The sequence below is a fragment of the Myodes glareolus genome, chromosome 4 (genome assembly GCF_982192425.1).
Source record: "Myodes glareolus chromosome 4, mMyoGla1.1, whole genome shotgun sequence".
In the NCBI taxonomy this organism is placed as follows: Eukaryota; Metazoa; Chordata; class Mammalia; order Rodentia; family Cricetidae; genus Myodes; species Myodes glareolus.
The window spans coordinates 55722742-55794830 of NC_142029.1; the positions used below are offsets into that span (position 1 = coordinate 55722742).

General features: G+C 41.0%; 1 protein-coding gene across 1 annotated transcript; it reads right to left on the reverse strand.

The window, feature by feature from the left end:
• Nucleotides 1–6072: 6072 nt before the first annotated feature.
• Slc25a36 (solute carrier family 25 member 36) lies at nucleotides 6073–36591 on the reverse strand. The gene is made up of 7 exons (XM_085689594.2): nucleotides 36383–36591; nucleotides 27170–27334; nucleotides 23725–23802; nucleotides 20797–20897; nucleotides 13239–13305; nucleotides 10367–10656; nucleotides 6073–9727 (listed from the first exon to the last, which is right to left on the reverse strand). Exons 1-7 carry the CDS (start codon nucleotides 36421–36423, stop codon nucleotides 9534–9536), a joined length of 936 nt encoding a protein of 311 aa, XP_085545720.1. The 5' UTR covers nucleotides 36424–36591; the 3' UTR covers nucleotides 6073–9533.
• Nucleotides 36592–72089: the final 35498 nt, after the last annotated feature.

A 72089-nucleotide genomic window follows, 5' to 3' on the forward strand; every position in this document is an offset into this window, starting at 1 on the left:
TTTGTAATTGCCACTAAGATGAGCTTTCCCCCTACATTTATTATGGCCTTATTCTCTTGTAAAATGCCAATTTAGGACTTTTGTCCAGTTTTATTGGTTGCCTTTAGGTGACTGATTCATAGAAGTTTTTATGTATTCTGATTCTATCCCTTGACAGTAATATGCATTGCAAATATTTCCAGGCTTTGGATTAGATTTTTCCCTTTTGTGAACTACTTAGTTCTAAAGTTTAATGGAGACTAATTTACCAGTCATTTCCTGTCTGGTGTGCACTTAAATATTGTTCTCAGAAAAGCCTTCTCTCCCCTATGGTTTCTTACCGCTGTAAAAGGTTAGCCTGCCAGAGTTAGGTCTAATCCACCTGGAAAGGAGTCCAGGGCATGCGTGTGTGCCAACTGGAGATGAATATCTTTTCACACGGATAACCATTGAAGCAATACCATTTTGTTGGCTGGTCCATCCAGTTTTTGTCATGCTATTTATGACCCAAATAAGTTTCCTTTCCCTCCTCTTAAGTGTTTTGTTACGTAGTCCAGGCTGGCTTCACTCTCTCAATCTCCTGCCCAAGGCTTCCAAGGGCTGGGACTGCAGGCTCACCACCACACCCATCTTCCAGTCAAGATTCTACTTTAAGCTTGTGTGTCTGTTCTTGGCTCTGCCTTCAGCCCCACTGTCTTCTTTATATCCGTTTTCAAGCCCCATGGTCTTTAACTATCCCAGACTCTGTGATTGGATTGTCACCTACCTCTCCTCACTTGACAAGCATCCAGGCTAGTTAGGTTTCTCGTTCTACTGGTTATTTTGGATTTCTATGTGTTCATGCGTGTGCATGCTCATATGCCTGAGTGCATGTGGAGATCAGAGGTCAACCTCATGTATCCTTCAAGGAACACGCCATTTGAGACAGGATCTCTTACTGGATCTTAGTGACTAGGCTAGGCTGGCTAGCCAGTGAGGCTCAGAGATCTGTCTCCCTAATGATGGGAAAACATCTTTAAACCATGGAAAATCAACCCCTTCTATCTTGAGTTTACTAAGCAATTTGAGTAAACACTAGGCTTGTTGAATGTTTTTCCATGAGGGTTCTAAGTTTTTCTTCACTAAACTTCAAATTGTTTTTCTTTCTTTCTTTCTTCCTTTCTTTTGTGGGGGGACAGGTTTTCGTTGTATAATCTTGGCTGTCCTGGAACTTACTCTATAGACCAGGTTGGTCTTGAACTCACAGAGATCCGCCTGCCTCTGCTTCTCGAGTGCTCGGATTAAAGGCGTTTTGCCACCACCACCTGGTCAGATATGGTAAATTTAACAATAAATGAACCTCGAATTCATGAAACTTAACCCAATTTTGTCAAGACTTACTATCTTTTTACAAAATGCCACAAACAGAGTTGGCAAGACGGCTTGGTGCTTGAGGGTGCTGCTGCTCTGTGTAGAGGTCCAAAATTTGTTCTCAGCACCCAAGTCAAACAGTTCATGAGGATCTGACACCCTCCTCTGACTTCTGCAGGTATATTCAGGCATACATAGACACACATAAATAATACTTTTAAAAAAATGAATGCCAGGCATGGTAGATCAAACTTATAATTCTACCATTCAGTGGCTGTAAGTTTGAGATCAGCCTGGTCTACATAAATAATACCAGGCCAGACTGAGTCAAAGAGAGCCTGTTTCAAAAGAAACCAAAAAGACCTTTAAGAAAGTCAGGAATAACTTCAGTTTGCTCCAGGTCCATGAATGAGACACACCTGCAGCTTTTCCTATCACAATATACTAACCCAAAAGATGAGCATGCGGATGACGGCCTTGTTCCTATCCTCTGGTAAAATCTGTATATTTGGAATGATCTGGTTCTTGTGTGGCTGGTAAAACATGACTAAAACCGCCAAGGATGCTTGTATGTGCAAATATTGATAGTTTTGGTCATCCTTATAGTTTGCAATTTTATTAACATTTCCATAATCTTACAATTAAGATGAGCTGTATTTTGCTGTTTTTGTTTTTATAACAGAAATCCAAAATCTGGTGACTTAAGCAGGTTTTATTTTACTTGACTATCAGAGGTAGATTGTCCAGAGTATTAGGGTAGCTTCACTGTGCCATCTGGCACCTGATTCCTTAGTCTCTCTGCTCAGTCCCACAGTGTATGCTTCTAACTGTCTTGTCACTGACTTCAGGTTGGCTTCAGGAATGACAGTTTCATTCCAGGCAAAATGAAATAAAGAAGGGAACAAGATGTGAGTATTGTTGAGATATATTTTGAAAGATAACATTTTTATGTTCACTGGTGTTTTGTCTGCATGTACGAGTGCCAGAAACTCTGGAACTAGAGTTAAAGACAGGTGTGAGCTGCCATGTGGGTGCTGGGAACTGAACACGGGTCCTCTAGAAAAAGCAGTCAGTATTTTTAGCTGCTGAGCTATCTCCCCATCCCCACCACATTGTTTTTTATTTATTGTCAAAACTGTGGAGACAAGCCTACTCAGTGGGTACACAACATACATTCAAAAGGCACAAACACATGGACTTGGCCGGCTGTGACTAAGCTTTCTGACTGCTCTAGCCAAGGCTGCAGTGATTGGCAGGCGGCTGAAAACCAAGATGGAAGCCAGAGAGGAGTAGCAACATGGAAGGAATCGGCTTCAAAGACTGCATGCCTAACTAAGACAGGTCTGCCATGTCCAAGCCAGAGCTGTGATTGGGAAGGAAAAAGTTCCTAGATAGTGTGATCTGGGAGTGATGTCTCTGAAAAACTTAAATTCCTACCCTAGTGCTCAAAACAGGTACTGTAGCAAAGTAATCTCCCCCATAGATATGGAGGGATCCCTGGGCCCAACAGTATGGCCTATCGGGTCTGATGTAGCTATTGCTGCCACCTACTGGCCGTTTTCCTTTAATGAAGGCTGAAGCTAAGTGCCAAGAAACCATAGTGGGAATTTGCCTATATACAGTGTCTGGCATTTGAGAAGGTTCATTTCATGTGTGTTTGACTTTTGTCCTTGCCTCACCAGAACCACCATCTGAGAACTAAGAATGTGGCCTGCATGTCAACTGGCCGCTTTACAGGGAAGAAAGTGTGGGGGCTAGGCCTGCCTGTGATCGCAGAACTTTGTATCATGCAACGTACCACTTAAGCTTCTGGCCTTAAAAGTCACTGCAATGGTCTAACAAAGGTACATCCGAAACTTTAGCCCACAAGTAACACTCAATTACATGAGACACCAAAGTGGTACCTACGTACCAAATATGAAAGGTTACATGGTTCTGCATGTCTGGAGACAGTAACACACGGTCGATGGGACCGAGTCCACGCACCACTCTCAGGGACTTGCAACTTTTCGGGCTCTGCAACTTTCGAGGCCCAGGTCTCCAAAGACAGGGGCATGTCTGCAAACACACACGAACAATTTGAGTTACAAGGTTCATTTGGCTCTTGATGTCTAGAGACTAGAAGGCAAGATGGGGCTACTGTCCAGTTTTTTCATTCGCTCTCTTCCTTCCTCCTTGGTAGTTGTGCACTCAAAAAAATGTGATTTTTTTAAAAAGAGAAACTATTGGGCACGCACCAACTTAGGGCAACTAAACACCACCAAATTGGATGATGAATGAATGAATAACTGAAGTCAAGAAATGTTTAAAAAAATCCTAGAAAAAAATGAATATGAAAACACAACATCCCCAAACTCATGGAAAATAATGAAGGTGAGGTCCCAAGAAGACAGTTTACAGCTACTGGTTCCCAAAGTAAGAAATGATAGACATCGCAAACGAATTACTTAATGATACAGCTTAGGGCCTTGGAAAAGCAAAAATAAGCCAAACTTCAAATCAGTACATGGAAAAAATGACATCAGGAAAGAAATTAATGAAATAGAAACAATAACAGAAAGAATGAAACAAAAAGTTGGTTATTTGAACAGCTAATTGGAGTTGTTAAACCCTTAGCCAGACCAAGAAAAATAAGAATTACAAAACAGATGAAAAGAGAGACATTACAAGAGATACTGATAAAATTTGTAACATCAAGTCTTAACTTAAAAACTTACATTTCACTGAATTGGAAATGCTGTTAGAAATAATAATTTTTTTTTTTTAAAGACATCATGTATACAGTGTTCTGTCTGCATGTAGGCCTACAGGTCAGGAGAGGGCACCAGATTTTACTATAGATGGTTGTGAGTCACCATGTGGTTGTTGGGAATTGAACTCAGGACCTCTGGAAGAGCAGCCAGTGCTCTTCACCACTGAGCCATCTCTCCAGCCCCAGAAATGGATGAATTTATAGATACATATGACTTACAAAATAACATGAAGATGAGCAATTATGTAGTAGTAATTTAAGGTCCAGATGGATTCACTGGTGAATTTTATCAAACCTTCCAAGAACTAAAACAGCACTGCTCCAAATACTCCATAAGACAGAAAAGGAAGGACCATTACCACACTCTTCTATGATGCTACTAACCTGATACCAAAACCAGACAAAAATGTGACAACAAAAGAAAATTTCAGATCAATTTCCCTGATGAACATAAAGCACTCAACAACCCCCCTGCAAATGAATTCAGAAAAAGATCATTATCAAGCTGGGTCCAGATATGCAAAGACAGCTCAAGACATATATCAATACATGTTATCCCTTTCATGTTCAAAGTCCTAAAGACACTCAGAATAGAAGGAATATCATCTCACCATCACGAAGGCTACATGACAAACTTGTATTTTGTTAATATAATTCAAAGGTGTCCATTTTCTGTTCTATTCAATTGTAGTAGAAGTCTTAAACTAAAGCCACAAAACCAACAGAACAAACGAAAGGAAAGCCAGCAGGAAGGGAAGAGGTCGAAGAGCGAGCACCTCCACCGGTGGATGGTAGATTCTACAAGAGGTTAAGACACCACCAGAAAACTCTTAAGAACTGATGAACACTCTCAGCAAAATGGTTCGATACAAAATGAACATAAAACCCAGCAGCCTTCTTACATACTCGAGGAGGCAATAAAGAAAAAAATTCCATTCACGACAGCCTAAAAAGATATTTTGGAAAAAAAAATTAACAAAGGACAGGAAAGATCTGCACAATGAAAATGCCTTGAGTTTCACAAGTTGTGCAAATGTGACACTAAGGCTGAGAAAGCATAAATCCAAATTCTTTTCCCTGCCACAGCTCGACATTTAGTAAGACACACCTACATCCCGACCCCTTAACCTGAATCGTGAACTAAGTCCTATCAGTCTCAACTGTTATTCTGTCGGTGTATCCTGTGTGAAACACCACTACCAGCACTAACTGTTCAACTTTACAACAGGCACAAGCCACAGAACAGCACCAATTTGACTTGGCTTTCATGTCTGTAAAAACATGTCATGTTTGTTGTTGATGGGACTCAGGGAAAATTACAAATGTAAAGTGGGTAGGCACCAGAAGCACAATTCAGTTAAAAAGCAGCAACTATTATTTAGTGTGTATGTGTGGGAGCAAGAGTGCCATGGTATGCATGGATGGGCAAGTCGAAGGACAACTTGCAGGAATTGGTTTTTGCGCCCCCCCACCATGTGAAGCTTAAGGACCTAATTCAGGTCACATCTAACCCACCTGCTTAGCCATCTTGCCTGCCTACTAGCATCTATTTTTATCCACATCACCTAATATGTATGGATTCACTTGGTTATTCTAAAAGCCCTTTGGTTTCCAAAAATATTAGCTTGCCTGAAATCTACAATTAGAACAAAAAATTTAATGTAAAATGTTACAACCTAGACAGAATTCATCAATTTACTACTCTAATCAGACTAATTGTTCAATGTTCTGATTTATGAAAAGCATTACTGGACTCAAAGAGCAACAAAGACCACAAAGAATAGTTTTTTTTTTTTTAAACCAAGCTATGAAAGAGTTACACTACCTGACTTTTTGATACCTAGACAACTATCAGGTCTAATGGGTAGAAAGTTTGTTTGCTGTATGAACAAATGAACCTAATGCCTAACTCAGAGAGTAATATAGTCTGTTCCACATACAGTACAATTATATCTTCACCATAACAAAATATTAATATATATTTTAAAAACGACATTTTCAAAAGCATTTTAATTTTCTAAATTTTAATTCAAGTACAAGTCAGCTAGTTAACATAAATACAGAATAAATGCACATAATCTGCAGCCATGTACAAAAATGCAATAGCAACACTCATATAAATGGGCAAAACTCATCAGCTCTTTTAAAGCTGGCTGAACTATGAGTGATTGGTATAATTTAATTCACATCCACTGGGGTACAGTCAAAAAATTTAACATAACTGAGCAGAACTAGACTCTTTAGTTTCTAAAATGGGTAGCATAAAAACCAAGGGAGAGTTAAGGAGAAACAAAGTTACGTTAGAAAAGGTATGTGAGGGGCAGAAAGCACTTTATTTCATAGGGTAAAATGCGGTCCTGTTTAAAGCAGACACCTATCTTCTTAGGAATGTTAGGTCATGATCAACGAGGACAAATGAGCTATGTTTCAGCCCTACAGGGGTCCCTATAACACGAGCAGTTTGCAGAAGAGCATGTAAACAGAGATACAAAGAAAGTCCTTAGAGAAACGGGGAGATTAATTCCTACCACTTAAGTTCTTCAAATTGAAATCGCTATTTCACGGTGATTTTAAAAAGCCACTTTAAATACATTTTTTTTTTCTTTTGAACATCCCAAACTGTGCTCATTCTAACAGGGCTACCACACAGCAGACATCGAGGGTTAGGAGACATGGCTGGGCTAAATGACTTAGGATGCTGTCATAGTTTCATAATTATAAGCCAGTTGAGCTCCCTCTAGTGAGTCAGGCTGGTTCTGCAGTCATATAATGAGAACTGGGACAGATCTGGTGAGCATGGAAGGGAGGGTCTGTAAAACCAGCACTTAGTAGGCAGAGGCAGAAGAATTTGGAGTTCAAGGTCATCTTGGGTAATAAGAGACCCTATCATAAGACAAAAAACAAAGTTTGGTGGTAGAGCACTCCCTGGAAATTTAAAGCACGATATGGTACCCACTAGAGCCCAGAGGTTCACCAGCTGGAATACCCAAATTTCAAGCCTTTGAGCCACAGCAGCAGAGTCCTGATGGGTGAGGGTTTGCTTCCAGTAGCTACTGCTCTAGCTTGTCTGAATAAGTTCAATTTTCTGAGAGGACCACATAAAAGTATACAACAAGGTCCACTCTAGCTCTCTAAGACATTTTTAACAAGATTATCTGATGGAAAGCAATTTTTAAAAACCCAATGCTCTGAGTATGCACAGCTTTTTAACATTACAATGGATTTAAGAAAATCTTTAAAGAGACAAACTATACATAACACACATATATGTTTTTTAATTATCTCTGTCATAAAGTAAACTATGGCAGACAGTACTCAAGGGAAAAACAAAACAGACCTCATTGTTCCTTTCCAATGACTGCTTTCAAAGTAAATACTAAGACTTTAACCCCCTTTCTTGCAGAACACACACTAACACTTTAAACACCGAGGACAGCGCACCAGAGGCTAATGTAAAGTTTTTCTTACAAACACAGAACACATGTTCATCCTTGAAGGACACTTATCATGGGTTTGCTACAACTACACAAGCTGTTCCTTAGCTGCTGGTTTTCTTGTCATTCTTCATCATTTGAGATCCGTGTAACACAGGAGAACATGTCCTACATTCAACACAAGTAAGAGTTATGGATCTTCACAGAGCAAATGGCACTGTATCGGGCAGTAACAATGGCACCTGAAGAGGCAAACACTATAGCCTGAGACCTTCTCTACAGATTTAAGTTAAACCCCCAGGCGAGGATTTATTTTTGGTATGTTCCATGCAATAAATGTCAAAGCTGTAATAATTCCAAAGGTAACAATCTGAACTTGCCTTTGGTCTCCAAACAGATTGGAATATTTTTAATTCCAAATGAGCACCTCAAAGACATCCAGTTATTGTTTACAAGGAAGTCAAGGTGAGAGATTTAAGAGGGCATTAACTTCATTGGTGACAGCAGCGAAAGCTTTCAATGGCATGCGACTTTTTCCATATTGTGGCATTACACAGTACACGGCACACTTAGAACGCTGGAAGATCTCCAAAATATCTCCAAAACATGTCTAAAAATCCAAAAAAAAATATGAACACTGCTTCTGCCTAATACCTAACAATATTTTAAAAAAATTAACCACGAATTCTTACCCCCTTAAAAGGCCACAAAGTGCATTCACATAGTCATTCTGAAGAGAAAGCCATTGCACAAAATGTAAGGTTAGGGTACACTGATGAGTACCACAGTGGAGTTTAATTGTAGAAGTTTTATTTATATACCAGTATAGCAACATCCATTGGAAAATCTATAGTATTACAGCAAACACCTTTGTAATGGCCATATATAATACAATTAAAGTGTTAAAAGGTGTTGCTGACTCAATAGCAAAATTTAAAAACTATATCCTGTTAACACATTGAACTAAAATTCGCCTGACTTTACGATAGAGCATTCAGGAAACTAGGACAGAACAGAATTTGTCCAATGCAGCACACTGACGGACAAACTCCTGGTCGACTATGATTTGCTGTCACATAGCTGAAGACCTCTTCATCTTGTCCTAAACATTAGTATCACTTCAAGGGCAAAAGTGAAAAATTACCATTTTCTCTATCAACCAAGAATAATCTATACAGATGTGGAAATAATTTAGAGGTTAAAATTCTTAATGCGAAAGTAAGAAGAACAGACTCAAAAATCATTAGCTTCTCTACTTTTGTAAATAACATGTGGGTATGGGAATTTGATAATCACATATGGCTCTATTCATGCATTATGTAATTGGAGAAGATGTGACGAAGCACTTGTCATAAAAGTCACTGAGGTGGCATCCACTAGCTTATTTTATAGCCCCCACATTAGCCATGCACATCTTATATGATAAAGTCCACATTGTAATAAATATATTAGCTGTAACCAAAACATTCTAATGCTGAAAGTAAGGTATTTAGATAACATTTCACTGGTTGTCAAATACAGTGACTACTGATGCCAAACAATTTTAGAACACTGTATCAGGCAGGGCCCTCTCAGGAAAATTGTACTAAGGATCTATCTATCATTATTTTACAGTATTACAAAAGATGTCAAGTTAGACATTTGCAATTGTCACCACTATCTTTGGATAATTACTTAGAGATGACTTTGTTTAGAAGACTGAAAGAATTCAATTAATACTATATTCTGAATGTCATAAATCAATTTTTAAAAAAACATAGTTGTGAACAATGGTAGAGAAAATGGCAATTTTAAGAAACAAATGCTTTTCAAAGCATTCTCTTAGAGGTGGCCCAGGGCCTCTTCACTGAAATACTAATGTAGTGTGGTACTTTACTTTCTACAGCCAAACTTCCACTCAGCCATAGCAGTTATATGCTTCCAGACTACTGTCTTCTGTCCACCACGCTGGCTTCAAGATTCCATGGTCCACTGTGATCTTTTGGTCTTCCTGCTCTGTAGCATGACAGCCCACGCTGCTATCCATTAAGTAGATAGACCACCAATTCATAGGTGGCCATCATAATGGCTGTGTTTGGAATTTGTCTCACCAGATGAGTTGTTAGGCCACGGTAAAGAGACCCATAACCTTCTTCTTGAACAATCAAAGATAGTGTCTGAAAAAAAGATCTGTATTTTGTTCCTTCTTCCCGTAGTCGTGTTCTTACAACTTCTGTTTATGAAAAAAAGAAGAATCAATTTATCGAAACATTTTCTTATCTTTCCACTCTCATCATACAGAACATACCTGATCTATTACTCTATAAATGCAGGACAGTGGTTCAATGTATAGCTGACCAAACCAGTCAGATTACATAACAGCAAACTAATACAGCCCAGATCATATACACTAGTTAACATATCTGTTGCAGAAACAGATAAAAGGGTGTATATACAGCATGATAAATAATATCCATAGGTATATGGATATAAGAATTAGATATGAATATAGAAATTAAGCTATGAATATAGGAAAATTTTTTGGCAGGCATTCTTAATGTGCCAACATAAAATAACAAAACAAAATCGCTTGGGCCCTTACAGTTTAAAGACTTTAAATTTGAGATCCATTTCTGATGTACCCTTGGGCAATTACTGTATTTTTGCATTTCTTCTTGTTTCCAATTTGAAAATGATGGCATACCTAAAATTATTAAGAACAACATTTTGATTCGGGTGGTGGTGGCACACCTTTAATCCCAGCACTTGGGAGGCAGACAGGTGGATCTCTGTGAGTTCAAGGCCAGTCTGGTCTACAGAGTGAGTTCTAGGACAACCAGGACCACACAGAGAAACCCAGCCACTCTCTTACCGTGTGGATATGCTATGGTTGTGGCACAGGATTTTGAGGTGGCAGCAGCTAGCATCATTCTCACGAAATCCGATGCTTCTTTCACAGACTCTTCATCACTTTCCATCATGGAAGCAGTCTTGCACTCCAGTAGTTTTTGCTTTATACTTTCATAAATAACAAAATGGATAACTGTCTCTGATATGCCAGCATAGGAGGCAGACATGCCTCTATAAAATCCTCTCAGTCCATCTGTTTGATATACTTTACGAATACATTCAAACGCACCCATTCGCTTTTCCCCACGATTCCTGAAAGGAAAAGAGAGAAAACAACTGACATTAATTACTGGAAGATTTTTATCAGTTAACAATATATATATTTCAATATGACACTCTAATAAACAATGGTCTTTGTCAACTCATTAAGAATTTCAAAATATATGTGAGTTTGAGGCCAGCTTGGTCTACAAGAGCTAGTTCCAGGACAGGTTCCAAAGCCACAGAGAAACCCTGTCTCGAAAAACAAAAAAACCCACCACCACCACCAAAAAAAAAAAAAAAAAAAAAAAAAAAAATTCATTTTCTTCTCTTAAATTTGTTCTATTAAGATGGATATCATGTAATTATCTTACCAAACACAAAGCACACTGTAACTCTTCAGTTTCCTGTGCTCCTCAATATGGGAGAACTCTATGCTCAAGCATTGACTCAAGGAAGACTCAAACCCTACACTGTGATCATCCCCGTTCTAATTATGCTCAACTTTCCTTGAATTTAGTAACACAAAAACAATGAGGGCCAGGTATGATGGTGCACACCTTTAATTCCAATACTCTGGGAGACAGAGGCTGGTGGACCTTTGTGAATACGAGGCCAGCCTCGTTTACACAGTAAAAAACACCTCTCAAACAGTCCCCAATAAAATAAAAAAACAACAACTGAGGGACACTGTATCACAAAGCAAGGAGTATGACTGAGTTTCTTCCATTTCACCCAGGTCCACCTGAAAACTTACCAGATAAATGTAATGCCTATGTGATGTCCTTGTTAGTAGCTTGGTAAATGATAATTCTGTTCCTATAGTTACAAGGTGCTTACTCAGTATCTTTCCCAAGATAATCTTTAGTACCACTTAAGGGTACAGAATCACTTTGTTAAAAACACTTACTATAACACATCATAGGAATACTACCTCCTAGCTCAGGGTTTTTATACATAGGTCCCTGGATTTGAGCAATGGTCATCACTTTAGACTAGCTACTATGTAACTTGTTTAGCTATTGGGAGGCCCTTACAAGCAATTCATACAGGTGGGTAGAATATCACTTTCTGGCGTGGTTAACCTACTGTTTCCCAATAAAAAGCACACGAAACTCTTTAACATACAGGCAGTTTTCTTATGTACTGTCTCACTATCAACTAATGTAACTTTTTTGCATCTGAGGGGAGATCCACATTTCAGAATGAAACAAAAGCAACAATAAATACTCAGCAGATAGCCCCCACAGCACCAGAAAGTGCTATTCAGGATGCTGGGAAGAAGTTTCAACCAGATTTTACTCAGCTGTGGATCCTGTGTGCAAGAATATTGACTGGCTAGGCAAGATGAACCTACTGGTGCAATACTGGCAAGTCTATTTCAGGGGATACCCAATCTGCTTTCTGATTGAACGTGAAGCTTGCTCCATAGCAAAGATTCACATTTGGTTCTGAAAACTGTCAAAACCCTATGGCTAAGTGGGGAAGCTACTTGTGTTTTCCTCAATGAACAGAATACCCCTGTCATATTGCCTTGTAAATAACTATGCTCATGTCCACAGAAGAATGCTGATGCCAGCTTCCTTTCGTAGTGGTGAGCCATGACTACAGATTGGTCATTGTGCCAAGAATAAGCGACTGGTGAACGCTCAGCTATAAATGGGACACAAGCCCCTCCAAGCATCCACAAACACTACTGGAAGAAGGGCTGGAAAGAAAGTAAGAGCCAGAGGGAAAAAAAATAGGTGTGGAACATTGATTCCAGTTATGGTGTGACTGCAGTATGGCGGCTGTGATGACCTGCACAGGATCTCCACAAAACTGGGCTGGTCAACACTGTCAGGGAGGGGAAGGGGTTCATGGGATGCCACTTTTTCCGAAGACTTAGATGCAGTTAAAGGTTGATAGGGGGAGGATTCCTTCAGTGGTGTAGTTATCTTAAGGAGCCTACCCTATTGTAAATAAACTGTTTTCCATGGCTCCTATAAATAACTCTAAATAAATTCACAGCTGCATATTCAAAACAGACAAAAGCAGAAGTGGGGCTAGTTAGAAGAAAGGGATCACGGAGAATGGGGCAGGAGAGAGTAATGGGGGGTGAATGATAGAAATGCATCATGGGCATGTATGGAGATGTCGTAATGCCATTCCATGTTTGTGTATAAACAGGATAAAATGAGGTAAGGCAACCTGGCCCTGAGGCACTACTGATACAAATTTATATAAAAAACACTTAAATCTATGTTAGCTAGCTTATTTTACTTTCTTTTTAAATTTTTTTTATGATTTATTCATCTTTTTTTATTTTATGTGCATTGGTGTGAAGGTGTCAGATCCCCTGGAACTGGATTTTCAGACAGTTGTGAGCTGCCATGTGGGTGCTGGGAATTGAACCCGGGTCCTCCAGAAGAGCATTCAGTGCTCTTAATCGCTGAGCCATTTCTCCAGCCCCCTTATTTTACTTTCAAGAATAAATATGCCTTAAGCTGGGTGTGGTGACTCACCTATAAGCATAACACTTGGGAGTCTGAGGCCAGAAGAGGGCAGCCTCTGTTCCTCCTCGGCTACTCGAAGACCCTATCTCCAAACCAAACCAAACCAAACCAAACCAAACCACCCAAATAAGCACATACCTTGCATCAAGCTGTAACCGGGTCTTTATAAGCCAAATGGGGTTTGTTGCAGTGATTGCAGTAAAACCTAAACAAATATATTTAAAATGAATGTCAGTAGACAGGAACCACACTATTCACACTAAGGATCTTTACACTGTATGAATCTATAGTAACGACAATGGCTACAAAGGTTCAAACTATTAACTGAAGTAAGCTTTACACTTTGAACACCTGTTCATCCACATAAATTCTCCACTCTGGCCTTCCTAGAAGAATCTTTCAGGAACAAGTCTTATCTCCCCTCAAGTGTCGCTCTAACTCACGTGCAAACAGGGTGCTCTCTACTCTGTGAGTCAAGCTCACAGACAGAAACTCTGTGCATTCTGCAGTAGCTGCCTGGGGCAGTCACATCACCTGCACACTCCATTCACATGGACGTCTACACAAATGGCACCACTCAATAATATAGGCCTGTGAACCAGCAAAGATTTGTTGGGCCCTGTTTTTTAGTTTGTGTTTTTTTGTTTTTGTTTTTTAAAGTAAGTATTAGCACAGACGTAAGATTTCTGTTAGGGTTAACAGATGGGATCTACTTGTCATCCAATTAAACAAATAAAAACTCTAAAGTCCAAAAAAGTTACAAACTGGAATTTCCTGCTCACTTGTACAGACAGTGAAAAGTCAATGGGGTAGAAGGCACTCTCTCTTACTAGCATTCAAGTGTCACCTAGTAACTACTGTAGGGAGCAGTTCCCACGGTGGCTCATCTCAGACAGTAAATTAGGATCTCTGGGCAGTGAGTTTTCTGGGACCATGCACTATCTTTTACTTGGTGTCTTCCTACTTTTAGAAGAACAACACAGAAAATGCAGTCTTATTGACAGGAATTTATAAAGATGTTTCACCTATACAAAACAGGGCATTCCTTTTGTTTTCTCATTTAAGATCAGTAATACAAACTTCAGAGAATTACATTTACTCCACTGGCCTTTAAATTCACTGAAAACTCATGAAGAGAAATAAGGAACTTAGCTATTTAATACCTTCTATCAAATACTATCAAGTCAAGCAGATTGTTTTTAAAAAGATATACTATACTCATAGCATTTAAATATGAACAAAAATACTGTGATGTGTTTAATACTACTTTAAGAGCCGTTAGACTCAAACTTTCCTTGGCTTTTAGAGCTGCTACGGAAGGGAAATAATTTTACCGAACTGTTTACAAAGCCAAACTAGGTTTCATAATGAATGCTCTTTCCCCTTCTGCAATACCAGATAATTAACTCACTCAAATTTTACTTGTTTTATGCCATGTTTTAACACTGTAGAAGTAGCCACATGACACACAAGGCGGGGGGGGGGGGGATCCCAATTAAACCTATTTAGCAAGATAAATGAAGTCTTGGCTTATTAACTTTGAGAATTTTGTGACCAGTACATAGATTCTGCTTTTCTTAAGTGCTTTTAATACTACATACATAAAGAGAAGTGAGAACAGTAACTACGGCAGCATTAGCTGGTAATAACATAATAAATGCGGAACAGATTGCTAGGGAACATCTTTTTTAATAAGGGATTCTTCTCATGAGTACATTCTTGGTGAAAGAATAAATGTGACCATCTGACTAGTTTAAATGTTTGTCTTACATCTTTAGTTTCAGAATGAACTTACACTGTTATTTTCTTCCTTTAAACCGTATTTTTCTAAATGAGAAAGTTAAACTCAACATTTTAAAATTATGTATGATCAGGCATCAATACAGGCCAAAACACCAAGTAACTCCTTGCTGGAGACTGAAATCAAGGCCTCACCACTGGTAGGCAAGTGATCTAACTACAAAGTCGCAGCCCTGGCCACGATTCTTAAACAAGAATTGTATCTCCTAAGAACTTTTAGTAGTTACATGTCTATGCAGCAAGATTAAGAGTTTTTAAGTAAAAAGATAGGGAGCAGTGTAAATCTACAATTATTCACTATTCACAATAATTTTAATTATTTCTAAGAAAAACTTGCCTTCTTTAAAAACTTAATTTAAGAGGCATATAGTGGAAATCCTTCTTTAAACTAAAAATAAAACTATTCAATTAAAATTTTTTTCATTTAACTTTTAAAAAAAGATTACCACCAATTGTAAGTTTAAAATAAAACTTTTAGTTAAAGTTTCTGTCCTAAATCTCTCTCCAAGTCACAAAGTCCCTCACTTTAAGATCCGAACAATGCATATAAAATTATTTTAAAATATTACTCAGAATACAAAACTTTGAAGACTCAAATGGTAACTTTAAAACTACTCTGCAAATAAACAATGTCAGAAAGCAAACAGCAGGTATTTCTCACTGAACTAAAATTTATTTCCAGACACAGTATGCACCAGACCACCACTAAGATTTTGGTATTGCTGAAGGCTATGCTTGCTGTGGCTGTTCTGGCTTAACTCTTGGTGGAATTGGCACCAGTGCTCAGGACAGACAACCAGCCAATCAGCAAACTACTACTGGCTTGAATAAAGAAGCTAGGCATTAGCGTCAGGGTTTTAGCTGTTGATTCTTTAAAATTTTGGATATATTTTTAAAAAAATGCTGATTCTTGATTTCACAGTATTACTTTCTCTTAACCAAAAAATAGTTTAAGTAGCAAATAGACATTTTTAGACTAATTAAATCTGGTAAAATATAACCTATTAACACAAGAAATGAAACAAATGGAATAAGACAAAATTTATGTGGTAAGGCAGTTTGTGGTTAGCCCCACTAAACATGTCTTCTTCCTACATTTACAACAAGCACGCAGATATTGGGCATGGTGATATAAAGTTTAGAAATTGCCTATCACTTTTTATTTTGCATTTTAGTTTTGCTACATTTTGATAAAAGGTTAATGTATTCAGAACATCCAAATAAAACATTAAAACCAGCTGAAAAGTATAACAACGTTCACTTATAATTAAGGCTTTGTACTGTTCCAGAATCAACTAAGGCAAAGTGCCAATACATTTAATTAGTAGTATCTGTGTTTTATGAGAAAACTTTAAATATAAATTTAAGTTATGCACCAAATAAAACTCCACTTGATAATATGCCAATTAAAAATATAAACAAATCCCACCCATAGAAACTCGCTGAAAATGTTTAAGTGATATCTGCAGTATTGCATTTCAGTACTTACTTCAATTAAATTCTGAAAATGCAAAACATATACAACCTAAGATAAAAGTATCAAAACTGTTTTAAAATTAAAACTACACTAAAACATCTAAGACTTCATTCACTATAGTCTGCACTTCTTAGAAAGTAGAGACACCAGTCTTTTCACAACAGCAGTAATCAGGTCATTCAAATACCAACAGACTAGAGTAAAAGCACTATATCAGAATTTTAAATGTTAGCTAAAACATTAGCTAAGTAAAGACAAGACAGCTATCACTATGTAACAGTTGTAGGACAGACAGCATATTATCAACTACAGCTCTCTCTAATATATTAATATATAGTGTTGTCATTCCGCGGAGGCCAAGGCTATATTACAGCCAAGCTGAAGACCCCCTATTTACATGGTAACTGGAGAGTACCCCATGCTTCCTTCTAGAAGGATAACAAAGGGACCAGAGTTAAATCTTTATGAAATACTCAATAATGCACACAAATCCATGTCCCACCTTCTACTCATTCCACAGCTATTACAAAATCCCAGGGTGTGTTTCTTATACTAGAGGCTGCAAGAGATGCTCAGATCAGTACTCACGAGGTTAAGTTAGTCCATATTTCTACAGGAAGTGACCTGCGGATGGGGAGCATGAGATGACACGATCTCACTCTTTTCTCGGGAGAAATGTACAGTAAATGCCTAAAATAGACACAGGCTTTTCTGTATCATAACAACAGTGACCTCATCAGATACATGTGTACAAACTGAATCCCACTGGAAGGATTTAAGAAATATTTACTGTGAGATCTTTTTTTTTTTTTTTTGAAAAATTTTAAGTAAGAAGACTATCAGAATGGGCCTTGTGCTTTATTACAAAAGTGCACAGAGTACTGACAATCCCGCCATCTTCAGCAGATTCAGAGTCCAAATACTTACCTAAAAAGATGATCAATTTTGTCTTAAAGAAAAAATGCTAACCTTGTCAAGGGAGACTCTAATAAAAGTTTAGAAGGGATGCTATGTTCCATTTCCTACCACTGTTATCTACCATGAAAAGAGCTGCAGACACTTTTTATCTGTTCTTTAAAAATCAGATTATCTAGTGATTTAAAAAGCAACCAAGCAAACAGAAATAAGAGCCCCAACAGAATATTAAAGTCTGGAACTTTGCATAACTAATGAAGATCACAGTGCTAACAAAAGTACCTGTCACCCTTTGACTCTAGCAGTAATATTGCACATCCATACTTATGGAATATTTTGGATTATTTTGTATTAATTCTTGTGTTCTACAAAACAGAAAACAGGAAAAATGTTCACAAATAAGTATACAAAGCAGCTGTCCAACCATGCACCTGGCTGACTACTGTAAGGTAATCTTTATATTTAAGGAGTAAAAAAACACCTAACCTTCATTTAAATAATGAAGTTAAAAAAAACACAGAAAAAAGATACCTTGAAAAAATGTGTTCTTAAAAACAAACAAAAAAAACCCAAATAATAATTATGCATTCTGTAAGCATATATTACTCACTTGATATATTGATGACACAAAATGATATTTATTGACACATTAGAAATTTCACACCAAATATATGGTTACAGTTAAAAATAGAAACAGAAATTTCCTTTATACTTATGTCACATATAAAAAATATGTGTTTGTCAGGTAAACTTTTAAAAATTAAGAATTACTGTAAAGAAAGAAGAAACAATACATTTAGGCATACCAACGGGTGCCATGGTATACTCAGAAGGTTACTCAAGATTATTTCAACAAGACAGACACAAAACAGATACCCCAAAAGCTACAGTAAACAGTGTACCCATAGTCATGTGTAAGGGGTAAAGGGGTTCGTAGAGCACAAAAACAATCAGGATTACTCGGATTAAATATCTTTGTTACTGGAAAATGTTTCCGTAAACAAAAACAAACAGTATATTTTAGCTGTGGCCACTTACAACACTGCCAAAAATGACTCTCTTTGACTGCAGTTTTAACTAAGTTTAATATTTAAATTACATGTTTTAGTCAATTTGGGTAACATGCAAAATGAAACTGAAGACAGGCCCTGTGGCTGTGGATGCTGACTGGAGTGGTAAAATCCCCAGGTAATAGGGCTAACAGCCTCTTTTAATGCAGTTTTGCTACTAAGGTGACAAGGTTAGCATTTTTTTTTAACAATCACTTAAAATCTTTTTCACATGACTTATCTTTAAGTATTTTGTACCTCTTAAATCATTCTTTGATGTCCAAATATATGACCCTGAAGAAAACCCAGAGCAATCTGCTGTTGATTATTTTAAGAATAAAGGGGGCAAAAAGCTACCTTAATCAATCTGTACGGGACCATTCTCTTTCACCAGCCATGTAGCTACACATAAAAACCTGCAAAGCTAGATGTTAATGCTAACAAATAGTACAAGGAAATGCTGAAGGCGTAATTTTCAGGAAATATAACTGCAAACAAATAAAAAAAACTTTCAAATTACACGGTAAATGCAAAGGGTAATAATGTCTGAATATGCACGCTTATCAATTTACGAAAACGGAAGGAATTCAAGTTGGGAAACAGTACTAATGAAAATATTATACATTTAAGAAAAGAATTTTTAATGTTTTACTGAATTACTTTTCAATGTGATATAGAAACAATAAATTTTGATGAGATAGTCTAATATAAGAAAATGTTTCTATAAGAATTTAGATACCCTGAACTTCTAAATGTGTAATATTGAATTCATAATAAACACTGTCAACTTTAAAATAACTAATTTCTTTTTCTTTCTTTCTTTTTTCTTGAGACAGGGTTTCTCTGTATTCCTGACTGTCCTGGAACTCACTTGCTCTGTAGACTAGGCTGGCCTCAAACTCAGAGATCCACCTGCCTCTGCCTCCCAAGTGTTGGGATTAAAGGCGTGTGCCACCACTGCCCAGCTTATCTAGTTTCTTGATTTCAATTTTTTAAAAAGTATAAACATTTCTTTTTAATGTTCTGGAGTTACAGACAAATAGGCACCACACACAAATGTCGACAATCTAGAAAGAGATTGCTAACCTAGTATAATGGTTGCTGGGTTTATAACTAATTGGCCCAACTTTCACCTATACCCAGTCAAATCTGTGAGAGGAAAACATGTATAACCAACATCTATAAATAGTACAATTAAAAAATTCTAGTTTGTAACTAGGCAAATACTATTATACTAAGAACTAATTCTCAATACTAATTCTCAATAATTGATTATTACTAATCAATACTAATTCTCAATAATTGATCTATCCAGATCAATCCAGTTATTCCATGGATAAGTTCCCCCAAACTCCCAGGAATCAAGATCTCCAGACTGGCAAATCAGAGTATACACTATCTTGACTTAAAGCACTGCCCCTTCCAGCTTCAAAATGTCAATTAGTCATCAACTGTAAATATAAAAAGTCTTGAAAACAATTTGTAAGTTATATGCTAGATTTATTATATAGCAGAGGCTACCAGTCTTTCATAAATCAGCATTTCAGGTTACACTTGGCTAAATTGGTTAAAATGTGGTTCAAATTAAACTATTCCAAAGAGAAAATGATTAGCAGTTTCAAGGCACTCATCATTAAGTGCACAATGGGAAGTCAATTTATTGATCAACAGCTGATAAAAGCAACTATAGTTTTCCTTACAAAGTTACAGAACAATTTGGAAATGGGTGGATAAAATAATTCTCAGAAAATTGGAAGAATTTTCTATTAAGAACTAAAATTCAAGGCATTGTTTAACATGCATGGCAGCAAATGATTCCAGAACCAGAGTGACAAACCAATCTCTACCACTTACTCTTAGAAAGACCTGTGAGGGGTGTGCTGATGCAGAAGTTCCTGGAAACATTTCTACACAAGCATGTACACACAAGCCATTGTCTAAAGCTAAGATCAGTATATAGTCCAGATTATGAGGAATGATACACATCTTCTCAAACATAACAAATTATAGTAACTGAACCATAATAAAGATCACAAAAACTGTAGCATCCAAGCACAGGACACAACGAATACTTTACCAAGTATTGGCGGCACATTTCAGACAGAAGTCAAAACATGCAGCAGGTAGGCACTAACGGAAACTGAAGAGAGCAAATGGCAGCTCTAATTCCAGTGGGATTATGGCTGGACTCTTAAAGCATGAATGCATTAAATATTAGGCAATACACAGCAAAATAAATATACTATCTACAGTCTGCCACTTAAACTCAGTTTACAAAGTTACAAAGATGTAACTGATAACAGATTTTATGTATAGCAAATGTTTTATTCAAACGAACAAAATCATCTTTATAGATTTTAATTATTAAAAAACACACTATCTTAATTTGATATAAAGTCATCATAAAATATTAACATTTCCAGGTTTGAGAAGTTTTACTATTAAATATTCATACCTGCCATTGCAGCTGAAATCATGTGTACTTGGGTAGAATCAGGATCAAAAACACCATTCAACTTTTCCTTGCAGTTTGAATAAGCAGCAAAGTATATTGCTCTAAAAATAATTTAAAAAGCATAAATCTTTATAATTCTAGAATAGAGAAATCTAATAGTCTGTCATATTCACCATAACATCAGTTTACCTATGTTTCCACTAAGCATGTTTTGTACTTCACAAAGGCCAAACGCCAATGTGTGGTTCCTAGCACCCACTGTCACAGCTCCTAAGCTGTGCTCCATACTGACAATGCGAATCATATCCTGTACACCAGTGCGGCTATGCTATTTGTACTTCTGAGTTAGTGTACTTAACCTGAGTTAGGTGGTCATAACTTTAGAGGTAGAGCTGATCTAACTGGTCTGCTGCTGGACAGTTCTGAGAATCTGTAGTGTATTTTACCCTCTAACACATACAGAATAGGTTTACACATTCTACTGTAGTATATTTTACCCTCTAACACACACAGAACAGGTTTACACATTCTACCTTTTGGTGCTGGAGATCCCACCCAAGTCTTTATTCCTTTTATACCTCTTGCCCACAGTATTCTTTCTTTTTTTTAATATTTTTTTTTTCAAGACAGGGTTTCTCTATAGCTCTGGAGCCTGTTCTGGAGCTAGCTTTTATAGCCCAGGCTGGCCTCAAACTCACGGAGATCTGCCTGCCTCTGCCTCCCGAGTGCTGGGATTAAAGGCGTGCACCACCACTGCCTGGCGTTGCCCCACGGTATTCTTTAGACAAAATAATTTTAACAAATGTGATCAGGCCCATTGGGCCAGCTTATGTTTTGCAATGTGTGTAAAATACTCCACTAGACTTAGAGCTCTTTCAGCCTTTGAAGTACTGAATTATTGCCTTGCTGAATCAAATATTGCATTATTTCTCAACAAAGCTGACTTACAGTAACAAAGTAGACCAATAATTGGTAATGGAAAGTTTCATTACCCTGACTTTTCCTCCTGATTGTGTAAGTATTCTGCCTGCAGGTAAGTGTTCCAGGTGCATGAAGAGCCCATGGAGACCAGAAGAAGGTGTCAGATTCTCTGGACCGGAATTATAGATGGTTTTGAGACTCCATAAGAGTATTGAGAACTGAATTCAGGTTCAGTTCTTAAGAATGCAAGAGCAGCAAATGCTCTTAACCACTAAATCATCATCTCTCCAGCTTCCACTACTGTATTTTTAAAAAATGTGTTTAAGAAAAAAGGGGCCAGGCACGTGGCTTTCACCTGCAAATCTTAGCAATCAGCAGGGAAGACAAGAGGATCTTAAGTTCAAGAGTAATCTGAACTACAAAGTAAAAGCCTGTTTCAAAAAAAGAGGGGACTATTTAATAATTTGAAACAAAATGTTCTATTTATAAGGAAAATAACAAACAAACAAACAAACCTACAATCTTAGGACATACAATTCCAAAACAGGAAGGAAGAAAAACTCATTTCTAAGAAAGAATCACAGAAGACATCTTAAAAAAAAAATAGGTTATGTAATAGACATATAGAAAATATAAATAAAAAACAAATGATAATAAATAGGGTATAACTATACAAAAAATTAAATATGACAAAATGTCAAAATAAAATTTTAGTACATTTAGTAAATATTAAAAAGATGGACAGTAGCCAGCATGCCTAAGTATGTGGCTGCCCTGGCTTTGAATGCAAGATAAGGCTGCTCAGCCTCACAACTACAGGTGTAGGCCACCAAGCACAGCTCTGAAAAATTTCTTAAGATGAAAGAAGTGAAATCCAGTAAGCAACAAGGTATGAATGGGGTATGTGGTTTAAAGTACAGAACTAGGTGTTCATATACATTCTAAATAGGAACTTTTCTGGACAGCATTCTACCATGGAAGATTCCAGTTGCAAGGGATCTGATTCTTTCTTCTGACACATGGTGTACATACATGTATGCAGGAAGAATATTCATACATAATAAACATTTTTAAAAAACCCTATGTATAGCCAGGTTAACCTCTATAATTCTAGTACTCAGATGTCTTAGGCAGGAGGCAGGTAGATGAGGCTAGTAGGGCTACCCAGTGAGACTATCTGAAAACAAAAATATGGAACACTCCCTCACATACATACACCAAATCCTTTAAAAAACATTTTTTAAGGAAAATTTAAGTTACCACAGTTAAATTTAAAGCATAACTTCTAACAATTTATCATAAAACATCAGTTTAGCTTTGATCCCTGCACTCTGGGAGGTAGAGGCAGGTGGATCTCTGTGATTTCAAAGCCAACATAGTTTATAGATCAGACTCCCCCCCCCCCCCAAAAAAGAACCCATTCCACATCAGTTTATACTTGGCCCTTCCCATTACGTATAAAATTCTTATAATTTCTAAGGTCAAAAGAGAATATAAGCATTTTCTCAGATAGTATCATAATAGGCAAGTCAATAGTTATGAGAAAATTAAGATTTATTTTGAAAGCATTACTAATATAATAGGTCCTAGTCAATCCAATTTAAAGATGCTATTTTAATTTATAGTTTCCTATTCTCCCCTCAAATCTCAGTTCCATTCATAACAATTTAAAATATGAAACTGTCTACAAATAGTTTTGAACTCAGAGTTACTTTATTCCACACTTCATTTTACAAGATTTTCCAAGTGTGAGTTTTAACAGTTTAAAGCAAACATTACACCTTTTCCCTTACAACAAGAAACATTTACTTAATACAATGAATGTTAGTCCCAGAATCAAGCTTTTCTTTGTAGATGCCTTCTGATTAGCACCAGAAACTCTCAAATGCCTTCCCACAAATACTGAAAAGTCAAATTTATAAATTTAACTGTGTCTACAAATTATATCCAGATACCTTGAAACAAAGACTGCTATAATTTTACTTAGTCTTTTTTTTTTTTTTTTACCTGGAGGGTGCCACTCCCACTAAGTTGGGGCCTAATCCTCTAAACAATGAGCGAGGACCCTCTTTTTCCAGGATAACTCTAAAAAGAGAAAAAGAAATATTAGAAAGAAATGTTCTTCTATCGTCCTTTACAATATCCTAGAACAAAACCAATTTCTCCTATTTATAATGTATCTTTCCAGTCCAATTTCATTACTATAAAAACTTTGAGGGGGGGCACAGGCAAAGTACTGAAAATCAAAGTGATTTACTAGTAATAAAACTCTGCATATTCTTTTCTAAAATGTCTGGCAAGACGGCTCAGTGGGTAGAGGTACTTGCCACTGGGTCTGAGGATCTAATTTGGATCCCTGGAACTCACCTAATGTTGGAAGGAAAATTGACTCCACACAGTTGGCTTCTTTCTTTACATGTATACTGTGCCATGTATGTACCTATATACACATGCATAAAATGTTTAAAAATAACAGTTTTATTGAGGTATGTAGGCTCATGCTTGTAATTCCAACATTGGGAGGCTGAGATAAGAGGATCATCCCAGTTTGTGTGAGTTAAAAGTCAGACTGGGCTTCAGTGAGACCCTGTCTCAAAATAACAGAGGAGATTAAGAAATATCTAATAAGCATGTGGCACTGACATGCTTTCTCTCTCCTTTTCACTTCATCAGCAAATTCGATTCCACAAGCAGAGTGTAGCTTCTTTCTGCTCTTAGGGTTTTGCCTGGTACTGGGGATCAGACTCAGCTTCATACACAGAAGGCAAATCCTCCACCACTGAGCTGCAGCCCAATCCTTTTAGTCTTTACCCAATCCTGGAAACTCTCAAGTTCTGAAGTACGATGTCAATCAACAGTTTCAGGGAGATGCTATGACAAGTCTATCACCCTAACCATGGCTTACTAGAATGTTTGGTCAATTTCCCCTCCAATTAGTTAATATCTAATGTATTGAGAACTTAGTGTATGAAGAGCTCATGACTAGATTAAAAAAAAAAAAAAGATATAGGCCCTCACACTCAAAACTCTACTGAATAGTTGAGAAAAAAGCATATTAATGCAAATAATTTAATAGGTCACAATAAACAAATACTATACAAGATATTTATCCCCAGAAGAAAAAGGGATAAAGAGCCTAAAACATAAGAGGCTTTCTGAGATTAAGTGGTTTAATGAAGCTGTAGAGGTGAGATGGAAAATAATATTTTAATGGCGAAACCAGACGTGGTGGCATGTGCCTGTAGTCCCATATTTGGGAGGACGAGGCTGAAGAAGTTCAGGCCAGTCTAATTAGAATTGACTTGGAACCAAAAAAAAAAAAAAAAGGAAACTTTAGCACTAAGAAACAGGTAAATCAAGTGCTTCTCTCAGAGTATCTATATACTTCCTCCCTAGTGCTGGGATTAAAGGCGTGTGCCACCACTGCCCAGCAAGAAAGATCTCTTAAAAGGCAAATGAATGTAACAGTTAATTAAAGATATAAGTTGAAGGCAAGATTTTTTCTATGAAGTCCAAAGGTAGAAAACAACTGTATGAAAAAAGTAATCTCGGGGCTGGAGAAATGGCTCAGCGGTTAAGAGCACTGACTGCTCTTCCAGAGGACCCGGGTTCAATTCCCAGCACCCATACAGCAGCTCACAACTGTCTGAAAATCCAGTGCCAGGGGATCTGACACCTTCACACCAATGCACATAAAATAAAGATAAATCATAAATTAAAAAAAAGGAAAAAAGTAATCTCACCCATTTTAGTTTAAGGATAAGAAAACAAAACAGTATTCACTTATTGGGTGCTTTAGTGATTAAATGATTTACAAAGAAGTTAAAGGTGGGCATGAAAAAACTTGAGGAAATGGCGGTGGTGCATGCCTTTAATCCCATTACCAGGGAAGCAAAAGCAGGTTAATCTTTGTGAGTTTGAGGTCAGTCTAATCTACATAGAGTTCAAGGTCAGCTAGTGTCACCTAATGAAGCTTTGTTTCAAACAAACACCCCTGAAAAATTTAATAAAAAAAAAAAAGTAAGTTCTTATGAAAACCAAAACAAAGTATATCGCAAGGGTCTAAAGCAGAATTTTAAAAAAGATCTGATTAATGGTAATGTCAAAATTATTCATTCAGAAATGAATTAAGATTCATTTCCTGGAGCTGGAGAAATAGCTCACTGGTTATGAGCACTAGCTGCTCTTCTAGAGATCCTGAGTTCAATTCCCAGTACCCACATGGTAGCTCACAATCATCTATAACTGGAGTCCCACGGGATCTGATGTCCTCTTCTAGTGTGCATATATATGCAGACAGAATACCCATATACACTTAAGATATGCAAAAAATATTTTTAAAAAGATACATTTCTCACACCAATCAGTACTTTACTGTAATTGACATTTTAATTCAAAACTGCTGACAGTTTTACTCATGTACTTAGGTAACCAAGTTGAAAAAAGCATGATGCAATCTCTTAGTAGCAAATGTAAATATACTGGATGAGTTCATTTGCTACTACAAAATAAATACTACTGGTCAGTTCAAACAGATTTAAGTCAAGTGAACTGATAAGGTAGACACACAAGCATTGAGCTCTAATACAAATCTAACGACACAGAAAATGATCTGAGTAAGTTTTGTTTTGCTTTTCAAGACAGGGTTTCTCTGTGAAGCCCTGGCTGTCCTGGAACTTGGCTCTGTAAACTAGACTGGCCCCAAACTCAAGAGATCTATCAGCCTCTGCCTCCCAAGAGCTGGGATTAAAGGTGTGTGCCACCACAGCCAGTCTTAAATAAGTTTGAAAGCAACGTGATTAAGTCTAGTAACATAAACAGGCCAATCCTCTTCTAATCATTAGAAAATGTCAACACAGAGATTTTCAAAACTGGTATAACTGTTTCAAGCTGAAGCTGTATAAATTATATATGTGATATATTTTATAAAAGAAAATTGTCAGCAACTAGATGCAGGTACTTGTGCATATATGTGAACGTTAAACACACAATAGTAACACCAATACTACCTTCATTTTAAAACTAAATACAACAGCCATCTGGGTATGGTGGCACAGAGGTAGGCCTGTTCTGGATACTGAATTCCAGACCAGTCAGGTCTCAAAAATTAATCAATTCAATGCAAAATACCTTTATAACTTAGAAAACTTTAAGAAATAAAGAATTTCTAAAGAGTATTTCTAAAGAATAACTTTAGAAAAGAAACCCAATGGATAAATTTAGAAAAAATAGTTTAAATATATACAACTTGGAAATATTCCATTTAATATAATTTTTATAACTGTTCTACTCCATTATAGTCTGCTACAACTAATAAGTATGATTCATGCTAACTTCTGTCATTAGCTTTTCTAAAAAACCTTTTTAAAATGTGTAAGAAAAAAGTTAAGCATGTGGGAACCACTAAGATAAGCAGCAGCAGCAACAAAATCCATGAATGCTTAGCTCTCACTTTAGGCAGTGCAGAGGCCCAGGGGACACTACTCGGTTGACACTGGCTCCGGTCATGGTGTTCAGCTGAACTTCAGAGACATAAAGTGTCACAGAAGATGACTGTAACCGCGTTTTGACAACTTCCAGTGGACATGTCAGAATAGCTCCCACTGTGCCACCACATCTACAAAAAGACGAAAAGATCAGAATTAGGTATCTAACAGCCAATGAGAATATATATTTTTACTTAGTGCTCTAATCCAAAGGTGTTTTGTAACCTACAAAAATTTAAAAGTACTGAGGAAACTATGCACCCAGCATTTTGCAACTGGTAGCCCCGTCCCCAAATATCAGAATAAAATTTGAAACAAACAAACAAACACTGAGCTTAGTACTTTACATACAATTGGGTACAGGAGGAGCTCCAGTGAGGGCCATTCCTAAAACGATTGGCAAAAGAGCTGATCAGTGCTTCTTGCCACGGTATGACTTACAGCACTGTCGGATCTATACCAGTGCTTGAAATGTATTTCATTTTTCACATTTCTTTTTTGTTTTTTTGTTTTTGTTTTTCCAAGACAGGGTTTCTCTGTAGCTTTGGAGCCTGCCCTGGAACTAGCTCTTGTAGACGAGGCTGGACTCACAGAGATTGGCCTGCCTCTGCCTCCCGAGTGCTAGGATTAAAAGTGTGCGCCACCACCGCCCAGCCCATTTTTCACATTTCTAACCCTTTAAGATCCCAGAAATCATTCTGAACAGTAGGACAGAGATCAATTACTTATGGATAGTCATGCGTATTTCTAATTTTAAGTACTCCCAACTCTCAGAAGAACTTTGTTAAAAAACAGTTTCAGTCACTATCTCTTATGTCCACACGTGTAGAACAGGCAGAATTAGTGAAAAAAAAATCAACAAAACCCTTTTTATATAAAGATTGATCATCAGAGGAACAAAATAAAAACTTTTAATAAAATGTCTTGTTTAAACTGGTTAGAAAAAAAAACCCACAGAATTTAAGTAATAACCTAAGCAATACTTCTCTTTAAATACAAGAGTAGGACATAATGGTCTACATCTGTAATCCCAGCTCTCAAGAAGCTGAGAACAGACTAGGTCGGGGAATAACTCAGTAGGTAAGAGCACTTATACAAACATGAGGACCCGGGTTGGAATCCTCAGCACCCTTGTAAAACCAGACATGGCCATATAATGAGTGCAGCACTGTATTAATTTAACTTATACGAAAGGTATTTCATTTTTATGGCATCATCAGCTTCGTGCACAAGAGTAAAGCACTGTGCTATAATGCATTTAGTTTTATGTCTAAATGAACGTAAGCACAACCAAACTATATTAAGTATACAGTATTTAGCTCACTTATGCATCTAAGATGTGGATGCACAATTATTCAAAGTTAAGCAAGTAATTAATTAAAGGAAAGGGCTTGAGAGCCGTGATGCAGGCTTATAGTTTCAGCAAGTAGGAGGCAGAAGAATAATCAGAAGTTCAAGGTAATCCTTAGTTACACAGTGAATTCAAGCAAGGCTAGGCTACATGAAGTCCTATCTCAAAAAACAAATACTATGTAATATTATTTGAGCCTTATTCCACTCCTTCAGTTTCACATCAATAAACAACTAAATTTTCATTAAGACAGAATTAAACTTTTCAGAAACACCAATCTGCATAAACAATATAATCACGTTTTTTTAAAAAATAGCAAGAAGTCAAGAAGCAAGACTACAAGCTCAAGGCCTACCTAGGATACTCCACTTTAAGATGAGCCAGGCCAAGTTAAGATTAAAAAGAGGTTGGAGCATAAGGCTCTGGGTTTACTTTGCAAAGTAGCATGAGAATAAAGAATCAGGATGAAGTATCTTAAACCGAAACAAGCTAAAAAAAACCTAGACCCATGCAGAAAAGGTCTAGAAGTTAAAAATCATCAGAAAGATAAAAAGGATTCAAGGTTTTCTGACACTCAACTATCAGAAAACACAAGAAATAGTAAAAGACACACCACTCAAGCATGGTGGTGCATATTTTTAGTCCCAGGACTTGGAAACAGAGGCAGGTGGATCTCTGAGGTAGTCTGGCCTACAGAGCAAATTCCAGGCCAGTCATGGAATTTGTCTCAAAAAGCATAGGAAACACACTAAAGACACAAAGTAACAAATGAAAAAGAAAAATCAATTACCTTCATTCAACTCTCTCTGGCTGTGTGCACATCTACTCAGCACTGACTCCAAGTGATTAAAGCAAGCCTTGAGGTCTCCTGCCTTCTATAGGAGCTATTTTCCTCCGGCCCAGGGACCTGGCCATAAGTTAGAGCCATGTAGGATGGCAGGCAATTCATCTGCTAATGTGAATATTTTACTACTTAAAAGTTACAATTTAAAAGTTATTTCTGTAAAACAATCACTCATTTGCTCTGTTTTCTTCACTGGCAACTCGAAGGAGAAAATAGTCCAGTTTGAGACCAAGGAACATTAAAAATTCATAATAGCATCAATCTCTACACTACACATCTTTCTGTATTTGATGTGTAAAATAGTATTGTATCTTTGATATATCCAAAGTAACCTCAATTTTTTTCTTCTTAGTCAAACTACCTGAACCAATGTGCATCTTAAAAGTTTATAGGCAGGGACTAGAGCAATGGCTTACGTGTTATGAGCACTGGTCATTCTTCCAGAGAACAGAGTTCAATGCCCAGTATCCACATGGAGGGTCACAAGAGTATGTAATAGCAGTTCTAGAGGATTCAACGGTACTCAGCATGCACACAGTGCACAGACATACAGGCAGGCAAAACACCAGGCACATAAAACAATAAAGTTTATAGGCAATTAATGGGGAGTGGTCCACACCTATAATTTAGCACTGTTGAGGCCAAGACAAAGGGACCAAGAACTGCAGACCTGCATAACAAAACACTGCCACCTAGAAAGAGGAAGGGAGAGAGGGAAGAAGGGGAGAAAGGTAGGAGAAAGGAAAGGACGGACTAGGAAGGAAAAGGAACTAAAGGGGTAAACAACCAAGATTACTTAGAAAAATAAGACAATCATTCGTTCTATGCATCGATCTACAGACTATTCAACATTGTTAAATTCGACTATTTTATAATCTTCTACCTTTATGTTTGTCTGTGTGGTAAGTTTACCCAACTTTGACAAGTTGATTCTATTTGCTTATGTACATAAGAAAAATTCAGGCATGCCAGTGGTCAACTACTTTAGTACTTTTTTTTTTTTTAACCAACCTCTTGAGTAAGTTGGCACAGTTTAGTAAGCTAGGCACCAAGAGACTGTTTAAAAGCACAGAATTCAAAAACTGCAAACATCTTGTGAGACTGAGGGCTTCAAAGTGTTCTCCTGCGCAAGTTTACCACAGGGCACAAGGACTGTAAGCTGAGGGTGAGGGGGTGGGGAAGGCAAAGGGGAAGTTTTCACTAAACAGCAGTGAAGTAGCAAGCAGATCCATTTCAACCACACTGCTAAGAATCTTGAACCTGCCAGGTATACAGTTACAAATACAGTTCTATAGTCTCAAACAGCTGAATCACTAGGACCAGTTCCGCGGTCTATAAAAAACTTTTACAAACCGAACTGAGGCGTATGTGGGGGGGGGGGGGGCACACATAGGAACCTAAGAACTTTCAAGATTCTGCTGAAGGAAAGGGAGGAACAAGGAACAGAACAGATTCCAAGACTGTGACTGTCAGACATAGGTTGCCTTCAGTCTGAGGTTCCGAGCATGCCTGAGCCAGAACACTTGTTGGACAGGCAAGAAAGTGTGCTAAGTATTTCCTAGGTAGGTCCACAAATCTGGGTGGAGTACACATTTTAAAAGGTGCTTGGAAATTCATCTTTCTTAATATTTACACAAATCTATTTCCTCGAACAAATGCAGTTTATCTTTGTAAAAGCAAAATGAACAGGTTGACCCATTTTTCTGTTTCCAAGTAACACACCATTTCATGAGAAACAACACTAAAAACCAGTTCACGAAAATGTTAATTTATCTTAAGGTTTTTTGTAATCCTAGGTCTCTGTGAGTTTGCGACCAGCCTGGTCTATAGAGTGAGTTCCAGGACAGGATCCAAAGCTACACAGAGAAACTGTCTTGGGGGGGCGGGGGGGGGGGACGACAAACAACACCAAAACATGTGGGCCACCTCTAAAATCCTATAAACCTCATTAAGGAATTTTAACCCCCAACCTTTTCTTTTATAGCCTAATTTATTAACCAACACTATAGAATGAGTATTATCTTCAAGTCTTTAGTATTTAAGGCAAGAAACACACTTTTTTCAAAATGGCTAGGAACATTTCCTATACAGTGTTAGATTACCATTTAAAACTAAATAAATTGTTGAAGTGAAAGGGGTATTTAAGGTATGTGTGATATTTCTGGTTCAGAAAAAAATTAAAAAGACCATTCTTACTTTGAATGCTACAGCAAAATAAAGAATAATAATAATACCCAAATCAGAAAAATGCTGGCCAGCTGGTTAGATAAACATAGATGTGTGGAAGGGCACTAACACCGAGATCAGGACACAGTTGTATAGTACCAGACTAAGGACTAAAAATAACCCACTATGGAAACAAAATATGCACGAGGAAACATGATTATTTTGAAAAAGTAAATTTCAGGTAGGTGGTGGTGGCACACACCTTTAATCCCAGCACTCAGGAGGCAGAGGCAGGCTGTGAGTTTGAGGCCAGCCTGGTCTATAGAGAGTTTCAGGACAGGCTCCAAAGCTACAGAGAAACCCTGTCTTGAAAAACAAACAAACAAACAAACAAACCAAGACTATATTTGCTTCTCTTCACATTTTTAACAACTAATCAAAATCACTAAATTCTCCAATCAGATCAGATCCAGTGACTAAGAGCTCTTTAGCTAAATTTGTATGACAGTAACACAGGAAAGTTCACCATCTCTTCCTTGCTGCATTTGGTTTCAGAATGTATTTTCTGGTTCTTCTAGTTTCTTTTCTTTTTTGAGACAGAATCTCATTATATAGACCAGGCTGACCTCAAACTCGAAGATCTGCTTGCCTCTGTCTCCTGAGTGCTGGGACCAAGGGCATGCACCACCAGGCTCATCTGGCTCTTCTACTCTGTTCTAATCTTGTATTGGAGATCTGAACTTAAGTCTTCATGATTGGCATTAGGCACTCCCTAGTCCCTGTATGAACATTTTAAGGGAAACTAGCAAAAACCTAAAAGACTCTGCTCCTAAACGAACAGACTACCGGCACAAATACCAACACATCTGTGAAAGCAAACAACATCATACTATTTTTGTGACTTAGAATGGCTGGACCACCAGAAGGGTTCTTGGGAATTCAAATTGCTACTGCCCCTGCCCCAACTACCCCTTACTGTGCCAAGTTAACCCTCTACAGGGAAACAGCTAACAAAACACTGTCAGAATAAGTAACTTCCCTTAGTTTTCCAATCCATTAGAATGAAATTCTCACAGGAGTATATCTCAATGTTTAAGACACCTGCCTCCCCATTCATAGGTTCAAATCCTACCCCTAAGAGGTGACAGCACTGAGAAGGGCTGGGTTTGGGGGAAGTGACTAGATACTGAGACAGAGCTTTATGACATAAAGGAGTGCTGCTAGCTAGCCCCTTTCACCATTTGAGACTGAGAATGAAGTCGAAGGAAGTAGGTCTTCACTAGGCAGGCATGCAATCTGCTACCTGGACTCTCAAGGCTCTGGACCTGGAGCAAATAAATATTAACTTTCTAGATGCCACCCGATTTATGGTATTTTGTTATCGCAGCCCAAAAGGTCTAAGCAGACACAGGATGGAACCGGGGACACGGCTCAGTGTTTAAGAGCACCTGCACTTAGGTTCAGTTCCAACACCTAAATAGCGACTCACAACTTTGTGTTCCTCCAATTCCAGGATATCTGAAGTCGTCTTCTTCATCTTCTTTTTTTTTTTTTCTTCTCTGTGTAGCCTTGGCTGTCCTGGAACTCCCTCTGTAGACCAGGCTGGCCTTGAACTCACAGAGACCCGCCTGTCTCTGCCCCCAGAGTGCTGGGATTAAAGGTGTGCACCACCACTAGAGTACTCTGATGCCCTCTTTTGATTGGCCTGCATGGGTTCCTGCACATATGGGTGCACATACATATACCAAAATATGCACACATGTATGTATATATATGTGTGTATACACACACACACACACACATATATAATTTTAAGTTTATTTTACTTCATGTATGTGAGTGTTTTGTACTGTGTGTGTCTGTTAGATCCCCTGGAACTAGGGTTTTGGATGGTTATGAGCTACCGTATGGGTCCTGAGAATCAAAATCTGGGTCCTTTCCAAGAACAAGAAGTGTTCTTAACCACTGAGCCATTTTTCCAGCCACATATAAATAAATCACAAAAAAAAACCCCAAAGAACTCCACAGAAAAATAGAAAAGATGGAAGAAATGAGAACGGTAAAAAAAATTATAAACATAGTATAATACAAAAAAACCTCATTAAATAAGTATTCTACTTATGGCCTGAGCTTACAAAGAGCCAGGCAAAAAAATTTCACAACCCCCCCCCCAAATCACAGTATTACTCAATAAATAAGTAACTTGAGAAAGCTGTCTTTATAGTACTTGTGTCTATGAACAGACATACAGCATTTGAGGTGGAGTGGAAACTAAACCTTAATCAACATTCTCTTCTTCACAGCTACCATGATCCGTCTCTGTAACTCAATTAACCCAACAAATGCCCTTACAAATCCTGAATATTAACTCTAGAAAAGCATAATGAGATCAAAGGGTGCCTTAAAGAAAGCACGAGTTAAGCACATGAGAATGTCATTCAGAACCAAGGTCCAGCCTGTTTCAAATGTTCCTACTAACAGTACAGCCCCTAGTAAAAATCTTCTGGGATCCTGAAGTGCACGAGTATACACCATTTTAAGTCACCAGAAAAGGAGCTCAAAGGCTCCCGTGTGAAGAAAATCCTTGCCTAAGAATAAATGTCACCATGAAAGGTTCCTCTTGGTTCTTTTAAGGTATGCTGAGTGTAATCCAAAGAATACCATGCGAGGAAGCCAAGACATAGTCTACAAAGGCACACCTCTTCTGTGAGGTAAAATAAATCTTACAGCTCCTAGTGTGGATAGAATCCTGTAATGATAAAACTCAGCACTTACAAAGAACACACCAAATTATTGTCAAAACATGCAAGCTTGGTACACAAATTAGACATTTTTAATTAAGAACATTTCCAACGTAACCTGCCTTGCATCTCTAAATGTTTATCACACACAACACTGCCAGAATATGATACAACAGTATTTACGTATTATTGAATTATCAAGACTTTATAATTACTTATTTCTCATTTTACTTGTAATGAAAATGTTTGACCTTAGGGAAGAGAAATTGACATTAGCATTTTTTCTCTCTTTTGATCGAAAGGACCTTTGCTATCACCTATCACTCTACTATTTCTGTGAGGAGTGTATGCTAAATCACTTAGACATTCACTCTATATAAATATGAAGTCGAGATGAGATGCAAAGGGAAAGAATTTAAAAGCACTGTATCCTGTCCCACTTAACATTCTACTGTGCACACACTAGACTTCTTTGGGAAGGAGGGAACAAGCTGTATTTTTGGATCCCATAAAAAATCCTTCATTCCAGTTCTCAACAACCAAAAAAAAAAAAAAACCCCAAAAACCAAAAAAAAAAAAAAACCAAACCCTAAATGGTCTAAATTCATAAGTATTAATAAACACAAAGTGATGATCCCAGTACAAGCTGGAAAACTAATGCATTTTTGCTAACATTTTTTTTCATATACACGTGCGCTCTATCTTTAACAAAACTTGCAAAACACGAAGCCTGAACACAGGAGCCACAGAAGGTCCTGCCTTAGAGAGACCATCAACTTTGCCCTATAGGTGAAGTGATCAAGATGAAAGAGTTTTGTCTATTAATTCAAATTCAAAGGGCCAGCCTGAACTACATTTATGGTCTTCTACCTTGCAGCAGGTGTAGCTACAAGATCTAATTACAAGTGGAAATCCAATAACTTCAGGACAATACATCTTTACTTTCCCTTACTCCCTCCCCCCCAATACACAGAGTTTACTAAAATGTTTTAAAGGCCCGGGATGGAGCCCTGAGGTGGGAGAGCTTGTCTAGCATGTGCAAAGTTCAGGTACAGCAGAGACCTACTGGTAGTAAACATTTCAGAAGCAGGAAAAGCAAATGGGTTCTCGCAAAATTAGCAGTTGTTTTACCGCCAGAGTAGAGGGCGGTTCAAAACGGGAGAATAAATTATTATTAATTTATGAATTAAATGTGTGCCAACTAAGGAAAGTATTGTCATTATCAGCAATAGAATCCTCATATATTAAGTCAAACCACACAACCACGAAGAGAATGCATACGTATTCCTTTGATAGTCTTAAAGAGACTGATACAAAATCAAACCCTTGGGGTTTGAGACTACTTTATTCTGCTGTATAGATTAGAAAGTTAATTCACCATAGCTATTTTTATGACACGGTTATAATCGCACTGATAAAAATCTTAACGTTGTTCTATTTATCTAATAGGGAAAGAACATCTCGAATGGAGGAACAAAGTTGGCTCAGCAAAATGGCTGTGGATCAGCAAAACAGACTTCAGGCTCCATCCTAATCCTGTGCACATATATAGTTAAATATTCATCTAAGTGCATGACTTCTCTCAACCCAGCCCTTCTCCAAAACGGTGAGTGCTCGAGGGGCTGGTTTCCCGCAAAATTAATAAAAATAAGAGAAAGGACTTCAAAGTCACTGCCGTTTTGCATCATCTTCCGCAACCGGGACAAACTAGGGAAAGAGAAATTTTTCAGAGCTGGAAATAACCACCAGGTACCGCGGGTGAGAGAACACAACAACGCCTTTCCCGACGGCTGCGACGCCACCAGCAGCAGCAGCAAGCGCGCAGCAGCGGCCGGAAACAAGGTCGCTCGCGAACGTGGGCGACGTGAGGGCCAGGCGCGCGGGGCGAGGAGGCAGGCCGAGGCGGCTCCCATTTTGTCGCCAGGCCGAGCCTCCTAGGAGAGGCCGGGGTCCGTGCGCCTCAGCTGCCGCGCACGACCGCCAAGCTAGGCCGCGACTTACGCCCAGGCCCGGCGTGGCCTCCGTGGGCCCGCGCGTCCCGCCCGCAGCCTGCACCCCGCGCGCCCCACCGACCTACCCCCCGGCAAACAGATGCACCAGCGTGTCCCTCTGGCTCATCCTCTCTTCTGCATGTCCTCCGGGCGCAGAGGCGGGACGCGGAGCCGGCAGCCCGCCACTGGCAGAGGCGTGGGCCGAGAGGGACGCCGGGGGAGCGGGCGGAGCCGCAGCTGCGGAAGGGCCACCAGCGAACCCTCCCGGCGCCGTCCCCGATTCGGCGACCTCCACCCGACTGCGCAGCCCGAGTCCCGAGGAGTCCTACGTCCCTACATAAACAGAAGCTTCTATTGGGTGAGGCCACGTGACGTCACGAGACCCGCACGCCTCTTTCACGTGATCGCGGTTGTGGGGGCGGGGGCACGGGACTCCTCAATGAAGGGCCGCGGGGCAGGACGGGAACGCGTGCGGAACTGAAGTGGGTCGACTCGCCGTCGCACCTGCTCCGCTAATCCGGAAAGCGGCCGGGCGACGGCCACTTACCTGAGCAGACCGGCTGCGACAGTCTGGAATAAGAGCCACTGCTGATCTACTCTGCAAATGTGAATTCAGGACTGAGCCGTTCGGCTTCCTGTGTGTGCTTCGGAAATCGCTGAATGCTTGAAACCGCTCGTGCACAGATACCCGCGTGCATGCTCACCAACAGCACAGTATTAAACCTGATCATTAATCATTAGTGTTAAATTGGGATCTGTAGGGGAGAGACGAGATACATCACGAAACTTTTTGTCAGGAGGAGTGCAAGGCCTCACCGTGAAACGAACCCTGGTGGGTCTGGGGTTCCTATAAAGTTCAGGCTGGGCTCCAACTCACAGAGACCTGCATGCCTTAAACCTCCTCTGCGGAACATTCCTGTGGTAGAATGCTGGCAGAGAATTCCTGACAGGGATAAGGTAGAGTTACGTGGGGGGGGGGGGACCTTCCAAGATTCTTAGGGCATTCAAGATTCAAGGGCAAGGAGATTAATCTGAAGGTTTACTATAGGAATAAGATAACTATTTTATTGACCAACACATGTTTCTTATATGTATACATAGGACCAAGGAAAATGGCGTTTTTTTCTCTAGAAAATGGTTGATATTTTTAATTCCTGTTAACTGGTAATTATTTCCGAGGCACAAATGAACAGGCAAAATAATATAATAGACACCAATATGCTAATCACACAGAAGGAACCGTAAAACTACACCGTTCCGACTCTCTACGCACTACGGGAACTAGGATGAAAATTTAAAAACATACACACAGAGACAGACAGACAAACAGGGTCGTGGGAACATCCTTTGGACAAGAATGCCCCTTTATTGTGCTCAGGGGCAGTTTACACAGTGCTCTGGCCACGCCCCAGCTCTCAGCTGCAGACTCCTCAGAACCCACTCCCCTGCCGTCAGGGTCTGTGCTCAGATCAGATCAGGCTGCTCAGAGCAGAGGAAAGGAAGTGTTTACAAGAAATTCAGGGTCTGGTGGTCGGCAGTACCCAAAGAGGAGCAAATTTTATTTTTTTCTTCTCCATTTGTAGGCCCCCATCACCCTTTCCAGCCCACATGGAATTCTCCACAACCGTTTTCCTGGCGACATCACTTCTTTGATAAAGTCTCTGATTGCCTTAGCTCCCTTTCTGTTTCACTGGCTCCTAAATTCCTACAAAACGCACAGACTTCAAGTATTTATGCCACAATAGAGGACTGACTGAGTGTGTAAAAATATTTAAAGAATTTCAACAGTGCCGGGTGGTGGTGGTGCACGCCTTTAATCCCAGCACTTGGAAGGCAGAGGCAGGCGGTTCTCTGTGAGTTCAAGGCCAGCCTGGTCTACAAGAGCTAGTTCCAGGACAGGCACCAAAAACTACAGAGAAACCCTGTCTCAAAAATAAAAAAAAAAAAGAAAAGAATTTCAACAGTGCCAATGATCTTGTCTTCCTTCTTATTTTGATTATTATTGTTGTTGGGGGAGGGGCATGTGCAGTCAAAGTGCTTTGCCGAAGGTTATGCACTCCTGGAAGAGATGGGGTTTTAATCCAGGAGAGTCTGACTTTAGAACTTTAGTTGTAAAAGAAAATAGCCATCTATTAGATCAGAAAAGAAAAACACTGGGCAGAGCTAGAAGAGCAGCCTGAAAGGGTAACAACCCTGGGCAAACGACAAAAATTCTGGCATCACATCCAATGCCTATTTCTTTCTATCCATCCTACAGCAATTTTGTTGAGACACAATTCCCAAACAGTGGTTGTTAAAATGTGTGGTTTGATGGGTTTTAGTGAGTTTCCCTGATTGTTCAACCCTCACCTACCCGATTCCGGACCACTTCCTCCCACCAATGCCACCACGGATTTGTTAGCAATCCCTGGCATTCTCTCCTCTTCCTCCCTCCAAACCACTCCTCTAGTTGCTATCCCTCTGGTTTTGCCGAGGCTGCACATTCCATCTAAGTAAATAATACGATGCATGCTGCATGACGGGTACTTCGTTTCTCTTTCATGCCTGTTTCCTTGCTTGGCTATATCCCAATATGATCTATATTCAGTAAATGGCCGATTGGGTCGTTTCCACGCTGAGGCTATTCCCAATGCTGCAGCTGCGGACAAGTTCCACCGTGGACATGTTTCTGGACAATTACCGTTATTCCTAGGTCAGTGATAAGTCCGGTGTTACCACTTCCTTTTCTGTCTCTCTTAGAGACCACTATGGAAGCAAGACTCTGACCGGGCACAATCTGGCTAAAATGGGGCGCTGCCCACTGGGGCGCTACTGCTAAGTCCACGAGGACTCAGGCCTGAGGTAACCAAGCCTGCTGCCAAGCACACCACTGTCATAACCTTCCTTATCTCCTGACCTCATAAGCAGCTTCCTTCCACAGCCCCCTTTGCCCTTTCTACCAGGACCAGGTGAATGGAACCAAAACAAAACACTTCCCACCTGTTTACCAGCTCCCGCCCAATTTCTACCCAAAAGGCTTCTGGAAGGTTCACAATCAGATGAGTACCTCAAAACAAGGGCCTCAACTTCCTGACAAATAATGATTTTTAACTGTAATTGCTAACTAGTTGGAAGTTCTTAGTAGCGGTGGGGGCAGGGCGCAGTAGAGCACAGCTGGACTGATCCCACATTGCTAATCTCTTGTTTTTCTTATGCCTGCTATCTTTATTTCTTGTAGGTTTAGAAATTTTTATAAGCTTCAAGCCTCAGGCTGGCAGCGTCAGTTTTAAATGTCTGGTGGGTTTTTTGTTGTGTAAGGCTGTTATGGTTATGGTAAAACACCATGACCAAAAACAACTCAAAGAAGCAGGAGTTTATTTTGGCTTAGGCTTCCAGAAACCTAAGTGCATCCTGGTAGGGAAGCCTAGCAGCCAGCTGTAGGCACGATGCCAGAGCAGGAAGCTGGAAACTCACATCCTCAATGGGAACCTTGGAAGCAGAGACAGCCTACTGTCTTTTATGTCAAAGCTCCCAAGGATGTATCTCCCCAGAAAGGCTTCACCACAGTGCCACCACCTGAGGACCAAGTATCCAAATACTTGAAACTATGGGGGACATTTGCGATTCAGACCATCTCAAAAGGCAAAGTAGTTTTTTTAACCAAATGTGGCATTTATTTTTCTCTTTTCTTTCTTCCTTTCTTTTCTTCTTTCCTCCCTCCCTCCCTCTCTCCCTCTGTCCCTTCTCTCTCTCTCTCTCTCTCTCTCTCTCTCTCTCTCTCTCTCTTTCTTTTTTTTTTTTTTTTTGAGGTGGAGTTTCAGACTTCCCAGCTGGTCTCAAACTTATCTGAGGATGACCTTGAACTTCTGACCCAGATTCCTCCTCTGAAGTACCCCGGACCTGGCTTTTATGTGGTGCTGTGGTTTGAAGGTAGCGCTGCTGTTGTTCCCAGGACTTCAAGCCTGCTAGGATGACTCTGCCAACAGAGCCACATCCCTGCGTCCTCATTTTACTTTCAGCAGTGAGTTCAAATGCAGAAGGGTTTGAAGAGAAAATTAAAATCTTCTTGTCAGTATCCTTTCCCAAATCATACTTTTCAGTGGAAACTATTGTCTACAGTTGGGTGACTATCCCTTTGGACACTTTGTGCCATGGGGACACTTTGGACACTTTGAAGCACTTTATATTTAGACAACACTGTCTATGACTAGCCCTTGATTGCTTTGTTTTAAGATTTATCGAGTTACAGTTGACATGTAGTAAACCGCACACATAAAGTAATATAATTTGATGAGTTGTTACATGTATACATTAAAAGCACCGCTGTAATAAAAGTAAGTGGTATATCCATCAGTGCCCTTCCACCCCATCCCCAAATCTCCTGCCCATTGTAGTTTTTCCAATCTTTCTAACCCTTGTAGGCAACCACTGTATATTCACTTACATTTGTCCACAATTTCATCTAAATAAAACCACAGAATGCGTACACATATATATATACATTACCACATATGCATATGTGTGTTGGCTTCTTTTCATTAGTACTCTTAGACTAATTCATGCAGTAGTTCATTTCTGGTCTTGTGGCAACCGTTTAAGCTGTATGCAGTGTTCAGTTATTACATATAAATTCACGTTCATGCATTTGTATAGACATATACTTTTGCTCCTCTTATGTGACAGGCAGGGAAGTCCCATTTTACAGACAGGAAATTGAGATGCAAAGAGATTATGGGATTTATTGAACTGACTCAACTTGCAAGTGATGAGCTGGGCTGGAAACTGAAGAAGTCAGGCTCTACAGTCTGTTCTCTCATCTTTTAGTCCGCACTGATAGCTCAATAGTCTTCCCCCACTGAGAATAAACACTGAAGTTACTACAAAAACTTGAATAGCTTTGGAAAGAGACATCAGAATTGGTTCTCCAGAAGGTTCTGGAGAAGAAGTGTGTACATATATCTGAGTTCCAAATGGAAAATCCCAGGGCAGTAGCTTCCTTATGCAGTTTAATCTCCCAGTGGGTACCTTCCCATCAGTCACTCTGTGACACTTGTACTGAATGACATTTAATGACTTAACCATGAACCCTGGTGATAAGCATTTAGAGGGAGTAGCAGAGGTAGATAAAATACTTTACTTGCAAAGATGAATTTTCCTATGGTGAATCAACTGTTCCCTTGTGAGAAATACTAAGTCTCAGGGCCTAAAAGCATGCCCAAGAGCTCCTGAAAAACCTCAAACATTTTTTATTTAAGAATCTTTTTTACACAGTCTATTTTGATCAGATTCTTTTCTCTCCTCCACAAAATGCTTGTGTTTCTCTAGACTTTTGAACTATTGAACTTCGTGCAACTATCTGTATTAGCCAGGGTTCTCAAGGACAGAATTGATAGAATGAATCTCTCTCTATATATTTGTGGGGGCTATTCTTGGTTGTCAACTTGACTTTATCTGGAATGAACTGTAGTCTAGAAGTAGAGGGCACAACTGTTATCCAGACCTTGAGGTAAGAAGAGAACAGTCCTTTGATCCGGATCTTGAGGCTGGATCCAGACATTGAGGCTGGAAGGCACACCTTTAATCTGGGCCACACCTTCTGCTGGAAGTCTACTAAGTACAGGGAAAGAAGGAAGGGAGTGTGTTCTTTCTTTGCCTGCTTGCCCTTGCCTTGTCAGCAGATCCATCCCTTCACTGGCGTTGGAGTATTCCAGATTCCAGCATATGCAGAAGACCAGCTGACACCCAGCATCCTGGGACCAGGCAACTCAGCCTGTAAGAGGAGAAGAGAAAGAGATTCATCCCTTAATTTCTGTCACTCTAGAGAATCCTGACTAATATTAAAAATAGATTTATTAGAGTGATGCACAGGCTGTGGTCCCCTAGTCCAGCAATGGCTGTCTCCCAATGCAAAGGCCAAGAATCAGGTAGTTGTTCAGACTACTAGGGTAGATGTCTCAGTTGGTTTTCAGTCTGTGCTAGAATTCCAAAGAACTATGTTCTAATATCAGCAAAGGAATTCCTCAGCAGCAGGATAGATGAACTTGCTATCACCAGAGAGAAAAAGAAGGAAAAAGCAAAAAGCTTCCTTTTTTTATGTTATTTATATGGGCTGCCATCAGAAGGCATGGAGGTACGGATGTCCTTCTGTGTGTTGTGATATGGGTTGCTTTTATGGGTAGATGAATAAAGATGTTTTGGCCAATGGCCAGGCAGAATAGAGCCAGACAGGAAATCCAAACTGAGATACAGAGAGAAAGAAGGCAGAATTAGAGAGATACCATGTAGCTGCCAAAGGAGAAAGATGCCAGAACATTACTGATAATCCACAGCCACATGGGTGATACACAGATCAGTAAAACTGGTTAATTTAATTTGTAAGAGCTAATTAGTATTAAGCCTGAGCTAATAGATTAAACAGTTTATAATTAACATAAACATTTGTGTGTTTCTTTGTGACTGAACAACTGTGGAACTGGGCAGAACAAAAACTGTCTACAGCAAGATTCAAATTTAGGGTGGGCCTTTTAATACGAAATGTTCCTGTTGTAGAGCAGGTCTTCCCATCTCAAATAATCTGATAAAGAAAAATTCCCCCAACGTGTGCCCAGTTACTTTGCTGTTAGTTGATTCCAGATGTGGTCAAGTTGACAACTAAGATTGACCATCCCATGTCCTTACCCACTAAGCCATTTCACAGTCCCTTGTAATTGTTTTTACTTTAGGGGTCTTCACCCAGTTCTCAAATAGGTACATGGAGGCTTATACTTTCTTATAAATGCCTGACTTTATCTTGGCTTATTTCTAGTCAGCTTTTCTTAAATTATCCCACCTACCTTTTGCCTCTGGGCTTTTACCTTTCTTCTATTTCTGTTTATCTTTTCTTTCCTCCTTATTCTGTGTCTGACTTGGTGGCTGGCTGCTGGAGTCCTCCTCTTCTCCTTTTGCTCCCTGATCTTATCTTCCCAGATTTCTTCTCCTATTTATTCTCTCTGCCTGCCAGCCCTTCCTATCCTTTTTCCTCGCTAGCTATTGGCCCTTCAGTTTTCTTAAACCAATCAGGTGTTTTAGTCAGGCAAAGTAACACAGCTTCACAAAGTTAAACAAATCCAACATAAATGAATGCAACACATCTTTATAACATTAAATAAATGTTCCACAGCATAAACAAATGTAACACATCCTCAACTAATATTCCGTTGCGGACTGTTGTGGTCCCTAAATCTTTGTTTTAAACAGGGAAACAAACAAACAAACAAATCAATGTAGTCAAATAAACAGTCCAGATTGCTGTCCCCAAACTCACACCTTCCCAGCTAGTCGTCAGCCCCACAGCTGGGCCCACCCCCCAGCCCCATAAAACAGGCCTAGGCCATACCAGCTAGGATGGGTGGGTGACTTGCATAGCAGCAGAACTGTATCGCTCTATTGCTATACAGTTCTGCTGCATGGAGGGGCTGCTTGCTTGTTCCAGCCACCCAGCTAGTTTAGCCCCAAAACAACCACGCAGAAACTGCATTAATTAAATCCCTGCTTGGCCCATTAGCTTTAGTTTTTTATTGGCTAATTTTTACATCTTAATTTAACTCCTTTTTATTAATTTGTATATCATCACGAGGTCGTGGCCTACCAGGAAAGTCTCAGCATGTCTATCTCTGGCAGCAGGTTCATGGCATCTCTCTGCTTCTGTCTCCTTTCTCCCAGCATGCCATTTAGTCTTCCCCACCTACTTAAGTTTTGCCCTATCAACAGGCCCAAAGCAATTTTTTATTAACCAATGAAAGCAACACAAAGACAGAAGGACCTCCTACACTATTCCTCCCTGGATTCTATCCCCTTGGACCCTTTCCCAGGCCATTGCCATCTCAGTTTGTCCTTGGCCCTGCTGCTGCTGGGCTTCTACCCCCAATCCCAACAGGCTTCTACCACTGAGACACAGACTACACCAGCTAGAATGGGCCCAGGCCACACCAGCTAGAACGGAACTTCAGCAGACTCCATACACCCAGACACAATCCACAGCAACTGGAAGAACAGGTGCCATCAGCTCACACACAGTCCGCACATCTGAAAGGGCAGCCCCAGCAGCTCTACCAGAGGCCAGGCTGTTTTTAGATACTTGAGAGGAAGACTCAGTCTTTACTGGAGGCCAGGTTGGGGATATAGAGACCCAAAAGTGCTGTAGGAAAATGCTTTTGTACACTGTAAATATTTGCCACTTGTATTGGTTTAATAAAATGCTGATTGGCCAGTAGCCAGGCAGGAAGTATAGATGGGGCAACTAGACTAAGAGAATTCTGTAAAGAGGAAAGACAGACAAAGTCACCAGTCAAGCACAAAGGAAGCAAGATGAGAATGCCTTACAGATAAAAGGCACCAATCCACGTGGTTAAACATAGAAAAGAATTATGAGTTAATTTGAGTTGTAAGAGTTACTTAATAATAAGCCTGAGCTAATAGGCCAAACAGTTTATAATTAATATAAGCCTCTGTGTGTTCCTTTGGAACTAAACAGCTGCAGGACAGGGCAGGACAGAAACTTCTGTCTATACAAGAAGACTTTGGTTTACTGGAGGTCAGACTGGAATAAGGGTCCCAAGGCCCCAAAAATCCCAGATGACATACACTCTACTGGACCTGAAGACTCATCAATCACCAGAACCCTCAGCCACTTAGGCCTAAAAACCAAGAAATAAAAGTACCCATTCAACAAAGACAAACATCAGAATCAACACCTAGACCTACACTCACTCCAAATCCAGAGGTCTAAATACCAGTATAAGAATACAATAAATAACAGAAAGGATAATATGTCTCCACCAGATCCCAGCTATCCTATGACAGCAAGATCTGAACATTGAAACACAAGAAAAAGGTCTTAAAAATACTTTATGAAGATGATAGAGGTCCTTATAGAAGAAATCCAAAAAAAAAATCTTTAAGAAATGGAGGAAAAGACAACCAAAAACAATGGAGGAAATCAATAAATCTCTTGAATGCCAAGAAACCAAGAGAAAACAGACAGCTGACAGAGAGAAAACAGACAGCTGACAGAAATAAATAAATAGTACAGATCAAACACAAGGAAAGAATTGAAACAGCATTTACATTTTTTTAAAAAAGACTTAAAAATAGATGGTTGAAAGATCATGAAAATACACTTAATGACCAGGCAGTGTTGACACATGCCTTTAATCCTAGTACTCAGGAGACAGAGGCAGGCAGATCTCCATGACAGGCTTAAAAAAAAAAGAAAGAAAGAAAGAAAGAAAGAAAGAGAAAAAAAGAAAAGAAAGAAAGAAAGAAAATATACTTAACTATTAAGGTAATAGAGCTCAAAATCAAAATGATATTACATCTACCCATAGGATAGATGAACAAACAGACAGACACAAATAACAAGAGTTGACCAGGAGTGGAGAAGTTGAAACTCTTGCTCACTGCCGGGAGGAATGTAAAATGCTGTGAGGGACTTCGTGGTACTTCCTTGAAATGTCCAGCAGAATTCCCATAGCCTCCAGCAGTTCCACTCCTGGGCACACTCTCCAAGATGTGAAAGCAGGCACTCAAAGAGATACTCATGAGAGCATCATCCAGGGTGGCCGAAGGGATTTCCCCATCACAAGTACATTAGGGGATGAACTACATATGACATATGCATGCAGAAGAATGTTACTCATCTTTAAAAGGAAAGAGACTGGGATCCATACTACAGCATGGAGAGATTTTAAATGAAATCGGCCTGACACAAAAAGGCAGATGTTTTGTTTTCACTAAAATGAAAATATATAGTCAAGTCATAGAAAAAAATGAAGGAAAATGATCACCAGGGTTAGGGGAAGAGAGGGGACAAGAATGGGGAGCTGCTGCTTGATGGGTACAGAATTCCAGTTTAAGGCAGAAAAGTTCCAGGCACTGATTGATGTGATGATGGCCTTACAATGATGTGAATGTACACCTTTGTCCTCTGTCTGTCTGTCTGTCTGTCTGTCGGCCTGTCTGTTTGGTGTATGCATTCGTCTGGGTTATGTTGCTGGGGATTAAACCCATGGTCTTCATAGGCCAGTCAAGCTCTGTACCACAGAATGACATGCTGAGATCTTGAATTTTTCAGATAGACTCACTACATATATTAGGCTCACCTTGAACTTGCTATGTGCATCATAGGCTGGCCCGAAACTTAAATTCCTCCTTCTTTATCTTTTTGAGTGCTGGAATTTCAGGCATGCACCAGCACATCGAGCTCACCAGTAAATTTTATGCTCCATAGTGGTTGATGTGTAAAAATTTATGTTATGGAATTTTAACCACAATAAAAGTATGTAGGCAGTGCACATGGCCATAAATATATACCACTAGAAAAGTTACAAGGAAGATATCAGCTCCCCAGCCTTTCTAGTGCCTCATTTTGTCTCTATGAGCAACTATTTATAAGGTTTTGCTTCTGTCTTTTAGTTCCATATTTTTTCGTCTTTTTCTGAGAGAGAGAGAGAGAGAGAGAGAGAGAGAGAGAGAGAGAGAGAGAGAAAGGCAAATTCATGGAGTCAGAAACAGAATAGAAGCTCCTGAGAGAGAGGGGTTGTAGCAACTTTAATCTTTAATGAGGACAAAGCTCAGTTGGAGTAATGGAAAATCTGGAAATGGTCATGGATATACAGTGATATGGATCGTTTTGATGGCACTGACTAAAACGGGTCCAGGTGGAAGCTGGGCTTGGTCCTGGGCCTGGAGCCTCAACTGCTCAGTCTTTCAAATAATAAAGATTCAAGTTCAGTAGTCAGATGCGGTTAGGCAGATTCAGGTGGTTGAGTCCTTCTTAAGTTCAACCGTTCACAACAGGGAAAGCAGGAGTAGGAGAGTCAACAGCACATGCAGAACAAAGGCAGTTCCTCTTATTTACAGACTTTAGCAGGGGGATCTCTGAGCTTTGACAGAGGGGTCACTGAGTTTAGAGGGGAAAACCTCTGAGTTTAACAGTTTAGTGAAGGTCCTGGACAGGATACAAGACTGTCATTTAGGAAAATAATCTTATGGGAATGCCACACATTGGGAGGTTAGCAGTTTAGGGGAAGTACTATAAGCTGTGGCTAATGCCCTGTGTCAGGAGTAGCCTTAGTAAGCTAACATTTCAGCATAGGTGTGTCCATGTTTGGAGCAGTGTCCAGGTGTGCTGGTACTAGCCTTTAATCTCAGCACTGGGGAAACAGAGGCAGGAAGATTTCTATGAGTCTGAGACCAGCCTGGTCTACATGGTGAGTTCCAGGCCAACTAGAGTTATATAATGAGGCTGTGTCTCGATACATACATATATACACATATATGGTCTGGAGAGATAACTTACTGGTTAAGAGCACTTACTCTTTCAGAGGACCTGGGTCTGATTTCTAGCACCCGTGTGGGGTGGCATACAACTCCTGTTATTTCAGATCCAGGGAATCTGCCACCCTCTTTCTTTTTTCTTTTTCTTTTTTTTTTACGTTGCACACACACGGTACATATACAAACAAGCAAGCACACACATACACACAAAAGAAGAAAAAAATACATCTTAAAAAACAAAAAATTTAAAACTCAGAAATAGAGGGCAGGCGAAACAGCTCAGCAGGATTTTGGTGTTTTGTCACCAAGTCTGACAGCCTGAGTTTGATCCCTGAAGCTCAAACAGTGGAAGGAAAGAACTCACTCTTACAAGCTGTCCTCTGACTTCCACACTCATCCTGTGGAAAGTGTGTGCCCTGGCTTCATTAGAGTTTCTATTGCTGTGCTGAAACTCCATGTCCAAAAACAAACTGGGAGGAAAACACTTCCACATCACTGAAGGGAGTTAGGACAGGAACTCAAATAGGGATAGGAACTTGGGGACAGGAGCTGCTGCAGAGGCCATGGAGGGGTGCTGCTTATTGACTCGCTCCTCATGGCTTGCCCAGCATGTTTTCTTAGTGTCTTGGTCAGGGTTTCTATTGCTATGAAGAGATACCATGACCACAGCAACTCTTACAAAGGAAAGAAAATTTGATTAGGGTGGCTTACGCTTTTGGAGATTTAGTCCATTATTATCACAGTGTGGCATGATGGCATGTAGGCAGACATGGTGCTAGAGCAGGAGCTGAGAGTTCTACATCTCAATTGGCAGGCAATAGGAAGTGGTCTGAGACACTGGGTGGTATCTTGAGCGCATATGAGACCTCAAAGTTCACTCGCACAGTGACACATACTTCCTCCAACAAAACCACACCTACTTTAATAAGGCCATCCCTCCTTATAGTGTCATTCCATTTGGGAGTCATTGTGGGAATTGCTTCCCCGAGTTATATTTCCCTGCCCCCATTTGAGGTGCTTATCTGCAGAGAATCATAACTTCCCTCTGCTCCTGGAGTTGGATGAGGAAGTTTGAGTGCACGTGATTATTCCTTGATCCCTGCTAGTGTCAGGTGACAGTCCCTACTGGGGACAGGTGAAGGTTGAATGCACGTGATCAGTCCTTGACCCCTACTGTAGTCAAGTGACAGTCCCTCCTTGGGTCAGGTGACAGTCCCTTCGCAGCCCCCTCCCCATTTGGTGCCATGGTATAAAAGCTAGCCCCTGCAGAACAATAAACAAGCTGCTGTTTCACTTCAACCTCGTGCTCTGTGGATTTCATTCAACCTGGACACTCTCCGCTGAGACTCGTGGTTCCAGCCATGCTGGTGCGGTAAGCCATTTTCTTTTAAATCATTGCTTTCTACTCCCTGGCCCCCAAAGACTTGTAGCCATAACATAATGTAAAATGCATTCAGTCCAATTTTTTAAAAAAACCATAGCCTATAATAGTCTCAAACTTGCTTAAGAGTCTAAAGCTCAAATTCTCTTTGAGATTCATGCTCCCTTTCTATATTCCCCTTTAATATCAAAATCAAAAATCAGATCACATACATCCAGCATAAAATAGCACAGGATACACATTACCATAATGCAGGGAAGGGAGCATCATGAGAAATACTAGAGAAAAGCAAAACCAAAAACCAGCCGAGAAAACTTCAAACTCTGAATCTCCATATCTGATGTCAAAACCATCTTCAGATCTCCAACTCTTTTCAGCTTTGCTGACTGCAACATGCTTCTTTCTCCTGGGCTGGTTCCACTCTCTGATAGCAGCTCTCCTTGGCAGGTACCCATGGTTCTGGCATCTCTAACATCTTGGGGTCTCCAAGGCAATCCAGGCTTCACCTTTACAGCTTCACACAATGGCCTCTCTGGGCCTGCATGCAGGGACACCCTGACACAGGCCTGGCCTCAGCTGTTTTCTTTAGTCACGGCGGCAAACTCCATAAGCCATTTCTTCTCTCCTTAACTACAGAACCATGTGACTGAAGTTGCCAAGTTCTGCTGCTTGCTGTGGCTGGAACATGGCCCCCTTGTTCAGCTACATCTTCACCAGCTTTCTGTTTTCCGTGATTTCCTTCACTGTTTAAGCTTGGCTGTTCTGGAACTTGCTCTGTAAACCAGACTGACCTCAAACGTAGAGATTCATCAGCCTCTGCTTTCCAAGTGCTGAGATTAAAGGCATGCACTACCATACCTGGCTCTAAGCTTTTCTTTAATTGGAAACTTAGCAGGATGGGATCTTGCACTGAGGTCACCACTCCCTTTATTCCATTTCTTAACCTGTTTATTTCCTTGAACACAGAATTTAGCTTCATTCTGTTTCCTTGTGCTCCTTTTTACATTTTGTAATTTACCCCGCTCAGCTTGATCCTTTTCATTATAAATCTTCACTAGAGTTACCACTAATGACCACATGACAGAGTCTATACTAGGCTGTTTAGAAATTTCCTCTGCCAATGGAATTAATAAAAAAAAAAACTCTTCCCTTTAGCCTTAGGCAAACTCTTCAGACAAGAGCAAAATGCAGCCACATTCTTCACCAATACTTTTCTTAATTTTAAAGTTGTTTAAATATCACATTCCCCCCCCCCCCTTCAGTCATACCACATGATTCTTCCCAGGTTGGGACTGGAGGGGTGCTGAGCTGGATTTCAGGTGGATTAGATCCTTTATTGATACTAGCCACTCACACAGCAGGGGATACTGGGACAGGAGATGTGACAGTAACTCCATCATACTTTTTAATAATAGTTTATAGTGTTTTATTGATGTACTAGTTCAAACATTTTCTATGAGAGAGAGAGAGAGAGAGAGAAAGAGAGAGAGAGAGAGAGAGAGCGCTCTCAGAGGCCAGAAAAGGACCTCAAATCCCCTAAGCTGGAGTTACAAGTGGTTGTGAGTTGCCTGATAGAAGTCCTGGGAATCCAACTCCAGTCCTCCAGAAGAGAAACAATTGTTAACCTTTGAACCATCTCTCTACCCCACCCATCCCATCCCCATTTTCGGGTTTTATTTATTTATTGGGGGGTTATTTAATATATATGAATTTCTGTGCACCATGTGTGTGCCTAGTGCCCCCAAAAGCCAGAAGAGGGTGACTGATCCCCTGGAAGTGGACTTACAGATGTTTATGAGCTATCACGTGGATTCCGGGAATTGAACTTGGGTCCTCTAGAAGAGCAGGGAGTGCTCTTAAAACCTGAAGCCCTCTCCTCTTCTGTTTTGATACTATTTAAGATGTTTCTTAGAACAAAGGTATCGTGTCTACTGGCAATCCTTCATGTGTTTCTGTTTGATTGCTCTTTTGTTTTTTTCCAAAGTTTTCCTTCAGTAGTGAAGAGATTCTTGTCTCTTAGCCAGCGAGAAAGGCAGATTCCTGTGTGAGGGTTTCTCCTCCTCCGGGTGTTCCTTTCACCTTCCCACGCGGGATTCTACCTCATCTGCTCCGCTTCTGCTTATAGTCGATGCCGACGGAGCTTCTGGTCCCGTTTCCTGCTTGTCTGTTCCTCTGTCGTATATTTTCAAAATCCTTTAAGAACTTTATCTTAAAGCCGGACAGTGGTGGCACAGGCCTTTAATTCCAGCACTTGGGAGGCAGAGGCAGGTGGATCTCTGTGAGTTCGAAGCCAGCCTGGTCGACAAGAGCTAGTTCCAGGACAGGCTCAAAAAACCACAGAGAACCCCTGTCTCTAAAAACCAAACCTTATCTTTATCCCCCATTTTGAAAACTTCCCTGACAAAGTACCACGATGCTGGTGGGTTCTCTTTACTCTGTAGCTGGGTCCCCAGTGGACTTTCCTGGTGAGAAAGTGAAGACTGGGAACACCCTTGGACTGTCTACAGTGGCTTCTCAGTGCCAGCTTATCTTTCAACTCCCCAACCAAAATTGTGTTTAGTATTTCCTTTCTCCTACAATCCCTGGCACAATGTCAGCTCTGAGCCAGCAGCCACAGTCAAGGGTCATTGCTTAGGGGCTCGGCTTCTAGTTTGGCAGCGGTGCTGTGAGAAGCCACAGGGGCACATTCTTGGTAAACAAGGCTTGGTGAAGAGTGTGAGGGCAGCTGCGGTTTTCCAGGAGGCTGCTTCCCTCGAGGGCTGGGTTTTAGAAAAACAGGTTCAGCAACTTTTCCTCTTCTTAAGCCTCCACCCTTCACCTCTTAGCAGGCTATAGTTGGGCAAATAGATAGGTGATGGAGACTTATATTGTCCTTGGGGTTAAGATCAAAGATTAATGCCTTTTCACCTCAGGTAAAGTGGAAAAATCTCACAAATCGGGGAAAAATTGAGTAGAGTTCATAGAATGTTATTTCTTCACTAACAACCATGCAACACAGTCGATCTAGGCTGTTTTGATATTAATCAAAAACTCTTCGATTTATCCTCAAGCTGATTTTTGAACAAGGGCAGAAAGCAGCCGTATTCCTCCACAAAATGTGGCACGAATGGCCTTTAGGCTATTTACTAATATTCTTTTTATCTGAAACCTCTTGAGTTGGGCTGCCATGATCTACATTGTTCTCAGCGCCACTGTCTTCCCTGCTCCTACTAGTATGGCCCATAAAGTCCCACTTAAAGTGTTCAACTATTTTTCTTATTCAAAGTCTGAAAGTTCACATTTTGTTAAGAAGTCTAGTCAGGCCTATCACAGCAATACCCATTCCTGTTCCCAGTTTCTGTCTTAGTCAGCGTCCCATTGCTGTAAAGACACGTCATGACTGTGGCAACTCTTATAAAGGAAACCATTTAATTGGTGCCTGCTTACAATTTAGAGGTTTAGTTCGTTATCATCATGATGAGGAGCATGGCAGCGCACAGGCAGGCGTGGTGCTACAGAGTAGCCGAGAGTTCCACATCTGGGTTAGCAGGAAGCAGGAAGAGAGGCACTGGGTCTGGCTTGAGTATTTGAAGCCTCTAGGGACACCCCTAGTGACACACTTCTTCCAACAAGGCCACACCTCCTAAAAGTGCCACTCCCTATGAAGCCTACGGGGTCCATTTTCACTCAAACCACCACATACCATATTAACAGCAGTTAAAGCTGTCTTGGATAGGTTAAAATGAAATCAAATGAACTTCATAGCAAAGAATATCAGTAAGTTATTCTTGAAAGGAAGTCATTTTATTATGGTACAGTTCAGTTAGCAAAAAAAGGGGGGGGTAAGGCTATTCAGGAGAAATAGACAAATTACAAGTTTAACATTATAGTCAGATAATTAATGCTATTATGTGGATAAGTGACAGAACAAGTAGGCAGAGATTGGTGAGCATAGATGAAATCTGAACAACACTATCCATCTCTTGTCCTGACATTTATAGACTGCCTCTTAGCACCTTTTTCTTTGTTGTGCTGTTATTATTTTTTAAATCCCTTTTCATTCATTTTATTTTTGTGTAGGGCACAGGGAGTAAATGCACATGCCATAGCATGCGTATAGAGGTGAGTGGACAGCTCGCAGGGGTCAGTTCTTCCTTTTCATCATGCGAGTCCTGAAAATTGAACCCAAATTTGCTAACTCTGTTGTTGTCATTTTGAAGACAGTGTCTTGTAACCCAGGCTGGTTTTGAACTTCCTTTGTAGCTGAGGTTGGCCTTGTTTTCCTTCTACCTCCACTTCCAAAGTGCTGAGATTGCAGGTGTGTTCCCACATATCCAGAAGAATTCTTTTTCTTTACATATAGAACATTTACTATGTGCAGCGTGGAACATTCACCATACAGATCATATCAGCTATAAAACACTAGATTTAAGAGGACTGGGGTCACACGGACTGTATTCTCTGAGCACAAAGAAAGTCAAATTGGAAATTAGTCCTTTTAGCTGAACTATAGGATTGTCTCAGGCTTGAGTGAATCTACGGCTGATGCATTTTTTTTTTATTAGAAATGGTCTGCACAACTCTACTTTGAGGTGCACAAACAGGTCATGTCAATTGCATGACATTACCAAGTATTACATGTAAGGGTTGGGCATCTGCAGAAGTCCCAAATTAGCCAAATCATGCATGTGGTTGAGAAACTGCAGAATCCATTTGGAACAAAGACTGAAACAAAGCTTGTGTACACAGGTATGCAACTAATTCATTTAGTTAATTTTTATCAGTGTGAGTTGTACTTTCCCCCCTACTTATGAGGCAGAAGGATGAGTGGAGAGAATGAGAGGAAAGTTCAAGTAACTGACTCCGGCACTCAGCCTTTCATATAGTGCCTGCCTGCCTTTCCTGCCCACCCTCCCACCCTTCCTGCAAATACAGGTTCCTGCAGCTCAGTGGCACTACGGGCAGTGCCCACTGTCACACAGCTGTTACATTCCTCTGGACTTGCAGACATTCCTCTGGAACACCTCCTCCCAGCTCTGTGCCTGCCCAGTTCTCCTCTGAGCTCTCCAGAGCATGCTCCATGTAAGGCCTCAGCTCAGGTACCCTTTGAGCGCCAGGATTCCAGGCACATAGCTGGCAGCATGCTTCTCCAGGCTTGCAGCATCTTGTGTTTGTAGCCTCTTGTATACTTGCCACTGTGGACATTCAATCCACAGTTTCCAGTTGTCTCCCTGTGCTGGACTCTGCCCTAGTTGAGGGGGTGGATTAAGACAGCCATCTCTTACCAAAGCTGGATTCTAGTGGGAAACCAACAACACCACATACCTTGTCTGGTCTCCAGACTAGGCCCATACTGGGAAGTAAACAAAGGAAAGAAGAGTGTTGTTTAGAATGCATTGGGGAGGGGCCTCCTCTTTGAGAATATGCCATCTGTGAGTAGAACCGAGAATGGAAAGGAAGCAACCATAGGAAGATGTGGTGGGAGGTGGTGGGCATTTGTTAGGGTTGCCCACATGAAGTACCACAGACTAGGGGCTTTAACACAGAGCTTCGGTCAAAATGTCAACAGGCTTAGTTTTTTCCTGAGGCCTCTCCTTGGCTTGTGGATAGGTACCTTCTAATTGTGACCTCACGTAGTAGTTCCTGAATGCATCTGTGTCAAGATCTCCTCTGATAAGAAATAATTTTGCCTTAGATCCTACGTAAATAACCTGATTTCTACCTTAATGACCTCTATAAAGGCCCAGTCTGCAAAAGCAGTCACACTCCTGCAGGGACTGGAGGTTAGTCCTTCAGCTTGTGAAGTGTTTTCACGGAAGGTATAATTCACAATGAGAGGCCAAGTGCATGAGTTGGGCATAGACCACGTGAAGGCCCTGAGTAAGGAAAGAGGCAGACAGTGGGGCTGAAGCAAGCGGGGAAGCAGGAAGGGCAGGACAGGGCCAGCTCCTGCTGTAGGGTGCTGCAAGGGTTTCAAGTGACATGGAAAACTCCTGGAGGCTTTAAGCAGGGGGTGGGGGCGGTGGGGGGCTGGGGTGAGAGGGTAGGGGGGTGGAGGGTGGGGGTGTGTGTGGGTAGTGTGAGGGACCAGCATTCACATTCCAAGAATCATTTCGGTAGCACTTGGAAATCGGGTACAAGAAGGACAGGAAAGGAAGTAGATCTGTTCAGAGACGACAGCCAGTGGCAGCTTGGCCAGTGATCTCAGCGGAAAGGGCATTTTCAGTGGCATGATGGGGAGGTGGGGGTGGGCAGGAGTAAGAGGACAGTGAGTGGGTGGAATCAGGAAGAAAACGCACAGCACTTTTTGTGAAAATATTATTTAATCCAAATTAATTCATCACTGTAGAGAGGCTAGCCTAGGAAGCTTCATGACCAGGACAAGGGCACTTTGAATGATTGACTAGAATTAACTTCCATTAATCAAACTGATACAATTGTAGCAATGTGCCATGTGCTTACTGTATGTAAGATACTTTGTATCATCATGACAATCTCAGAAGGGAACTGAGCAATGCCACCATCACTGGAAAGATGAGGAGCTGTCGGTGCCTGTGACCCCAGGCCACGACAGCTCAGTGCTCTGCTCTGTCTCTTGCTCCAGGTATTATCACTTTGGCTGCAGGCCATATGAAGATGGAGTAGCTAAAAGTGACCGTTTATTTGTACAGTGTATTAATTTGTTCTCTATGATAGATTAATCATGAATTCTTGTGGCTATCAAGTCTGGTCAGCACTAAGTAACCTTAATTTGTGTTGTTTTTCTGACTCATTGCTAGATGCATCCTCCATTGTACCACTGGTCCAGTTGATTTATTATTGAGAATCCCTAACTTCCATTTTCCATGTTGGATTCTATGTCATGATCTTTTCTATCCCACCAGAACATCCCCGTATCCCTAGGACTCTGCCTCGTCTGTCCTTTGCCCTTCTGACTAAAGCCGCAAATTATTATTATTATTATTTTTGTTGTTGTTATATAATTTTGTGAGAAGGAAAACAAATGATGAGAATGAAAGAAAGAAGAAAAAGGCAGCAGGTAAAGGTGGCAAAGCAAGGTAGTCCAGAAAAAGATGAATGTAGCAGGCAGGCAGAGTCAAGCTAAAGCACACTTTCCCCACCCAGACTCAGCAAGAGACATCACAGGAGGCATGTTTAACCTCCAGAGGTGCTTGGCGGTGGGGTGTGGCTGTTCTTTCCCCAGGTGGTTTTCTGCTGGTCAGGAGGAATGTAAGCACTGGACCAAACATAGGGAGTTATTATCTCTCTCGGCCCATCGCTCACACGGTCACAGGGAGCCACAGTACCAGAAACAGTTTTAATAGGGAGAGAGAGGGCCAATGGGGGGAGGGAGTGGCCAAGATTCCAGGCAGGTAGCCAATGATTCATGAAAGTGGCGCAGACCGCCTTAGCGGATTGCCAGCTTCACAGAAGCCCTTTTGACTGATGAGAAAGACTGTCTTTTTCTGAGAGATATGATACCCTTCCTGCCCTTAAGGAATGCTCAGTTTAAGAAGGAAGAGGAGTGCCCAGAGCTTCTAGGTTAATGGTCTCTGCTCTCTGGGATGCTCTGATTACCCTTGGGAAAGGTCTTGTCCAATGTGGTTCCACAGCAGTTTACTATACATTCCAGGATATGGTGAGCTCATGCGTGGAAATAGTCTGAGTAACTCACCGTGTCTGGAGATTCATTTTGTTTCAAGCAACTACCAGGTAACGACTTTGAGTCAAATGCACATGGATTTAGTTTTTAAAAACACTTAAGATCCGGCTGGGGAGAAGGCTCAGAGGCTAAGAGCATTGCCTGCTCTTCCAAAAAGGTCCTGAGTTCAAATCCCAGCAACCACATGGTGGCTCACAACCATCTGTAATGGGGTCTGGTGCTCTCTTCTGCCCTGCAGGCACACTGACAGAATATTGTATAAATAATAAAGAAATAAATAAATATTAAAAAAATCCAAAAAAAAACCAAAAAAAAACCCCACTTAAGATCAGCAGGGAAGAGGTAAATTTCTTTCTTTAAACATTTTTTTTTATATATTAGATTTACTTATTTGTTTAATTTTATGTGTATGAGTGTTTTGCCTGTGTGTACGTATGTGTACCATGTGTATGCCAATGGTTGGTTGTAAACCACCATATGGGTGCTGGGAATTGAATTCAGGTCATCCATCTGCAAGGACAGCAAATTTTCTTAACTACTGAAGTGTCCCTCCAGACCAAGGTATCTCTCCTTCAAAACTTAGAGTATAGCCACTTATCACTTAACATTGTAGATGTATTTGAAGAAATTTGTCTTTAGGCACTTTGATGGTTGTGCAAACTCCATAGAGTATATTTAATCAAAATAAGATGGCTACTGTTGGATACAGTGTTGGGATTCATCCTCATTACCCGTGTTGGCTGAAATGCTGCTACATGGTGAATAATTGTACTTGGTTTCCCCATCTCCCTCTTTTGAATCTAAATGGGTGGATCAAAACTTTAAATTTGGAAATCAAATCAAGAAACTTGGAAGGCAAGTCACAGAATGCAAGAAAATATTTGCAAAACATTATCATATAATATCCATGTTGTGACTTGGATATAAAAATATGCCCTCTCCTGTAGCTGGAAGCCCTTTTGTGTCCCACAGCCACTTATAAAATAATCACTCAAAGGCTTAATTATAATTGTTTGACAAATGGCTCACACTGTTACTAGCTAGTTCTTACATTTAAATTGACCCATTTCAATTAATTTATGTGTTGCCACGCTGCCTTGTCTTACTAGTAATGCATCTTACTGTGGTGGTACACACCTTTAATCCCAATGCCTGGGAGGCAGAGGCATATTGACCTCTGTGACTTCAAGGGGCAGAGGTAGATTGACCTCTGTGACCTCAAGGTATGGTAGTACACGCCTTTAATCCCAATGTCCGGGAGGCAGGGACAGATCTCTGTGAGTTCAAGGTGTGGTAGCACATACCTTTAATCCCAGCACTGAGGAGGCAGAGACAAGTGGATCTCTGTGAGTTCAAGGACAGCCTGGTCTACAGAGTTATTCCAGGACAAAGATATACAGAGAACCTGTCTCAAAAAGTAAAAGTAAAAATAAAAGAAATAGAGGTTAAAATAAAGATGGAAAATATACAGAGAATCTTGATACTGTATGCCATTATGCTCTCTTTGAATTGTTTGAATGCTGAGGAAGGAGCAACAGCTGCTAAAAGACTGTTGTTTATAAATGCTGCTGAACTAACCCAAGATAGGTATTTTGAAAATACCTTGGCTTCAAAACTGAAGTCAAAAGGTGTATTACTTTGGAGAAGAGATTTTGCTTTTGTTTCCACAGAAAATGAGAGGCTGTGGATTCATTCTGAGTTAAGAAAAATCAGGTTTGATAAAGAAAGACCACCTGAGAAATCTCTGATAGGAACAGATGGCCCAGATGTCTGAGTTCTACATCCAGAACTGATTCAAGACTCCTGCCTGAGATGATCGAGACTCACAGGATACTCCAGTCAGGACTTGATTATAACTCTAAATTTTCTTTAGGTCCCCATAAGATCATCAGCGCCCCCAACCAGCAGGAAGTAGCCTGAAATACTACACCCACTTTCCCAACAAATGGACTATGGGTATTTTCCTTTGTTTTTTTTTTTAAAAAGAGGGAAATGGTGTGGGAGAATTGTCTGTATTCTGTCAATCATATTTTAATAAAATGCTGATTGGCCAGGCAGGCAGTATAGGCAGGAAAGCCAGACAGGAAGTAGGGGTCGAACAAAGAGACTCGGAGTATTCTGGAAGCAGAAGCTCCCTCTGCCACTCCTGCACAGACCACCGAAGAGGCAGCGTGTAAGCTGTTACGCTGAAAAAGGTACCAAGCCATATGGCTAACGTAGATAAGGATAATGGGGTAATATGTGTCATAAGAACTAATAAGTAGCCTGACCTAATGGGCCAATCAGCTTTATAACTTATAGAGATTTCCGTGTGGTTGATTTTCTCTGGGACTTGCTGGGCGGGAACAGATACCCCAACAAGCCCGCCCCTCATGTTACATCTTACTCCTCCAGCAGCTACATGGTGTCTCCCAGACCCCACCTTCTTTCTCCCTGTATCTCTGTTTGGATTTCTTGCACAGCTCTATTCTGCCCTGCTGTAGGCCAAAGCAGCTTTACTCATCAACCAAGAAAAGCAGCATGTATTTGGAGCGTACAGAAGGACATCCCACCTCACTCCCCCGTAGGCTCATGAGTTTGAACTCTTGGTCCCAGCTGGTGATACTGTTTGAGAAAGTTACAGAACCTTTAGGAGGTAGAGTCTTGGCAGAGGAAGGGGCAGACCTTGAAGTTTTACAGCCTGGCCAGACTTCCTCTGTGCTTCCTGCTTCCTGACTGTAGATGAAGTGTGACCTTCTGGCTCAGCTGTCATGCCTTTCCACAATGATGGACTGTATTGCTTTAAACTGAAAGCTCAAATGAGCACTTCTTCCCTTAAGTTTCTTGTTTCTTGTCAGGTATTTGGTCCCAACAACAAAAAAGATGTTTTAATTTAGATATGAAAACCCTAAAACCTTGGTCCCCACTGGTTATCTGTGTTTTTTTTTAATGTTGTTATTTCTTACTAAGTATCCCTGGCTGGCTTGAAACTCACTATGTAGCTTAGGCTGGTCTCGAACTCAGAATTCTCTTACTTCAGAGTCCCCAGTGCTGGGATTGCAGGTATATGCTATCATACATGACTTGGATCCATTTGACAGTTTATTACATGAGGTCTCTAACCTAATCGGTGGATAAGTCCACTGAAACACTCATAATTTGATAGCACTATCTGAAGATAGTATAACTAGTAGGTAGGGAGGGTTGGAGGAAATAGGTTACTGGGGATGTGTCTTTGAGGACTGAGTCTTACCCTGGCTCCTTCATCTCTCCCCACCTTTCCTATTTCCCCTTGCCTTATCCTCTTATCCTTGTATCCTCTTTCCCCTTTCTTCTTTTCTCTTCTCTGTCCCCCTGCTCCCTCCCCTTCCCTCCCCTCCTCTCCTCTCCTTTCCTTTCCTCTCCTCTCTTCTCCTCTCCTCCTTTTCCTTCTCTCTCTCTCTCTCTCTCTCTCTCTCTCTCTCTCTCTCTCTCTGTTTCCTGATGAACTCAAGGTGAGTAGCCTTTCCCACCACATGCTCCTAACCTTACAAGGGTCTGCCAACATCAAGCCTAAAGCCATAGATGCAGCTGACCTTGGACTGAAACCTCTGAAATGAAGATCCGCAGCAAATCCTTCATCCTTTACATTGCTTCTTTCTGGGTATTTGTCACAGCCACGAAACACCAACATGAAAGCATATGAAGAATTCTTAAAACTCAACTCAACAACAACAAAAAAGAAATCTATTCAACCCACTCTTCAAAATGTGAATAAGACATGACAACCCAACCAAAGAAGGTATACAGACGGAAGCTAAGAACATAAAGAGATATTTGGTGTAGGAGTTCCTTCTGTTTGTGTGTTGCTTTCATTGGATAATGAATAAAGAAACTGCCTTGGCCTAGTTGATAGGGTGGCACTTAGGCAGGCAGAGAAGACAGAACTGAATTCTGAAAGGAAGAAAGCAGAATGAGAGAACCGCCATGGGGCTGGCAGAATCAGACATACTGAATCTTTCCCAGTAAGCCACGACCTCGTGATTAATAGAAATGGGTTAAATCAAGATGTGAGAGTTAGCCAATAAGAGGCTAGAGATAGTGAGCCAGGCAAGTAATTTAATTAATACAATTTCTGTGTAGTTATTTTGGGTGTAAGCTAGGTGGGTGGCCAGGACGAAAAGCAGGCCCTCTCTCCATCAACAGATATTTTAGAAAAAAACAAAACTAGGCCCAGGGTAAGAAGATCAGTTGCCAGGGATCAGGGTTTAAGAGCGTAAGCAGGCAGAACGCAGGCTTTGTGCCCACGCTGTGTGATGCTATAGTGAGGGATGAGTGACAGCTTGCATCTTTCGAGCCCATCGAATAGACAACAGCTCGAGTGACCTTCAGTGCCAGCTTTGAATGTTGGCCTACAGCAGTGTGTTGGTTTGTTTTAGCAAATGTGCCACTGTGGCGGAGAAAGTTGGCTGTGGGCTCCTGAGCCTGTGTAGGATAGGCGGTATATGTAAACTTTGTGCTTTTTATTGTTCTGACCTAAAAGCGTCTATTAAAAATTAACCTGTGAGAAAACAAAGCTGTAAAGCCAAGAAGAATTGTTAATCAAAACAAAACAAAAACCCTGGGAAATGCCCAACTGGTGGGTAGATAAAAAAAATTATGATCTATCCAAAAAGTGAAATTATACTCAACAATTAAAAAGAAGAAGGAGGAGGAAGAGGAGGAGGAGGAGGAGGAAGAGGAAGAGGAAGAGGAAGAGGAAGAGGAAGAGGAAGAGGAAGAGGAAGAAAACCTGGGCATGGTGGCACACAGCCTGTAATCCTAGCTACTCTGGAGGCTGAGGGAGGAAGAAGGACATTTCAAGACCTGTCTGGGTAACAGTGAGTTTAACACCAGCTAGGGAACTTAGTGAGACCCTATCTCAAAATAAAAAGTGGGTACCAGGTGGTGGTGGCATACACGTTTAAACACAATCCCAGGACTTGGGAAGCAGAGGCAGGTGAATCTCTGTCGGTGTGAGACCAGTCTGGTCTACAAAGCAAGTTCCAGGACAGCCAGGGCTGTTACATGGAGAAACTCTGTCTTGGAAAACAAGATAAAACAAAACAAAAAAATAGGAAGGGCTGGTGATGGCTGTAGCTCAGTGGAAGAACACTTGCCCGGCATGCGCAAAGCCCTGGTCAATCTCCAGCATCATGAGAAATAACCAAAAAGAAGACATACACAGCATTAATAAATCCCACAGACATTAGGCTCAACGAGAGAATAAGATACGAAGAACACACTGTACAATTCTTATGCCATTCTTCTCTTGGGAGAGGAAGGAGATCAGTGCTTGGGTGTGGAGGCAAGAAGGGGGATTGTCTATAAAAGGCTATATATTCAGTGGGAGGTGGAAATACTAACTATAGTGTTGAATACATTTTCTCAAATTTCATTGAAGGGTACTCTTGAAATGGCTATATTTTATTGTATATGATTCACATAAAATTTAATTAAAAATTAGATAACAGAAGTTTACAATAAAACTTAAAAGATTTAAAAATAAATATATAATTATGCAATATGAAATCTCACATAAACATAGCCTAAAGTCATAAAAGAAAAAAGAAAGATAAATTCAATTTCAGAAACGAGAGTTTTCTCTTTGGGAAAAATGTTTGTAAAGTAGAAAAACAAACAAGCTAGAAAACGTGATTTCTTTATCTCTTAAACAATCTACCTGAAACAAGACATTAGAACGAAGCTACCTTGGCTCAAACAGAGCCTGGGAGGACAATAAGGACCCTTACGTTCTGAAAACTGAGAGTAGTGATGTGAGCTGGGGCTAAGCTAACTAACCATGGACAACATGGCTTCTTGGAGAAATTGGTTGACAATCACAGAGTGTTTTATTTGTATAATTCCTTTCCAGGGACTGAAAGATGCAACCATATTCGACTCTGATTTCTTCCTTTTTGATGTCGTTTTATCTTGCAGAGTACACTGACCCCTAATACAGAGTTCTCTTGTCTTGGCCTCCTCAATGTCTGGCTCTCACCTCCCTTGCAGACTTCTGCTGTGCTGCCAATGCAGCCATGCTGCCGCCGCTGCTGTTGCTGCAAATGAGGGCACACACCTGGGTTTAGGGTGTGTATGCAGATGAAGATTGAATAGGGAAACTCTGGAATACAAGAGGGTTTTCGTTTCTTTCTTCTGGGTCATGATCAAGATGAAGAAAAACATCATTTGAGTTTGATTTCCCAAAGCAAATTACAGAAAGGAAAGAAACGGAAAACTCCACTTCCCGAAGTGTCCTCTTCTCTTGCCGTAACCTGCTGTTGTCTAGAAACCTAGTTTCTGATTAACCAGAGCCTGGTCCTGGATTAGACTTAATGACTCGACAGATCACACACCTAGCCTGGGCTCTTTCCCTCACGGCAGTTCTTGCTTTCTAAATAAAGATAACTTAACTTCTAGATCAAGGTCAATTTGTTGGAATAACGTCAAAGCCTGGGTGGATGCTGGGTCCTGTCCAGAGCTGGCTTCCTAGTCTCAGGCCAGTCTGTGGGCCTCAGTTCACTTGGCGCTGTGTTTCAGCTCTGAGGGCAGACAACCTTTGATTTTGGCTTCTCTTAGGGGAAAATCCTTTGTCCTTGTAACCCAAAGACTCTCCACTAGCTCTTGGAGTCAGCCGGTTTCTTTGCAGCTGTCCCTGCCCCCAGAACTAGCAATGGCTATGAGTTCCAGGAGCCACTGAAACTTGAAAGTTAAGTCCTTCTTAACTTTTTGGGTAGCTGTGACGTGACAAGCTCTCAGCTAGGTGCTGGGATGAGCCCTGCCCTATTCTGTGCAGTGGACGGACAAGTAAGCAGACCCTAAGGAGTCATGGCTGTGAGAAAGGAGGCAAGGGCAATATGCGAGTGGGGGAGGAGCCACGGATTGTTATTGGCATTTAGGCTAAAACCTAGGCCTACCTGTCTTCAATATGCCAAACACAGAGACAAGGAATAGCAGAGAACGAAGAGCAAACAAGACTATTCAGAGACTCCAAGTCCGCTTTCAGGGTTATGACATGAGATTTAGGTTCAAATAGAGGGCAAGAGGTATGCACAGCTAAGTTGTCCTGGTCAAGGTGTGGTCTCTTCTATCACAGACCCATAATTGTTGGTCTCTACTCCAAGGTGGTAGCAAATTGTTAGACGTGTCTGAAACTGGGAAGCAGGCACCAGGGCTCTAGATTCCTGAGGAAATTCTGATTCCATGCGGTCTACTGTTTCAAGAGCATGAGAGCCAAAGGGAGAGGCATGCATCTCTCAGTAGAATAATCTTTGATCTTGCTGGGATGGTTATAGAGGACTGAGGAAATACCCAGGGGAGGAGACAAGAGAAGGTTCCTGAAGGAGAAGACAGGTTTAGAATCCCCGGTTATTGGATAACCGCCGCTGATGTAATAAGCCAATCAAAGCAAATTAATAAATCCAGGTTCAAGCTGAGCAAAAGCATTCCTGGGTGTTCCCAGGGGAAGAGGAGAAAATCGCAAGGGAAACCACTAGGAAGGGACTTTTAAATGCCTTCAGGGGCGGAGTCTAGAATGAGGCAACTCCAGGGGAGGGGTCCCCACTTGGCACCCTGAGGATGAGGCTTGGAAGGGATGGAGCTGGAGACTCCAAACAAACACAACTTAGAAAGCTCAGGGGGTACTCCTTCGGGCTCTGATCTGCACTTATAAAAGTAGGCTGTTATAAAATGATAGCTGACTTCTATTGGAGTCCATTAGCATTGGGCCAGTCTCTCAGAAAGCCAATCATTTTGGGGGCCAAAGGTCTGGCTGAGCAGGTACAGCACTTTCTGCCAAGCCTGAAAAACTGAGTTCATTCCTTGGAACCCATTCGGAGGAAGGAGAGAACAGAGTCTCACACATTGTCCTCCGACCTCTGCATGTGTGCAGCGTTACACATGTATGTGCAAGCACACACACAATAAAGGGGTGTAGAAAATAAAAAAAATATGTATTTTTAAAGTTAAGTCCTCTCCTTTCCAGTGAATAAGGTCTTTTGTTTTGGTCTTTCACCTTTTGTTTCTGGTTTATAGAAGTTCTTGTTTCTCTCCTTGGGGTATTTGGAGCCCATTTAGAACAAATGAATGACCACCTAGTTTCCAACTCAGTTAAGAAACCCTTTCTACCTTTCTTTTGGAAGCCTAGGTTGAGCCAGGGGCTCTTGAATCATACTACAACCTTACAATATCAAGGCACCTTTCATCAGGAGACAACAAAGACTGCTCATGTCTACCCTTGGGGTAGGGGCACTTCTGAGGCTGGAAAGAATATCTGCTTAGACTACTGGTAAACCTGATTCCTTCACTGGCCAAGGTCCTTTGCCACTCTGAGCTTTGGCTTCCTTATCTGTGAAATGAGTTGTTCTGAAGATTAAATGAGGCAATCCACACAAAGTCTGGTGGTTTTCCTACGGATTGTATTGGCTTTAGTACTATCAGTATCACCTTTTTCAAGGTCCAACTTAGTATTTCTACTTCAAACCTCTTTCTTTTGTGTGTGGGTTGGTGTGTGTGCACACCCATGCATAATGTGTGTGTTTGTGTAGATTAGTGGTGATGTTGGGTATTCTCCTCTATTGCTCTCTCTGTGTGTGTAGGTCAGTGGTGATGTTGGGTACTCTCTATCGCTCTGTGTGTGTGTGTGTGTGTGTGTGTGTACTCTCCTCTATCTCTCTCCACTTTACTTTGTGAAGCAGGGTCTCTTATTAAACCTGCAGTTCACTTGGCTCAGCTGGATGACTGGCCAGTGAGTGCTTGGTATCCATTTGCTTCCACCTGACCCAGCACTGGGGTGACAGATACTCACTGTAGTGTCTGTGCTGTGGATTTGAGTTCAGGTCCTCATGCCACCTCCCTACCCTCCTCTATTTGAAATCTATTCTGTGTTCTAAAGAAATAGTCTGTTGAGTCAACACTTGACAATTTAGTATTTATTGGCCATTGCTTTGTATTTCTGTTTATTTCATATGTGTCATGCCTCTCTTCACAATCAAAATTTTAATTTCTCATCTTTTACTAAAATATCTCAATAAAGGCCAGTATGGTCCAGGGGATACAGGAGTTGATAATTAGTTAACTTTTTTTTATGGTAGGCATTGGGAAGCTGGCTGGGAGTAGATCCCTTGTTCTGAGCTCAGAAAGCTATTGGGGAAGTTAGAGAAGGAAGAGGAGGATGACACAGCCAATCACAGTCAACCACACTTTTCTCTGCATCTAGTTTTACATGTTCTTTTACTTGTTTCTATTTTGTTGGGATTTTTACCTGACTGCTAAGACCCTCACTGCAGCTAGCAAACGGTAGAAAATCATGAAATCAGATTCCATGTGTTTCTTTAAGACCATGTGAATTAATCTTATTTCTGTGGAAGAAAATAAGTTGTCACCCTTCAAAATTCCACTTAAAATATATCAGTCTAATAATAATCTGAAAACGCAAACAGTTCTTCCTACAAGACAGCAGTGTTACTATTTTTAAAAAGCCAACTAAACAAACTCCCCAAACTTAAGTGTTCATTGCTCTGCCACAGTTGACAACATGTTTGTCAACGTGGAGGCATTTTCCAATATGGGAAGAATGGTTTCGTTAAAATCATCAGCACTGTGGAATCCAGTGGCAGGCTACAGGTGCTATTTTTAGGGACTTTGTAACCGGTATACATGTGTTGACAGCTCAAGTGTCTAGTTACCCATTGCAAATAAAACCAGTCCTCGTTTAAAAATTGAAGTCATTATAAAGGCTGTGTGAACTCCTTATACAGCACCAGCCAGTGCAAGCTGGAAGGTCTCTACTCCAGTCCCCTGCATGTGCTGTTGGAAGCGCTGCAGTAGGCTATCGCAAAACCACTCTGGGATTGGCCTTAGCGGTGGCTCATTCTGCAGGTAAATGCTGAGGCACAGGAAGGGGCTGTCTTCTAAAAAAGGTCCTAGTCAAGATTAAAAATGTGCAAGGGTTCTGTTGATCACTTCCAAGAGTCAGTAGATCCCAGGGAAAGAAATGATACCTGGGTTCAAGTTGGTCCATGAAGTTGGCATCTCAGGAAGAAACTAGGGCTGGCCACTCATTGGGCTACTGGAGCTGGGAAGTCAGTGATGGCCAGGAAGCTTTAGTTCCTGAAGTCACCATGGAATGCTGAAGGAACAGGATGGATGGCTAAATAAATACAGAGCTGATGTCTCTTCAAGAGCATGGCAGAGTCAGATATTCAGTTGCACTGTGAACCCCAAGTTTGCATTTGCATAAATTAAATAAAATTAACCTTAGGTCAGAGGCCGATCCAGCAACTAGTTGACAGAAAGTAATTATAGAGAATCGGAGGGAATCTGGAAGATGAATGGAGAGACACACAGGAAGTAGTAGGGAGGAAGTAGTAGGGAGGGACTTTGAGTGTGGTGGCCTTTTTCGGTTTGGCAGAGTAGAAGGGGGCTCTCTTTCTAAGACTCTGGGGAAGAGAGGTCAACTAGTTGCTCCTTAACCTTCCTGAGCTAGCAGGCTTTCACCCTAGCCTCTGACTCCCGAGTCTTATAAATAGAACAATAGAGATTTAGTTAAAAACTACTTTTGGTGGCAGTGGCAGGAGGCCAAGCCGGCGGGCCTTAGAAGCGGGCCAGTAACTGCGTGGCGCCATTACACACTGAAACGGCAGTAGATTCAGGTGCAGCTGCTAGGCCGGCAGAAAAACAAGTTGGTGGTTTTGAGGAGCAAAATTATTGCAAGTGACAGTCTTATTTATGATCTCTTTAGTCCACAGTGGCTGTAGGAATATACAGGAGGAGAGAAACACATACTGGCACCAAAATTTGAAATCATGCCTTTTTTTTTTCTTCAGGAAAAGACTCCAAATAGTCAGAAGGCAATCCCTTTCTGGACCTGTAGTACTTTTGGAATGACCATGCTCAAAGGTATTCAGTCCCCATTAGGGTCCCACTAGCAGGCCCTCCCCTTTCCATGTGCAAGCTTCTATGCCTTCCTTTTCTTTGCAGCAAGGCCCCCATCTCCCTGGGCCTGTGAGCTGAGGAATAACCCAATGAAAGAATTCAAATCTGCAATCTGCAACTATTGGGGTTTGTTCCTCAGAGGGATGGCCATCCAGGGGTGATCGTTTGATGACTGGAATAGGCTGGGGGTGGCATTTATGAGGTGGCTAGCCCTGCCTAGGTTTTTGATACCTGTCCCCCCAATAAGTAAGGATGGCATGTGATCTTCATTTGTGTCCTGATACCCACGCCCTAGCCGTGGCATTTTAGCTGAGCGTTGTTAATCTACAGCTGTAGTCTCCTTTAAATTGGGGCAGTAACTCTTCAACCTCAGAGAGTAGCTGACTGGGAGAATATGTGAGCGTGCCAATGTGAAGGGAGCTGTGAGGAATTCGGCTTGCTTTGTCGGGGTGGCGCTGGAGAGCAAACCTAGGGTCTTTCACAGGCTAGGCAAGCACTCTACCTGTGGGCTACACACAAACCTTCAGGGAATATTGTAGTATCATGCATTTGGGGTTAGAAGCTGGGGTGCTGAGGAAACAAACCCTAATAATCCCATTGGTATCGAGGGTTCAGACTGAGATAAACATCAGTTATCAACAACCTCCGCAGTATCCTCTCCCCTGAAGGCTTGTGCCCTCCCAAGGGCTCTAGGGCCCACCTGACGTTGAAGACCACTCTAAGATGCTCTTCACACATGTTTTATTGTTTCTTCCAGGCCTGGCGCCATGGAGAAGCAAGAAAATAGGAGTCCAGGGGAGCGCAAAGGGCAGACAGTAAAGAATGTGACTTGTGCAGCTTCCTTCCTTCTCAGGAAGCACCTGGGGGAAACTGAGGCTCTGTCTGTCTCGGACAAGTGCAAAGATTTGTGAATGAATAATTTCAGTCAATGTCAGGTCACATTCAGGCCTCTCCACATGAGGTCCAGCACACAGCCTTGCTGTCTTGCCTTAAAGGTGAGTGAGGTGTCCCATACATTCCTCCTAGCCCTCTTGACTGCTTGTCCTATGTGTGTGTGCATCTCTGAGGTCAGAGCCACAGCGGGAGGAGCAAAGGTGGAGTTTGGCGTCAGACGTAGTGAGGTGTTCACTCACAGCTGTTCTGAGGGCAGCGAGACAATCTCAACAAGGGAGACAGAAAAGCTTCAAGTCACAAGCTGTGATTGTCAGAATCCCAGAAGGATGCTAAAGGGGAGGAAGGGCTCCAGAAACACAGGGCTATGGGAGCTGTCAGCTTAGGAAAAGCTAATGACACACTGTTTGCAGATAACTCTTTAAAAGTAACAAAATTAAAGGTCTGTCTGCTCTCTACAGTGTTAGGACAGTTGATTCTCAAGTGTCACAGAGATAAAGGGCTCCTTTCTGTTGGCTAGATGCTCCTGTCCTTGAGAGGTTGTCATCTCTGTCTTCTTGTACGGTTCATCTCTGGACCTCTGGTTTGGAAAATGACTTTCTCAGCAATTCTTTTCTCTATCTGTGCTTCACCTGGGTATTGACCCTGTGCTCATCTGATGCACTTGAACAGAAGTGAGACATGATCACTTGGAAAATGACAGGAAGGGCTTCTCACATAGGTAGGGACTGCCCCTCAGGTCAGTCAGATACTCAGATCCCGGTTTCCCCAAAATCTTCAGTTAGCGGGGCAGTACATTCCCCTCTGTGTGTAAACTGGTCTGATTTGGATTTTCCAGCTATATAAACACCTTTCAATGGCCCCAGTATAGCATCTGGCTGCGTATGAGGTGTGTGCTGATTTTCGCCTGGTGACTGGGTTGGAGGCTATGATTTCTAAGGTTTTTGGACTTTGGTGACCCCTGTCATCACTAAGCAAATATGCACTGGCAGGTCACAGAGACACCTTCTGTATGCAACAGGACTCAGCCCACTTGGATCCCCTCCAAGGCAAGTGTTTGCAGAAGTTACCCAAAGCATATAATTAGAGAGCTGCAGGGCAGGGACCTGCACCACGAGGGCAGCTTTTGAGAGTCTAGAACAAGAGACAAAGAAATGCCTGAACCAATTGCATCTGTGTTTAGGGAGAAAACAAGTTTCCTCTGCATAAACTTAGAGCAATGGTTCTCAACCTACCTAATGCTGTGACTGTTATTCTTTTGGTCTGGTCCCTTTAAGGGGCAAGCCATGCCCACTCCCAGCCACTTCTGACCTCTCAGTCGCCATCTTAACCTCTTCTTTCTGTCCCCTCTCTTGGAGTGTGCACGTGTGTCTCCTGTATGTCTGTCTCCATGTCTCTCTGTCTCTCTGTCTCTCTGCCTCTTCTTTAAGTAATAAATGTTCATCTTTATATTCAGCCTTATGTTTATTTATTATGTCCTGTAAGCCTTTTATCTGCCGCACCTGGTCACCCGCCTGCCTGACTCTCCTGGCCACATGGCTGGTACCAGCCTGTCCAGGATGAGTCCTCTGCTGCTTGCCGGGGGTGGGGGGGGGAACCTGTACGGCTCTAGCCGTCTCTGCCTGGACTAGCGGCTGTGGTCACGCCAGCATCATTATATTTTTTAAGAACAAAAGTGACCCTTTAACACAGTTAGTTCCTCATGTTGTGGTGACCCCCAACTATAAAATTATTTCTGTTTCTGCTTCTTAACTGTATTTTAGCTGTTGTTATGAATCAGAATGTAAACGGTTTTGTTTTCTGGTTTTTGTTGTTGTTGTTGTTTTGTTTTCTTAGGAGACCACTGTGAAAGGGTTGTTCTACCTCCAAAGAGGTTGCAACCCATGAAGGGGTCAAGAACCACTGGCTTAGAGGGACGAGACCCAGGTCAACAGCATTTCACAAGACAACACTTTGGAAATAAAGCAGCAGAAAACTGTAGCTGTTTTGGTGTGGGGTATCCACCAGTGAAGACTGCTCGGACATGGGTTTAAGCCAATAGAAACTCTTTATTAGCTAGCTGCTGACTACATCAGGTGTTTGGGATCCCAGTGTAGCCCCAAGCCTTTCTCAGATTGAAAAAGCACAAAAACCATATTCTGGGTTGGCAAGAACAGTTACCTAGAAGCAGAACTACAGAAGCCAAAAATCAAGGTTAGTACACTTAGAGACTTTTCCAGAGCTATGGGCTTTGATGGATTGGGCCTTTGTTTTAGTTTTGGCAGGTGGTGCTGTTTATGTGTTGAGTCTTTCAGCCTGAATGGTACTTCCAGCATGGAGTCAGTTGTGCTAAGGTCGGGGCCTACTAAGGTTCCGGGGCTCTGTTGCAGTTTTAGTTTTTATTTTGTCTTACATCAACCCTAGGCAGTAGTTGACATATTGCCTAAAAATTGGCACTCCATTCCTGACAAGTCTCAACTTCCTAGCAGGATGATGGATCCTTAAGACTCAAGATTTTTTTTTTCAAGACAAAGTTTTTCTGTTTAGCCCTGGTTGTTCTGAAATTTGTTCTACAGACCAGGCTGGACTTGAACTCACAGAGAACTGCCTGCCTCTGCCTCCTGAGTGTGGTGCAACTGCCCTGCTTAATTGCATTATTTTTATCTAACTTTTTACTACATTTACTTATTTGTGCACACTCTCTCTCTGTATGTGTATACATGGCATAGTGCACATCGGAGGCCAACTTATGGAAGTCGGTTCTGCTCTTCCATCAGGTGGGTTCAGGAGATTGAATTCTTGTCATCAGGCTTGGTGACAAATGCCCTTACCCACTGAGCCATCTCGCCCAGGCTGATTTCATTATGTGAAGGATGACTTTGTCCCTCAAAGTCATTGTGGTCTGTTGGGATCACATGCTTAGCTTGAACCAGTCACCGGTCTGGAAAGACAGGGATTGATTGGTTCGGGCCCCTGGTCTCCCTTGTTGAGTTTCAAAACTTTATTTTCTCTCACACTGCTGCTCCCTCCTTCCTGGTCACAGTGTTTAAAGGCTCTGTCCTTGTTTTCCTCTCTTTTCTTTCCCTACAGATCACACACAGGTTAGGGCATATGGTGTCATTCACAGCCTCCCGAGCCCCGGGCTGTAAGCCTAATGGAATCTTGTAACTCAATGTAGAGGCCGTGAGAATTCAATTCGCCAGCAGAGTGAGGTTTCTGAATGTGTAATGACCAAACATTAGTTCAAACTCAAACATGCAGCGAGTCTATACTGCTTGTGGTTGTGGTTTCCCGTGTTGCATCCTGCAACTCTTCTACTGCATTGGTTTTGAACAGATGAAGCGTTCTCTTTGCCCTGTGCATGCCCGCATGTCACTGGCCAATGAATGGACAAGCACCCCTGACACCCTCTGCTCAGATCTGAGACTGTGGTATGAGTTGTGATGTTTTCACTGTATGTAAAATTTCCTGCTCTTATGCAATCATAATGGTTTAATTACAGAAAACAAGGACTTTTAATATTTTCCCCACTACCATTCCTCAGCTTGTAAGTATTAATTACTACATCTTTGGATTGTATTGGGTTAGAATGTTTGGCTTTAAAAATTGCTCGTTGCATTGCTCACTTAAGTTTAGGATTAGGATAGAATTTCCAACCACATCCGAGATGGAG

What these genes read in the sequence shown, in the direction of transcription:
- Slc25a36 (XM_085689594.2), bottom strand. Translation starts at nt 36,423, where the DNA reads ATGAGCCAGAGGGACACGCTGGTGCATCTGTTTGCCGGGGG. An exon ending in GTGCATCTGTTTGCCGGGGG is followed by an intron (nt 27,335 to 36,382) that starts GTAGGTCGGTGG and finishes GTCTTTTTGTAG; the next exon opens with ATGTGGTGGCACAGTGGGAG. An exon ending in GGGCCTCTGCACTGCCTAAA is followed by an intron (nt 23,803 to 27,169) that starts GTGAGAGCTAAG and finishes TTCTCTTTTTAG; the next exon opens with AGTTATCCTGGAAAAAGAGG.